At 49.6% G+C, this 62781-nt stretch overlaps 2 protein-coding genes across 2 annotated transcripts in view; both read left to right on the forward strand.

The window, feature by feature from the left end:
* Positions 1–2456, forward strand: part of Fam43b (family with sequence similarity 43 member B) — a 4520-nt gene extending 2064 nt beyond the window's left edge. The window contains exon 1 of the mRNA XM_052716136.1: positions 1–2456. This exon is cut by the window's left edge and continues 2064 nt beyond it. Coding sequence (XP_052572096.1) covers positions 482–1474 — 993 coding nt within the window. The 5' untranslated portion in view covers positions 1–481 and the 3' untranslated portion in view covers positions 1475–2456.
* A 30825-nt stretch (positions 2457–33281) lies between these two features.
* On the forward strand, positions 33282–60429 carry Cda (cytidine deaminase). The gene is made up of 4 exons (XM_052718576.1): positions 33282–33730; positions 47110–47221; positions 55861–55918; positions 59942–60429. The coding sequence occupies exons 1-4, from the start codon at positions 33577–33579 to the stop codon at positions 60056–60058; spliced, it is 441 nt and encodes a 146-aa protein (XP_052574536.1). The 5' UTR covers positions 33282–33576; the 3' UTR covers positions 60059–60429.
* Positions 60430–62781: the final 2352 nt, after the last annotated feature.

Consider the following 62781-nt stretch of genomic DNA (forward strand, 5'->3'; position numbering starts at 1 on the left):
AGCGGTCCCGCCCGGTGATGTAGGCAGCTCAGGGAGGTGGAGCCGCGACGCCTGAAGGAGTTCCCACCGCAGCCGTGCTCTAGGTCTACCTCATCCACCACCAGTCCCTGCTCCAGAGACGTCCCTGCCGCCGCCCGATGGGCGGTAGGGACCGTGGCAACCCCCCCACCCCCATATTCGGACCTGGGGGACATCCTTTGCTCCAGACCCCTGTCCCTTCTTGCTTCCCAGACGGCTGGAGTCATTCCTTGGGGAAGCTGTTTCGGGCCAATCAGCCGCCGCACGGGCATCTCGGCGGCCAGCCGGGCTGGGCACCGGGCATCTATGAAGCCAGCCCTGCCGGACACTGGACATCACGCAACGACTGTCTCTGGCCTCCACCCAGCTTGTCGCGAGTCCTGGGCGGTGGGCTTCTGAGCTCCTTTGGCCTCCCCAGGACGCGGGTGAGCTCCCCGCGCTCCCAGCCCTTGGGACCGCCGCGATGCTGCCCTGGAGACGGAACAAATTTGTGCTGGTGGAGGACGAGGCTAAGCGCAAGGCGAAGAGCCTGAGCCCCGGGCTCACCTACACGTCGCTGCTCTCCAGCTTCCTGCGCTCCTGCCCGGATCTGCTACCGGACTGGCCCCTGGAGCGTCTGGGCCGCGTGTTCCGCAGCCGGCGCCAGAAAGTGGAGCTTAACAAGGAGGACCCCACCTACACCGTGTGGTACCTGGGCAACGCCGTCACCCTGCACGCCAAGGGCGACGGCTGCACCGACGACGCCGTGGGCAGGATCTGGGCGCGCTGCGGGCCGGGAGGGGGCACGAAGATGAAACTGACGCTGGGCCCGCACGGCATCCGCATGCAGCCGAGCGAGCGCAGTACCGGGGGTTCGGGGGGTCGCAGGCCGACGCACGCCTACCTGCTGCCGCGCATCACCTACTGCGCGGCGGACGGGCGCCACCCGCGGGTCTTCGCCTGGGTCTACCGCCACCAGGCGCGCCACAAGGCCGTGGTGCTGCGCTGCCACGCCGTGCTGCTGGCGCGGGCTCACAAGGCGCGCTCCCTGGCTCGGCTGCTCCGCCAGACCGCGCTGGCGGCCTTCAGCGACTTCAAGCGGCTGCAGCGGCAGAGCGACGCGCGCCACGTGCGCCAGCAGCACCTCCGCGCGGGGGGCGCTGCCGCCTCGGTACCCCGCGCCCCACTGCGCCGCCTGCTCAACGCCAAGTGCGCCTACCGGCCTCCACCCGGCGAGCGCAGCCGCGGGGCTCCGCGGCTCAGCAGCATCCAGGAGGAGGACGAGGAGGAGGATGCGGAGGAGGAGGACTCCCGGGACAGCGAGGGAGGAGCCCTGCAGCGCGAGCGGCCGGAGGTGCTCAGCCTGGCCCGGGAGCTGAGGACGTGCAGCCTGCGGGGCGCCCCGGCGCCTCCGCCGCCCGCGCAGCCCCGCCGCTGGAAGGCAGGCTCCAGGGAGCGGGCGGCCCAGGCTCGCTGAGAGCGCAGGGCTAGGACTCGGGCCCTAGACCCGGCCCAGCAGACTGACCAGGACTCTTAACCCGGCCCTGCCCGCTTCCGCCCCCCTGGTCCCATGGCCTGCCGCCCTTGCGGTCTCCGTAGTGGTCACCTTGCTCCTCATCCTAGCTCAGGGTGAAGCCGGATATGCCCTTGATTATTAGGGGTGGAGAGGAGTCCACTTCTCTCCACACTGGGAGTTTCCCTGGTCCTCCACTGTGGAATTGTCCCCACGCTTTATGCCAGGTCTCCCCACAGACCAACTTGTTCTCTTCCAAAACAGCCTCTCAGGAGAAGGGGAAACGTTTGCGGGAACCCTGGAGGGTGGGTTTTGAACCCAGGACCCCGTCTAGGGTAGGAGTAATGGTCCTGCCCTTGGTCTCTTATTCCCTGTGATAAGAACACCCTGGGGAGATTTCAGATAAGGAAGAGAATGGAGTGAGTGGGGAGAATTGAGGAGAGCCCCACCGAGGACTCCCACCTGGGACCATACACACAGGGAGGGATTCTTGGTCATACTCTTTATTTACCCTTTGGAAGGCTCCTGACACTTCACTGCTCTGCCTGTGAAAGGGACTGGGATGGTCCTGTCTACGTGCAAAGGACAGAGTGGGACAGTCGACCGGCCCTACACTAGGCAGCTATCCAAGCCTCTGCCTTGGCATTCCTACAGGGCTTCACTCATCCCCTCTCTTGCAGACAGATAACTGGTCTACCTAGGTACCCTGCATCCTGGACCAAGATGGAACCTCCGAAGGAGGTAAGGACACATGCCCCAAACAAGCCAAGGCTTTCAGGCCAAGCAGGTCCTGATCACAGCTGTACTTCCATGCAGGATGAGGGCGGGAGAGGTGTGAACACAGAGGGGAAGGGAGTCCCTGCCCGGGTATCTCCACAAGGCCATCAAAACCCAAAGATCTATGTCATCTACTGATCGATGTAAATAAAGTGGATATGCTTTTGCAGCTCTGTCACCCCTCCCATGTTGTGTTTGCCAAGCCTGCGGCGGGGAGACTGTCATCACGAACCCCAAGGACAGAAGGGCCCAAAAAATAGCCCTCTTTAGCGTCTGCAGCCACCTCCCATGATCCCCCGGGTTGGGGATCGCTGCCTGGAAGCTGTTCCCGGAATGTCAGGAGAGGAGGCAGTAACATATGCTTTGTCTGAAAACTGCACTAGCCAAGTCCCAGAGGAGCAGCCCCTGTCTATCCGTCTGTCTGTCTCTGCCTCCCACGATGTCTGTACACCAAGGCATTCAGATGCAAGTCTCTCTCGGGTATTTGACAGTTAGGTTGTGTGTGTGTGTGTGTGTGTGTGTGTGTGTGTGTGTGTGTGTGTGTGTGTGTGTGTGCTGAGTTAAGGGGCTTCTCTTTAGCCGTGTTAAGTGTCGTAGCCTGTGGTATAGACCATGGCCCCACCAGGTGGTTCAGAGACGAGAGGAGAGCAGAGGGTAGGAGAGGAGGATGAGCCGCCCAATTTCCTTTGAAAGACTGGAGAAATGTGCCCAGCCCCTGCGACAGTGAGGCTTGAGCCATGATAGCTTCAGCCCTGGGCTGAGCTGGGCACTGATCCCAGAGCTGCTGAGAGCCTACACAAGTAGCCTGGACTGTGGCTGGTGTTCAAAATGACTCTTTCCCAGAGCTCCTGGAACAGAGGGTACAGCGGCCACCGCACTATGGCTGAACCCTTATAGGGTCAAAGGTCTGCTAGAGAAAGCCAGAGCTGGCTCTTCCCATCAGGCTGACAATGACCAACGAGGCAAAGATGTCCCATCTATTGCTTCTCTTGTATAACTAGTCAAGGCTTCTGCTGGTGTTTTTCCCATGTAGACAGAAGAGGTGACATGTTACCCCTGGAGAGGACTGTGGGCTTCAGGGGAAGCTCTGGAGTTGGTTAAGACAGCCTCATCAAATAACAAGGTCACAAACATGCCCTTTTGAACCCAAATGGTACAGCAGATATTCCTAAATGTGTCCCACCCATGGGTACTAGGGCTAGGTGCTGTGGCCCTGAAATTGGGATATTCTCACTCAAAGCACTTAGAATTAAAGGAGCAGACACTGGATGATAATTTACAGGCTTGCTCCCAGCCTCTGGCTCCCTTTCCCACTCTTCTCCTCTGGCAACCTCCCAACACCAAAGGCATACACACACACACACTTGTACAGCATCCCTCTTCCCTCACTCAAGCAGTGCTTTCCAGACCTGGAATGAAAAGGCCTGGGAGTGGTTTTCCTCGCTACACCTCCATTTCCAATATGTGTAGTGGAAGGAGGATTTGACCAACGTCTCTCCTCCACTAGTAAAGGATGAGGTAGGACACCACAGGCGAGTTAGCATGTCTCCAGCTGCCACCTGGCCAGGATCAGGCATTTGGGGCTGCCCCAGAACCCTGGCAGCCCTGCTATCCAGAGAGGGGTTGTGTCCTGAAAAGCACACCCACGTCTCTGATCTTAGGCACCAGCAGTCCAGCAGCCTGATGCCCTCGTATCTTTTGTAAATCAGGAGTAGGTTAAACCAGCCTAGAACTCACTAGGTACCCTAAACTCACTTAGAACTGACAGCAGATCTTCATGCCTCAGCCTCCTAAATGCCTGGATTATATGGTGGTGCACACCTTTTAATTCCAGCATTCAAGGAGGAAGAGCCAGCAGAACTTGGTGAGTTCAAGGGCAGCCTGGTCTACATAGCAAGCTCCAAGCTAGCCAAGGCAACATGAGACCCTGTCTCAAAAACAAACAGTGGCCAGGTGGTGGTGGCACACGCCTTTAATCCCAGCACTCGGGAGGCAGAGGCAGGCAGATCTCTGTGAGTTTGAGGCCAGCCTGGGCTACAGAGTGAGTTCCAGGAAAGGTGCCAAAGCTACACAGAGAAACCCTGTCTCGAAAAACAAAGAACAGTGTAAGCCACCACACCTGCTGGACTGTTTATTTATTTTTTATTTTATGTGCATTAGTGTTTTGCCATGGGAAGTTTCTCCTGAAACTAGAGTTACAGACAGTTACACACATGAGCTGCCATGTGTGTGTTGGGAATTGAATCTGGGTCCTGTGGAAGATCAGTCAGTGCTCTTAACAGATGAGCCATCTCTCCAGCCCTGGACTGTCTGTTTTTAAAACACATTTTTCCAGTCTTAGATCTGTTCCAGGTGCACGGGAACAAAGGGGCTGATAGAATGTGGAGTCTTCCCCATCGTGCTCTAACTAGAACAGTGTGCACTTGTGTAAGCACCCCCCCTTTTTTTTGGCTGGGGTAGGCTCACACATATTAAGGCATCACTCTACCACTGACCCTATATTTAGTGTGGTCTCAGTGATGTGAATCTAGGATTTTTAAAAATTGATTTATTTTGAGACAAGATCTCACAATGTTAGCGCTGGCTGGCTTGAAACTCACTACATAGACCAGGCTACCCTCAAACTCACCAAGATCTACCTGATGCTCTGAGTACTGGGATTAAAGGCGTGTACTACCACACCAGGCTGAGTGTGTGTGTGTGTGTGTGTGTGTGTGTGAGAGAGAGAGAGAGAGAGAGAGAGAGAGAGAGAGAGAGAGATCGATCGTGAGTTTTGTGTTTTGTTTTGTTTTTTGAGACAGGACCTCTCTATGTAGTCCTGGCTGATCTAACTCTCACTATGTAGACCAGGCTGGCCTTGAACTCACAGATCCTCGTGTCTCTGCCTCCCAAGTGTTGAGATTATAGCTGGTTGTGAACCACCATGTGATGGCTGGGAATTGAACTCAGGATTTCTGGAAGAACAGCCAGTGCTCTTAACCTCTGAGACATTTCTCCAGCCTCGGATTTTTCTCTTTTTAAGTAATTGGATGTCCTCTGAACTTTCTAGCCTGAGATTTGGGCTTGTTGGCTGACTTGGCCTGAGATATACTACCAGAGCATTTTAGAGGTTCTCAGACACAGCAATGGTGGGTGGGAAGTGTGGCCTTAGTGAGGCCTGAAATTTGAGGATGGGTCCCAAAACTCTCCTGAGAAATCTGGAGCCGAAATCCATCTCTCCTGATGCCTCCAGAGGGACTGGTGAGTGTGACATACCACATATAGGTCAATGTATATACCAGCCGACCGTCTTGGCTCCCCAGTGTGTGTCTCCATAATGCTCCCCGCTTTCCCAGATGGCATGGTCCATTGCTACCTCTAGGCCTTTACACATGCTGTTCATGCCATTGGGAATAGTTTTCACTTTGGCTGATGTTTTCAATCCTACCCATCCTTCAAGGTTCAGCCATACCTACTCGAAAATTTCCTTAATGTATGCTCTCTACTCCTGCCTCTCTAGGGAGGATCTCTGCCCTCACACTTAACCCAGGGCTTGGTCTCTGCTTTCCCCATGGTCCTTGAACTACTGCGACCAAACGTCTCATCCCTCCTGCTCATCCGCCTTCAATTCTGCACTTTCTTGTATATGCGTATCTTGTCCACCGTAGGACAGAGAGTTGGTAGTGCTCAGTAATTACCTGTTGAATGAACACATGAATGAATGAGCCAGATGGAGGAGCCATCATAGGCCAGGAAACCAAGTGGGTGGAGGCACAGTCCCTTTGCCAAGCTTCTGCTGGGAGATATCGAAGGAGAACTATCCTCAGATGCCCTGTTCAGACGGACGGTGCCTAGGGAGATCCACAGTCTAAGGGAAGCCTCTGCTCACATGTCTGCTCAGCTCGCTAAAGCCCCAGGTTGGGGTCCTCTCCCTCTCTGAGCTGGGCTTTCCCCCATGCCAGAGCTAACCTTCCCTTCCCAGAGCAGGCCGTGGTGATGGCAACTGGCCTTCCAGACACACTGGCTGAGATTGGTACTTGGGTGGGTGGAGGAATGACCACCTAGCCAGATGCAGTCTCTTGGTTAATACACAGGCAGCAGATCTCAGCTCAGGCTGGGTGAGACAAGGTGAGCACCAGCCTGGTGGACTTGATAGCTGTGTGACTTCAGACAGGTTCCTCCAGGCTTTTGGAGCCTTGGTTTCCCATCTCTAGGTAAGCTGACATCTTAGATGGCTGGAGCTGATTCTTGGATGGCTGGAGGATGATGTAACTTGTGTAACGGAATACCTCTCAGTGTGAGGCAGCTATTGGCATTACCATTTTACCTGGAACTCTCCTAAGGCAGAACTCAAATGAGATCAGGTGCCTTGTGCTACAGGATGTCCTTCTGTATGCTGTGAATGTGTGTTGCTCTCATTGGTTGATAATAAAGCGGTTTTGGCCAATGGCGAGGCAAGATAAGGTTAGGCAGTACATTCAAACTGATGACAGAGATGAAGAAGGGCGGAGTTGGGGCAGATGCCAGCCAGGTGCTGAGGAAGCAAGACATGTGAAAAATGAGGTAACAAGCCACGAACCACGTGGCAAAGCATAGGTAAGAAATATGGGTTAATTTAAATGTAAGAGGTAGCTAGTGGGCTGGAGAGATGGCTCAGTGGTTAAGAGCACTGACTGTTCTTCCAGAGGTCCTGAGTTCAACTCCCAGCACCCACATGGTGGCTCTCAACCATCTCTGGCACTTATAATAAATAGCTAAATCTTTAAAAAAAAAAAAAAAAGAGGTAGCTAGTAATAAGTCTAAGCCATTGGCCAAGCACTTATAATATAAGCCTCTGAGTGGTAATTTGGGAAGTGACTGCCGGGTATAATCAGGTGTACAGGACAGAAAGCTCCGCCTCCAATTACAGCCTTGTCTCTGGAACACCACAATGTCAGATCCAATACCTTAGACCTTTTTCATGTGTCTGTGTGTGTGATGTTAGTGTGCCTGTGTGTGTGTCTCTGTGTGTGTGTGTGTGTGTGTGTGTGTGTGTGTGTGTGTGTGTATGGATGCGTGTGTGTGGATGTGTGTGTATGGATGCGTGTTTATGGATGTGTGTGTGTGTGTGTGGATGTGTGTGTGTGTGGATGTGTGTGTATATGTGTGTAGGCCTGATGCTGATGACAGGAATCCTCTTTCACCCCTCTCTCACCTTATTCTTTAAGTCAGGGTCTCTCAGTTGAACCCAGAGTTTTCCATGCCTTGGGGATCCCCTGTCTCTGCCCCCTAAGACTGGAGTTACAGGTAGGCTATCACACCCAGCTGACATTTATATGGGATCTAGGGATCTGAACTCTGGTCCTCACACTTTCACAGCAAGTGCATTAACAACAGAGCCACTTCTGGAGCCCTGGCCTGTCTGTTTCATTTCAGTTCCCAGGACAAAGCCAGATACAGAGTGAACACTCAGAGGTAAGTGAATGAAGGAATGAAGGAGTGTGTGCTCCGGGCAGCAATGCTGACACACAAACTTCCCAGTCAAGCTATGATGGTGCACTGGCCTGGCAGAAATGAAAATATTCTAGAGACACTTGGGTCTCTCAATCTGACTGTCAGGCATTTGAAACAATGGATTCCAAAGAAATGGGAATCGTTTGCAGGACTCTCGGGCTGGCAGAAGGGACAGGAACGAGCCAAAGGCAGTTCTCGCCTCAGGAAAGAGACATACAACTTGTCAAGCCACCTGCCAGGATGAGACTAAAGCCAGAACAGTGACAGGTCATGCCTTAGCCAGGCCACTTTTGCCTTGTATTTACACTGTAGCATCATTTCAGGGTCATGAACATGGGCTTGTTGGGGAGGGTCATTGCATCTTGTCCCGGTTAGTTTTATGTCAACGTGACCCAAGTTAGAGTCATTTGAGAAGATGGACTCCCTTTTGTTTGAGGCGGGTGGGGTGGGGGATGGCGAGGTTCAAGACAGGGTTTTTTTTGTGTAGCCCTGGCTGTCCTAGAACTTGCTCTCTAGACCAGGCTGTCCCTGAACTCAGAGATCCGCCTGCCTCTGCCTCCCAAGTGCTGGGATTAAAGGCGTGTGCCACCTCTACCACCACCGCCCAGCAAGAAGATGGACTCCTAATTGAGGAAATGCCTCCAAGAGATTGGTGTATAGGCAAGTCTGTATGGATTTTTTTTTTTTTTTGATTAATGATTGATGTGGGAGGGCCCAGCTCACTGTGGGTGATACCACTGCCTCTGGGCAGTTTGTCCTGAGGTATATAAGAAAGCAAGCTGAGCCAGCCATGAGAAAGCCAGATAGCTCTAGCTTCTGCCTCCAGGTTCCTGCTTTGAGTACCTGCCCTGACTGCCCTCAGTGATGGAGTGTGACCCGAGAGTTGTAACCTGAAATAAACCCTTTCCTCCCTAAACTGCGTTTCAGTCATTTTTTTTTTTATCACAGCTATAGAAACCTTCACTGACCTCTTTGTCCCTGTTCCTCATGTGGTCATAGCAGATACATCTCTTTTTCCTGCTTCTGCTTTTCACTATCAACTTGTCTCTTTTAATTGGCTTATTGAGAACTGGACTTGTTGGGCCCAGGCTGTGTGGTGGATTGAATGAGAATGTCCCGTATAGGCGCCGATGTTTGAATACTCAAACCCCAGGTGGTGGTGCCATTATGGTAGGTTTAGGAGGTGAGGCTTTGTTGGGGGAAATCTTTGAGGTTTCAAAACCCTGTGTCATTAGCAGTGTGTTCTCTCTGCTTTGTGCCTGAGGTTAAAGATGTGAGCTCTCAGGACCCAGATTCTGTCACCATGCCTGCTGCTTGCTACCATGCTCCTCTGACATGACAGACTCTTATCCCTCTGGAACCATAAGCCAAATAAACCCTTTTGGTGGCTTGAAGGAGAATGGCCCCCACAGGCTTAATGTTTGAATACTTGGCCACCAGGTGTCAGAACTCTTTGGGAAGGGTTAGGAGGTATGGCATTGCTGGAAGAGGTGTGTCACTGAGGGCAGGGCTTTGAGGTTTCAAAAGATTCATGCCATTCTGTAGAGAGAGTTTTTTGTTAGACCCAAGGCTCCCAAACACACAGAGACTTATTATTAATTATAAATGCTCAGGCGATAGCTTAGGCTTGTTATTAACTAGGTCTTACAACTTAAATTAACCCATATTTCTTTTCTACACCTTACCACATGGCAGTTCCTTTTCAGCACAGCATGTTCATCTCCTGCTTCCTCTGTGTCTGCTGGTGACATCCCGTGACTCTGCCCTTCTTCTTCCCAGCGTTCTCAGTTTGGCTCTCCTACCTAACCTCTTCCTGCCTAGCTATTGGCCAGTCAGCTCCTTTATTAAACCAATCAGAAGGCACCTTGGCAAAGACACATCTTCACAGTGTACAAAAAGATTATTCCATAACACCATTCTGGTGTCTTTCTCTGCCTTGTGCTTGTGGGTCAAGATGTGAGCTCTCAGCTACTGCTCCAGCACCATGCCTGCCTACTGCCATGCTCCTCACCATAACAGCCATGGACTCTAACCCTCTGAAACCTTGAGTCCCAAATTAAACACACTTATTTATTTATTTTTATGTTTTTGTTTTTTCGAGACAGGGTTTCTCTGTGTTACAGCTCTGGCTGTCCTGGAACTAGCTTTGTTGACCAGGCTGGCCTCAAACTCACTGAGATTTGTCTGCCTATGCCTGCCAAGGGCTGGTATTAAAGGTGTGTGCCACCGCCACCCAGCAAACACTTTCTTTTGTAAGTTGCCTTGGTCATGGTGTTTTATCACGGCAATAAAAGGATAACTTTATGGGCTATAACTGCCATATTTAGTAACAGTTAATTTTGATTGCCAACTTAACTAGATTAAGAAATGCACAGGGTGTTGGAGAAGCACACCTCTGGGTATGTCTGTGGTTTGATGGATATGATGTTTACAGGGACAATTAGATCCTTTGGGGTCTGATCTAATCAGTGAATGCACTGGTGCCATTAGGAGGTGACGAAAGTCTGGAGAGGGGACCTGACTGGAGGAGAGGTCACGAGAGGTGTCCTTAGAGCTGTGCCTCACTCTGACTCCTTCCTGTATTATCCCCCTGCTGTCTGTTGCCTAAACCGCCATGATGTGAACTGCCGCACTCTGCCACACCCTCCCCACCACGACGACGACGGACGGACACAATCCTTCAAAACCGTGAGCTAAAATAAATCCTCCCTCCCTCAGTCGGCTTCTGTTAGGTCCGCTGTTCACACAGATGAGAGAAATCCCCCAGTGCACAAATGCTTCAGAGGTAGAAGGAAGTGTCGGGGAGAGGTGAGGATCATAGCCATCATCAAGATGCCCCTAGCTAGGAAGATGAGGCCGACACTGTTGCATGCTGGGAATCCTTGAGAAAGAAGACCAAGTGTCCTGGCTTTAACAGGAAGTATGGATAGACTCCCGTTTGACCCGCCCAGCTTTATCCCTTCCCTGTCTGTAGTAGAAGGTGTTGCTGCTTCTTCTGAAACCCACAGATAAAACCTGTCTCCAGCTTCCCCTCTACTTGGGTGTGATCATGTGACTGCATTAAGCCACTAGACCAGTGTGTGCAATTCTTGGACCTGGACCCTAGGTGTGTGTAAATGGTAGTTATCTTATTCCCACGCCTGCCTGCTAGGCACCTTCACCCAGGGTGTCCTTGGACACCACGCGCCAAGCATGGCAGAGACTCAGCCAGCCAGGCCCCTCCCAACCTCCCCCGTGCCCACCACCACCAAGAACAGAATGAGTTTTTATCATGTAACATCACAGACATGTGGGGCTTGCTTTGTTTTGTTTGAGACAGTGTCTCACTGTGTCACTAGACAGCCCTAGCTGGCCTGCAGCTTGCTAAATAGACCAGGCTAGCCTCAAACTCAGAGAACAACGTGCCTCTGCCTCCCAAGAGCTAAGATTAAAGGCATGTGCCACCAGACCCAGTGAGCCTTGTTTAATGAAGTCTGTAGCTGACTGGCTAAGGAGAGCCAGCTCTTACCCTCCAACCATCTGCCAGGGGGTCTTTGATGAGGCCAATCTTCCCACAGCCTCAGACCCTGTGGCTCCAGGGAGCTGACTCTCCATGGATTTCAGAGGATGATGTGCCGTCTCGTCTGGGCGGTTAACGTGTTTAACTCTCGATGTTGGTTCAGGAAAGGGCCAGTGTACTAGTCACTTTTGGCATTGCTGTGACCAAATCCCTGACAAGAAGCAGTTTTGGGGAGGAAGGGTTTATTTGTCTAACAGTTCGAGAGGACACAGTCCATAATGGGGGAGGCATGGTGGTGGAGGCTCTGTGGGCATGGGAGCATGGACTGTAACTTCTCATTTTTTTACATCTCAGTGGTACAGAAAGCAGAGACTGGACAGGAAACAGAGTCAGGGTGTAAACCTAAGGCCCGTCCTTCCCACCCACCCCCCACCCCCGACCCAATGACCCACTTCCTCCAGTGAGGCTCTGTCTCCTAAAAGTTCCACAACCTCATGAGACAGAGCTGCCCAGCTGGGGACCGAATGTTCAAACAGATGAACCTATGGTGAACACTTCACATTCAAACCATAATGGCATGTGGTCACATTCAGCACCCAGGGGACTTAGTCCTGGGACTTTTGTTAAGTACCCAGGGGACTTAGTCCTGGGACTTTTGTTGAAACTGTTGGGAAAAGAGATGTTCATTTTCTGCTAGAGTTGCTGTGAGGGTGGAAGATAAGTCTAGTGCCTTTGGCAGCCACCTTGCTACCATGAGGAAAGAGAACTTAGACACAAAGGGCCCACAGGGAAAAGCAGATGGGACACAGAATGCAATACCAGGTCCTGTGGCATCCCTGGGTCTCACCAATCCTGTTCAAGTCCAAAGTTTGCTGTTCCTTAAGATAATAAGTTCCATTACCCCTGCCCCCCGATCAGTATGAGTTAAGCTTTCTGTCTCCTATGTCTAGGAGAGTCCAGGGCCCGTCCACCATTGCTGTTACCATCCAACGGCACTTTCGGAAAAGGAAGATCATCAAAGCACCTGACTATAGAATATCCAGCCAGTCATAGGCTCTAGGAGCCCCAGACCCCTTCTCTACCTGGGGCTACCTGGCCTTCCATCCCAGCTGCCCCTCATCTACCTTCGAAGTCTCCTTTTTTTTGTTTGTTTGTTAGGTTTTGGGTTTGTTTGTTTGTTTGTTTGTTTTGTTGAGACAGGGTTTCTCTGTATAGTTTTGGTGCCTGTCCTGGATCTCGCTCTGTAGACCAGGCTGGCCTTGAACTCACAGAGATCCACCTAGCTGTGCCTCCAGAGTGCTGGGGTTAAAGGCGTGTGCCACCACTGCCCGGCCGAAGTGTCCTCTCTATAGCCCAGCTTCCCTTGCTGTATCAGTTACTTTCTTATCACTATGACAACTCTAGGAAGAGAGGGCTCATCCCGGTTCTCAGTCTAAGAGTGCAGTCCATCATGGCGTGGAAGATCTGGTAGCGGGCAAGATGGTAGCTGGTCACCTTACATCAGAAGTCGGGAAGAGAGAGAAATGCCAACACTGTCCAGCCACCTCTGTTGTGTTCAGTCCCAGCCCCAGCGCATGACATGGTATCACCCACGGTCTACCCACCTCAACTGACCCAATCTGGGGACTCCCTCACGGACATGCTCAGAGGTTTGTCTTCATGGGGATTTTAGATCCTGCCAAGTTGACAATCAATAGTGGCTGTCACTGGTGTTCACAGCACCTGTCACTCCTATTTTGACAGCACCTCCCCCACATCTCCTACACACAGTCTGTCACCCCACCGCAGCCTCTAGCCTCCATCTGGATACATCCTGTGGTCACAGCTCTGGACAGTCACCCTCATCCATCTGCGATGGCTGGGGGTGAGCACTGGGTGTTAACCTGGCTGGGGAAGTCATTCTCAGTCTACATGAATTCCTGGTGCTGGGGTGGCTCAGAACAGTAGCGGAGCAAGCCAATCTTCCTACCCAAGCCCTGGAACCGTGTACCCTTCCCGGCCATGGGCTATTCAGTGGCTCCCTACTGGGAGGCAATGGCCTCAGCAGCCCGACTTTAGAAAGTATCTGGACAGGCCACGCAATGGGCTGGCCTACTAAAGGACTTTAAAACAGCTCTAAGACGAGACAGCTGAGCTAGGCATGATGGCTCAGGCCTATAGTCCCAGTACTTCTGAGCTAAAGGCCAGAAGATGAGGCCTTCAAGGCTATCCACAGCTACACAGTGACTTTGAAGCCACGTTTGGCTACAGGAGACCCTGTCTCAAAAACTAAAAACATAAACAAATCAAAGAAAGCTGGAGTGAGGTCAGCCAGTACCACCCTGGACTGAAGGGTTTTCTATCTGCTGGACAGAACTCGCCACATAGGAAATGAGTCAGACTTGCAGAGGGGGTGGAATAGACACAGCAGGGATTTCCTGGAGAAGAGAAATGGAAAACCAGGAAAGGGAGATCTCACTGTAAACCACCCCTACCCCCACCAGCGCCCCATCCCTTCTGGCCACAACAGGCTTGTGAGGTTAGGGTCCATCTGCATCTTTCCACAATATGAGAAATGGCCCAGGACACCCCTGGGAAGGACCCCAGCTGCCTCTGAAGCGGAGAGTGGGAAAGGTTTCAGCAGATGGGATAGTCTGCCTCCCAACATAGTCTGCCTGTGATCTCCTGTCCTTTAGGGACCAAATGGGATCCCCCAGCAGCCTTCAGAATCAGACAGATGCTGGGGGATCAAAGAACACTCTCCTCCATCTCTCAGCCTTGCTCAGTCCCCAGACCACAGAAGACCTAGAGACTTCACTACCATATCAGCCGAGGCCACACCCCGATGTCTAGAGACCCTTCTCCCCACTCTGCAGGCTCAGATAGTGGTGGGTCCTGGGAAATCTGTAAACAGGACCTCCATGGCATAAGCACCACTCAGGAGACAGCCTAGGCACTCGGTAGAGACTGAATGCCTGTCTGCAAGGATGCAGCCTCAGACGTTAGACTCCTTAGAGATCTATTAAATTTCATTAAATTCCTCTCCCAAGATCATAAAAGCAACATGTTTTTATTTGAAACCAGAAAATAGCAAATACATAAGAAAAAGTGAATACCCTGCCCCTCAGGCATGGCTGATGTCCCATCCCCATACCTCAGCGCGCGCGCGCGCGCGCGCGCGCGCACACACACACACACACACACACACACACACACACACACACACACCCCTACATAGTTGATATTACAGCCTGAACCACCCTCCTCCCTGCTCGTGAACATAATACAGGTTTTGCAGTTTATTTTCACGAAAACAGAGTCCTTCTTTGACATTATCCTGCAAGGAACTGTGCTTACACTTACCTCATGTTTGGCCCTGTAGCTTCCTGGATTTAAGTCTAGCTCATTCTTTAAATAGCTGCCAGTGTATTCGACCCTTCCTGTTTAGTATGCTGGGGCATCACTGTTTGAAAAGGTGTCTAGTAAGTGTCTGCTGCATGTAGATCATCAGAATACACTTGGGCTCCAGAGATGGCTCAGATGTTAAGAGCACTGGCTGCTCTTCCAGAGGGCCCAGGGTCAATTCCAAGTAGCAACACCGTGTCTTGCAACAGGGGCTCTGATGCCCTCTTCTGGCCTCTGAGGGTACCGCACACAACTGGTGCACAGACATATGCCCGCCAAACACTTATACACATAAAATAAAATAAAAAATAAGCCAGGTGTAGTGGTGCACCCCTTTAATCTCAGTCCGCAGGAAGCAGAAGTAACAAGATCTCTGTGTGTTTTAAGCCAACCTTGACTACATAGTGAGTTCTAGGCTGCTCAGGGTTACATAGTGAGACCCAAGCTATAAATAAATAAATAAATAAATAAATAAATAAATAAATAAATAAACAAACAAACAAATAATAAAGAGTTCAAGGCCAACTTCGGCTACACAGCAAGCTTGAGTCTATTCTATCCCACATAAGAGCAGAAAGAGGAACAATGCAAATGGCTAGAGAAATTATCATAAATGTGAATGGTAATTATTAGGGGTAACTGCTAAAAGAAGACCAAGAAATAATTTTCATTTTTTTGTCTATGTGTTTTGTTTATGTGCCCCACAGCGGGCAGCGGTGTGGCCCGTGTGAAGTTACTCACACCATGCAGACATGGTGTCCACACGGGAAGGTTTATTATTAAAGGGGGAAGGGGAGAGAGAGAAAGAGAGGGAGAGATAGCCGGGCGGTGGTGGCGCACGCCTTTAATCCCAGCACTCGGGAGGCAGAGGCAGGCGGATCTCTGTGAGTTCGAGGCCAGCCTGGTCTACAGAGTGAGATCCAGGACAGGCACCAAAGCTACACAGAGAAACCTTGTCTCTAAAAACCAAAAAGAGAGAGGGAGGAAAGAGGGGGAGAGGGGAGAGAGACAGGGGGAGAGAGTGGGGAAGGGGGAGAGAGGGAAGAGAGGGAAAGCGGAGGTGTGCACTACCTCATGGCGAGAAAGGAAGGAAGGAGAAAAGGGGGAGGGGTTTTCTCTTAAAGGAGACGTTAAGTAAGATGACATCAGGACGCTGGGCGGTTCCCCAAGGGGTGGGTCAGAATGCTAACAGATCTATGGGGATGGTTCCACATCCACACAAGTTTTAGGGATTGAGCCTCAGGTTACCACGGTTTTGAAATAAGTGCATTTACCTGCCAAGCCATCTCATTGACCCAGAAAATAATAATTTTCAAACAAGCTATTGAAAATATGTCCATTTCATAAAAAGAAAAAGACAAAGTGGGGGCGAGGCAAAATCAGAGAACAGGGCTCCCCTGCAGATCCCAGTCTACCCAGCAGGCGCAGCGGGGCCGATGCATCGCTGCAATGAGGTTAGCTACAGATACATCAGAAAGGCTAAGAAGCACACTGATGCTGAGCTACTGAGAACAGTTCTAGACCCCAGTGCAGAACCGCCAGACAGGAGCGCTGCCACCACCGCCACTGACTCCAAACCTCGCTGCCAGGACAGCTGCCAGGACATGAATCCACCAATGCCCTTCACCGCAGTAAGAAGCCAGGACCAAGCTGGCACCAGGGCCCGCCTCTCTGCAGCTGCCACAAAAGAACCAGAACATGTCTGCCACGGTGCACCCGGAAGAACCCAGGGCCGCCTCTGCCTGGTGCTCAAGTCCCTTTCTGATTTTTCTGCTCTTCTGAACAGAAGCCACATTGAGCCACATTGTGCAGAAGTCCTAGCTGCCTGGGTGCTGGGGAAGTGCCTTCTCCCGGCCTCAAGGCTCTAGAACACAAGAAGCCATGACAGCAGGCAGCTGGAGGGGCACTGAGCAGAGGCATCTTAGATATCTGCTCACAGCCCACTCATCACTTAACCCCATTTCCCCTTCTTAGACCTCCAGGAAAATACCATAAAGTGGTGTCACCCTACCTAAGGTAAACCATGCTAATCAAATAAGAACTGTTTGAAACTGGGTGCTGCCAAGCATGCCTTTAATCCCAGCACTCGGGAGGCAGAGGCAGGCTGATCTCTGTGAGTTCAAGGCCAGCCTGTTCTACAAAGTGAGTTAGTTCCAGGAAAGGCGCAAAACTACACAGAGAAACCCTGTCTCAAAAAACCAAAAAAAAAAAAAAAAAAAGAAAGAAAGAAAGAAAAAGAAACCAGCCAGGACAGCCAGGCCTATGTACAAAGACCCTATCTTTAAAATATACATATAACAGAAGCTTTATTCTTTGCTCCTAAATGATCATTCACCATTCCAGTGATTGCTGCATCCCACTCCAGCATGGGGGATCCAGGGTGAGATCCCTGTCTCCATGTCAGCCACAGCTCCATCTTGGTAACCTATATTTATGCACTAAATTGTAAAGTTTACTACCCAAGAATCTCCCCACCCCACCCCCCAAAAAATGGCAGAGAATGAAATCAAGACTTAACACCAGCAAAAAAATTTGAGCATGACCGGCCAAGAAGAGAGAACACAGATAAATTCCGGGGTGCTGGCTTCTGTAATGTATGCCTTGAAGCATGCAAACATCCTCCCCCGCCCCTACTCCTCACTCTGTGGCCTTGGCCTTCAGCATGCCACTTGAACAAGCCAAGGTTTGCCATCACGGATCACCCACACTTCACTCAGGAGGGAGCCGAGGCAGGCATGAGCCATCCATGCTGAGCTGATGTCATCCTCTATTAACTTTTACAAGTGGCCAAGGAGGTTGAAGGCACTCAGGGAGTTTCAGAGGGTCCAGAGACAGATTTCTCTGTGTCTTCATGTGGAAGAATTGGTTACTATGCCAACCTAAAACTTATCTCAGAGCTATTCTCTCTCTCTCTCTCTCTCTCTCTCTCTCTCTCTCTCTCTCTCTCTCTCTCTCTCTCTCTCTCTCTCTCTCCAACCAAGCATAAGGAATAAGGAATATGCAATTGCCAGACGTGAGTCTCAAATTCCAAACCAGTGGTTTTTTGGGGGGTACCCTGATGGAAACATAATTCCTTGGCCACTAGAACCTCTAAAGAAGCAGAGACCACGGTCTTGAGAAGCAGGACGCCCCAGTTCCACTTCTGTTGCTGTGATAAAATACCACCATAAAAAAGCAACTTAGCGGAGAAGGGCTTGTTTGGCTTACTCTTCCAGGTTACAGCCCATCATTGCGGGAACTAAAGCAGCTGGTCACATCCCAGTCCCAGTCGAGAGCAGAGAGAAATGAACGCATGCGTGCTCACTGCCCAGCTCTTTCTCTGCACTTCTCCAGTCCAAACCCCAAACACAGACACTAGTGGTGCCCACCGCAGGATGGGTCTTCCCACCTCAACAAACCCAATCAAAAAGAAATCCCTCACACACAGGCCAACCTGAGCTAGACAACAACGGGCATCTGTCACTGAGACTCTCTTCTCCAGTGATTCTGGACTGTGGCAAGTTGACAATTAAAGCTGCCCATCACAGAGAACCAAGCTTTATGTTCCCTGAGCCATGGATTATGGAAGAGAAGTGTCTCCTCGTACTGGATTCTGGCTAGAACATACGCCAAATCCTTCATTCCAGATACATTTAAGGTTGTCTTCTAGCTGATACTAACCAAGCCTCAGTAGGTCATGTCACTGACCTGTAAAGCCAGGGGACTCTGGTGGCGAGCGTGGGGAAAAAAATGGGGCTTCTGTAAAGAAGCAATGCTGTTTGGATACCACGACACTAGACATTTGTTGATCTCCCCTGAGATCACTGGCTGAAGTATAGCAGGCGGAGGTAGAATAAATGTCTGCTCCCCTGGGGACCCATCTGGGTAACTTCCATAATGCACCGGTTCCAGTGTGACCAGCCGCCACCAGAGGGCAGCCTGGCCCTCTCAGGACCTGGTACCATGTTAAAGATTGAGTCACTGTTCTTGGCAGTTGGACACTTAGCTGTGGTGGGGAGACTAAGGTTAGACCCTGACTGTTAGACACCTCTGTAAGAGAACCCTCATTTTATTCAGGTCACCCACACTCTCTGCCCAAAGACAGTCTTCTCTGGCTTCTTTGCTGTTAGATGAAAGTTTATTATTAAGTTTGGACAATGAGATGTAAATGATGGCTCATCCTTCTTACCATTCCCCCCACATTTCCTTCCTGCTCCTCAGGATGAGTCTGTGAAGACCAACACTTCAGTGGCCATCTTGGAGCTTGAGATGAATTTGGGGAAGGCGTGCCAGGGTACACAAGGGGAAGTCTCTTCTCTTCTTCTGCCATATGCGTTCCTGGGCTCAAACTCAGGGCATCGAACTTGGCAGCAAATGCCTTTACCCACTGAGCCATCTTACCAACTATGAGATGAGTTTGGAGATGGAAGGCAGAAGCTTAGAATGTGGAAACTGAGTCCCTGAAGACAGTGCGGGCACTAGGCTGGAAGAGAAACAAAGTTATATTTGATATAAACCAAGCTGGGCGTGGTGGTACACACCTTCAATCCTTGCATACCAGAGGCAGATGCAGGGTTGCTTCATGTTAATAATAATAATAATAATAATAATACCACCATTATTTGGAATTTTCTGTAATATAAGTTGTTTCAGGGTTTCTATTGCTGTGAAGAGACACCATGACCACGGCAATTCTTACAAAGGAAAATATTTAGTTGGGGTGGCTTGCTTATAGTTCAGAGGTTCAGTCTATTATCATCATGGTGGGCCATGGCGGCATGCAGACAGATATGATGCTAGAGAAGGAGCTGAGAGTTCTACATCTTGATCAGCAGGCAGCAAACGAAGTCTATGTCCACACTAGGCATAGCTTGATCATAGGAGACCTCAAAACCCACCCCCCACAGTGACATACTTCCTCCAACAAGGCTACTTCTACTCCAACAAGGCCACACCTCCTAAGAGTGCCACTCCCTATGAAATTACGAGGGCCAGTTACATTCAAACTGCCATATAAGTCACCCCAATACTAACACGTAGAATAAATCATATGTCAGAGGGCCATCTAGCTGCAACTTCTGTCACCCCATTGGTCACCAGGGTAGATTCAACTCATCTGGCTTGCTAGGCAGGTGTCTCTTTCCTCCCCTGTGGCTCCACGTTTGTCCCTTCAACTCTGTGTGCTTGGTTGAGGAAAATGACTTTGAAGGAGGAGGGCTATTCTTCACTCCAGGATTTACAGCATCCACTCCAGGGTTTACAGCATCCACTCCAGGGTTTACAGCATCCACTCCTGGGTTTACAGGAGCTCTCTACTCCAGGGTTTACTGCAGCTCCACTCTTGGTTGTGAGAATCTCAAAATAAGCTCTCAAAATACAGCAGCAATGGCAATAAATGTAAAAGGAATGAGGCTGCAAGGCATAGGCTTGGAATCATACTCAGGAGGCTGAGGCAGGAGGATTGTGAGTTTGAGGTCCTCCTAGCTTCAGAGTGAGTTCAAGGTCAGCCTGGTCAACTTAGTGAGACCTCAGCTCACATGATGACAACGAATAGCTCAATGGCAGAAATTTGTCTAGCACATACAAGGCCCTTAGTTCAATGTCCGGTGCTGAGAACAAAAGAATTAAGGAATTGCATGTCTAATCAAAAGACAAATTTCAGGGTTTCTTTTCAATTTTTTAATTTTTTTTTATTTTATGTGTATGAGCATTTGCCTGCATATGTTTGTGCACTGTGAATGCCTGCTACCCATACAAGCCAGAGGAGGGTGTTCAATAGTCTGGAACTGGAGTTAGAGACAGTTGTGAGGTACCATGTGAGTGCTGGGAATTGAACCCTGGTCCTTTGTGAAAGCAGCTGGTGCTCTTCACCACAGAGATATTCTCCTGCTCTGCTTTGTGTGTTTGGAGACAGGCTCTCAGTACTTAACCCAGTTTGGCCTGGAACTGGCTATGTAGACCAGGCTGGCCTAGAACTGGCTATGTAGACCAGGCTGGCCTGGAACTGGCTTTGCAGACCAGACTAGCCTGGAACTGGCTTTGTAGACCAGGCTGGCATGTCCCTGCCTCTACCTCTCCAGAGCTGGGCTTAAAGGGTACTCTACCACCTCTGGGTCAGTTATTTTTATTTTTAGGACCAAAAGACTAAAAATAAGAACAAAGCTTCTCATCTTTGGACCCATCGGATCTATGACTTTGGAAAGAAAAATTTACTAACTACTAACAAACATTTACCTTATCTTTTTATGAATGCGGGCAACAACTGGCATCAATTATCAGTTCCAACGACTTTGACCCCAATACAAATTCTGTTTCCATGTCACTTTATTACACTGATTAAATTATTGACTGATAAGTATTTTTTATTCTGACTGTTCCTTCAAAGTAATTAATAAGCCTATTTCAAGATCATGCTATTTGGTGCATTCATTAAAATGTACGTATATTATCTGGGGTATGATGGTACAAACCTTTCATCCCAGCACTTTGGTAGCAGAGGCAAGTGAATCTCAGTCATTTTGAGGCCAGCCTAGTCTACAGAGTGAGTTCCAGGCTACCCCAGGATATATAACAAGACCATGTCTAAAAAAATCATATACCACAAATATTTTAACTATTCTAACAACTATTTCAATATATTTCAGTATTTTCAAAATGGTTCCCTAGGCCTCACAAGACTCCTAAAGGGGTACAGCACTATCAAGGTTGATGACTCCTAAAATAAAGACATTTTTACACTATTAATATCAACATCAGGGAAGGACTAACAATTTTAATTTATTTTTCATCTTTTTACATTTATTATTTACTTGGAGAGGATGAGCACATACCATGGTGTGAAGGTCAGTGGACAAATTGTGAAAATCAGTTCTGTCCTTTTATCACTGGGACTTGAACTCAGATCAGCAAGCTCCTTTACTCACTGAACCATCTCCCTGGCCCTGACTCTTTTTTAAGAATAAGAAATAGAGAAGTAGGTGGATCTCTGTGAGTTCAAGGCCAGCCTGGTCGAGACCCAGGACAGGCACCAAAACCACACAGAGAAACCCTGTCTCGAAAACACCAAAAAAAAAGAAAAGAAAAGAAATAGAGATGTATTTAAATTAATGAGGTATAATAATCACAAATACACACCCCTTACAACAGAAAGATATAAAGCAACATTAAAATATACATAAGTTAATAGCTGTAGTCAAAAGTCAAAAGACCTCTTCCAGAACCTGATAGACCAATTAGACACAAATATGACTCTCTCTTTCTCTCCTGTGTGTGTGTGTGTGTGTGTGTGTGTGTGTGTGTGTGTGTGTGTGTTAGATAAAGTCTCACTATGTAGCCCTCGAAAGCCTTAAAGTCACTGTTAGACAAGGCCAGTCTTAAACTCACAGGGCTATGCCTGCCTCTGCTTCCCAAGTGCCAGTGTTCAAGGCCTGTGCCACCCTGCCACGCTGAACATGAATATTTTTTTGAAGAACATGATTAAACAATTCCAAACATCATACAGAAATTCATGCTTAGCATATCTAAAATACACCTATTTTTTCTGTATTTTACACAAAATAGTCACAAAAATAAGCTTTGTATTAAGTCACCAGCAAAATGATATGTTACCAGGTCTGAGAAAACAAAAACAAAACATGCCAACAGTTATGAACTTTTAGATGGAAAAAGTCCCTTCAACTGGTTTGCCGAACTGACTCAAGAGAAAAGAGAAAACCCTAACAGTCCTACAAACTTTTTTTTTTTTTTTAACAAATTCTCACTGTGTCCACTTGCCTCAGCCTCTCAGTTGATAGGGTTACAAGCATACACTACCAAGTTTGGCTCTATTCCTAAAGAAATCGATACTTTAAGCTTTTTTTTTTTTTTTTTTTTGGTTTTTTGAGACAGGGTTGTAGCTTTGGTGCCTGACTCGGAACTCACAGAGATCCGCCTGCCTCTGCCTCCTGAGTGCTGGGATTAAAGGCATGCACCACCACTGCCCAGCTTTGGTTTGGTTTTGGAGACAGAGTTTCTCTGTGTAACCCTGGCTGTCCTGAATTTGCATGGTAGACCAGGCTGGCCTCAAACTCAGAGCTCTGTTTGCCTCTGCCCCTGAGTGCTGGGACTAAAGCCATGAGTCGTCACCTGTGGCTCCATGCTTTAAAAAAAAAAAAAAAAAAACTTAATCAAGACGGGTTTTGTTCTGCTCTGTTTTCCTGGGGTCAAAACCTAGAACTTTCCACAGCCTAAGCAAGCTCCATACCACTAACTCCACCAGCCTCCTCAGGAGAGTTTTACAAGGAAAGCTTACCCAGACGGTAAGAAGTAAACTATTCCAACCTTACACAAAATTCCTTTAGAAAGTAGATAAAGGAATTTTCAGAGGAAATTGGAAAACCAATTCTAAAATAAAGGCAGAAGAGCACATTCCAGGGGGAAAATGGTGAGGATGTGTCTTTGGAAAGCAAACTTACTCCAAGAGGACGGGCAAACGGGTGCAGTTCACGGCTAGCACTTGACTGGGACAAATAAAACCTTCACTTTCATCTTAGCACAAGGAAGAAGAAGAAAGGGGAAAGAAGAGGAGGAGGAGGAAGAGGAAGAGGAAGAAGGCAGGAGGAGGAGGAAGAGGAAAGGAAAAGAAGTGTTGGGCCCTGGTCTCCCCGACACACACACCCGTTCCTTGGTGCCTGTTGCCCTGCTTGCTGCCCTTGACCAGATGTCCTCCCTATGCTGATTCCCTGCCGGGTTCCTTCCTCCTGAACACGCTCACCGGAGGTTCCTTGTTTGTGTATCTGCATTTGGTGTAAGCAGCTAGGACGCAAGTATGTAAAACATCTCTAGTGAACTTCTGCCCTTGGGGTTCTCCCACCGTGCTGTAAGCCTGTATTTAAGGTCTCTTCCCTCCTTCAATAAACCGCATTCGGCACTGTGCTGAGACGAATGACAAGCTGTTCTTGTCTCTGTTTTTGATCCTCAGCCCTTTGCTCGGACATGGTGAACGGGTAGTAACGCGGGCGTTACTGCTACAAAGAAGGGCTGGATAGATGACACAGGGGTCAAGAGAGCTTATTGCTCTTGCAGTGACCCAGGTTTAGTTCCCAGCAGCCACATAGAGGCTCACAGCCATTTGTAACTCCAGTCCCAGGGGATCCTATACCCTCTTCTGGTCTCACAGGGCTCCTGCATGTACATGGAGCATATAAAATCATGTAGGCACACATATACATAAAAATGAAACGATAAAAATAAATGTATAAGTGAAAATGTTTAAGTAAACATTTTTAAGGGAGATGGGAGATGGAAGACAACAGTCATGGTGTGTGTGAGAATGAACACACTAGAGGGACAAAGAGAGAGTCCAGAGTTATTCACATATGACTGCGTATTAGTTACTTTTCTGCTGCTATAAGAAAATACCACAATTAGCCGGGCGGTGGTGGCACATGCCTTTAATCCCAGCACTCGGGAGGCAGAGGCAGGCGGATCTCTGTGAGTTCGAGGCCAGCCTGGTCTACAGCGCGAGATCCAGGAAAGGTGCAAAGCTACACAGAGAAACCCTGTCTCGAAAAACCAAAAAAAAAAAAAAAAAAATACCACAATCAAGGTAAATTACAGAATGAAAGGGGTATTTTAGCTTATGGTTTCAGAAGGATTATAATCCATCATGGCAGGGAACTGTTGTAGCTAGAGTTTTCCTGCCTGGCCCACAGTCAGGACAACTCTCTGTCACCTGCCAGTCCCACAGCCTCTCAGACCCGACCAAGTAAACACAAAGACTTATATTGCTTACAAACTGTATGGCCATGGCAGGCTTCTTGCTAACTGTTCTTACAGCTTAAATTAATCCATTTCTGGCCGGGCGGTGGTGGCGCACGCCTTTAATCCCAGCACTCGGGAGGCAGAGCCAGGTGGATCTCTGTGAGTTCGAGGCCAGCCTGGTCTACCAAGTGAGTTCCAGGAAAGGCGCAAAGCTACACAGAGAAACCCTGTCTTGAAAAACCAAAAAAAAAAAAAAAAAAAAAATTAATCCATTTCTATAAATCTATACCTTGCCACATGGCTCGTGGCTTACTGGCATCTTCACATGCTGTTTGTCATCGTGGCGACTGGCAGTGTCTCTCTGACTCAGGCTTCCACTTCCCAGAATTCTCCTCTCTCCTTGTCCTGCCTATACTTCCTGCCTGGCCACTGGCCAATCAGCATTTTATTTATTGACCAATCAGAGCAATTTGACATATAAACAATCCCACAGCAGCTTACAAACTGTATGGCCGTGGCAGGCTTCTTGCTAACTGTTCTTATATCTTAAATTAATCCATTTCTATAAATCTATACCTTGCCACATGGCTCGTGGCTTACCGGCATCTTCACATGCTGCTTGTCATGGCGGCGGCTGGCAGTGTCTCCCTCCGCCTTCCTCTTCTCTCAATTCTCCTCTCTGTTAGTCCCACCTATACTTCCTGCCTGGCCACTGGCCATTCAGTGTTTTATTTATTGACCAATCAGAACATATACAGACCATCCCACAGCAAGGTGTAGTAGCAAGTGGTAGGCATGGTGGCAGGAGAACAGGAAGCTGAGAGAAAAAGAGAGAACCGGAAGTGGGACACAGCTATAAAATTCTCAAAGCCTGCCTCTAGTTACATACCTCCTCCAGCAAGGCCACACCTCCTAAGCCTTCCCAAACAGTGCCACCAACTGGGAACCAAGCACTCAAATACCTAAGCCTATGAAGCTATTCTTAGTCAAACCATCACGTTCCAATCCCTGGACCATACACAGCTGTACTGTAGATCTCTAGAGAAAGGAGAATATATTCTATTACTGGTGCCAGGATAAATGGATACACACATGGGAAGGAGGTAACTTAGACTTTTGTTGCACATCAGAATTAGTAGAAATCAATTCTCGACAGCAGTGAGGGCTGGGGCGGGGGCGGGGCGGGGGTGCGTGGGGAGGGGGGTGCATGGCTTTAATCCCAGCACTCCAGAGGCGGAGGCAGGTGGATCTCTGTGAGTTCAAGGCCAGTCTAGTCTACTGATTGAGTTCCAGGACAGCCAGAACACAGAGAAACCCTGTCTCATGGGGAAAAAAGAAAAGAAAGAAATTAGTTCTCAGTGAATGAAAACTTCGAGGTGAAGATTTAAACCTTCCCAAAGCGTACCCTCCCGCATATGGTCTTACAGATCCGTGCACGAAGGACGGGGATCTCCAGGTCTCCAGGTCAGCATGTCCCTCATGTCACTAGTTCCCAACAGATGGCCCCCAGGAAGGGGGGTACCAACTTCTAACTCAGCAGTTTGAGGCTTCTGGCTTGCCCTCATTTTATTTTTATTTTTTAGACAGAGTCTCACTGTGTGCCCCCCCACCACCACCACCACCAGACTGTCCTGGACTGGCTATGTAGACTAGGCTGGCCTCGAACTCACAGAGATCCACCTGGCGCCTCTGCCTTCTTAGTGCGGGGATTAAAGGTGTGTGCCACCATGCCCGGTTCCCAGTGGTGGAACACTTATCCAGCTTCTTTCTCTGTGTCACTCCGATGGGTGCAAAGTCACGTCACGTAGTCTTCTTTCATTTCTGTGACAACTGACTAAGGAAGTTGACCGAGCGCATCCTGTGCACGCGCATTATTCTGTTTCCTAGCGTGTCTTGCTGATTTCCCATGAGTGACTGTATTCAACTGTTATAAACTGCCGTTCATGTTTTTTTCTGTTTCAGTTTTACAACCTTCAGCTGCATTTGTTTACAAGTTCTTTACTGAATACAACTTGAGTTTCATGTGGCCAAGTTTGAAGGCTTAAAGGTTTTGAAAAGCTCTTGTTGTTGTTGTTGTTGTTGTTGTTGTTGGAAACAGTGCTTTATCTACAGCCCAGGCCAGTCTCAAACTCCCAGCCATCCTCCTGCCTTAGCTTCCCAAGCACTGGGACTACAGACATAAGCTGTCACTCTGGCTTCCTCTGTGGAATGCCTGTTGAAGGCTTTCCCCTGCTTTTCTATTGGAATGTCTGCCTTCTTATTGAGTTTAGGGGTTTGTATATTTAGTTTAAATATATATTAGAGATCCTTATCCTCCAGGAAGTGTTAGCTCCCTGATATTCTGGTCTACATAGGAGCTACACTCCTGTGCCTGGAGAATGCTGAAGGCAGGAGTCACAGCTATATCCAGGACTGAGTCCTAAAGCTGGGTGGGGGTGATCGCAGTATGGCTGAAGGGGTGCCAGGAGCCTCTGATAGCATCTTCTACCACACCCTCTGTCTGCCATAAACAGCCTGCCCCATCATTTAAGACTCCTCCTGGGCTCCTGTCATCAAGACTGCTCTCCCAGGCTACCCAGCCCACCCCTCCCTCTAGACTACTAGTTCTTCAGTACTGCCACAGGCCCCAGGTCCTATGTGTGTGTCACAGTGTCTTCCACCTGCTGATGTTCCGTCCCCTTCACTAGAGTGACAATCTCAAGGCAGGCACCAAGTCTCCAGCACCTCTCATTGCCAGGGGGCACCCAGGGCAAGGCCTGTCACACAGCCTTCATTATAACAGGAATTAACACACTTGTTAAACCCTTGCTGGCACCAGGCACCGCCTGAGAGGGGCAGGTAGCTCAGCTTGGTTCTGGCAACCATCCTGTGACTGGGGATGGCTCAGTGGCTAGAACGCTTCCTGTGCTTTCAGAGTTTGGTTCCTAGAACCCGTATCCAGCGTCTCACAACCACCGGTAACTCTAATTCCAGAGGATCTGACGTCCTCTTCTGGCCCCCACATGTACCCACACATGTGTAGCACATACTCACACAAAGACACATAAATAAAAAACAGGGGGAAATCGTGCAAAAGAACAACAGTCCGAGGAACTTAGTCCATCATTCGGCGCCGCGAGGTTGACAGAGACAAAGCTCAGGCAGGTCTAGGCTAGCAGGGAGTGTACTGGTTCCACTAAGAGGCAATCTATAAGTATGCCTTCAGGCCTGGCTAGACTCAGAGACAGTTTCTTCCCTCTCACTCTCTCAGCCCTGTATCTCTGCAGGTGGCTTCACTTTGCAAGCAAACTCTCTGGACCAGTGGAAGCTGGCTATGAGCAGTAGCTGCATCTCAGTTTGCCAACCACAGTGGCCAATACATCCCCGCCAACTCAGCAGAAAGAGGAGGCTTCTGATTGGCTCGTACTGACGTACCCGCTGACAATGATTGGCAGCCCACCAGGCGCTCTCCCCTGAAAGAACCAAAACAAAAGATGTAGTAAAGTCTCTCTGAGCAGAATTGCGGCCTGGTGAATTCCATCTCATCGAGGGGGCACCACTGTTATCCTAACTTCCTGCGAAGCTAGAACGGCCCAGAGCTCACTTGCCTCCATCATGGCAGCTGTATACCAGAAACAGAAGAATTACGTGATGGTTCTCATCCACAGGCCTGCTGCCTGGCCAGCGCACTACATCAGCTTCTCTGAAGTTCTGGGGAAGTTGAGAGCCCAGGACTCCAGTGGCAAACAAACTAGTGTTCTGGTTTCCTTTCTGTTGCTGTGATAAAAGACTGACCAGGCAGGCAGTAGCAGCACACGCCTTTAGTCCCAGCAGAGGAGGCAGACACAGGTCTGTGAGTTCAAGGTCAGCCTGGTCTACAAAGCTAGTTCCAGGACAGCCAGGGATGTTACACACAGAAACCCTGTCTTGAAATCCAAAAAAGAGAGAAAGAAAGAAAGAAAGAAAGAAAGAAAGAAAGAAAGAAAGAAAGAAAGAAAGAAAGAAAGAAAGAAAGAAAGAAAGAAAGAAAGAAAAGCAACTTGGGGGGGAAAGGGTTGATTTGACCCACACTTCTGTCACAGTTCATCATTGAGGGAAGTCAGGACAAGATCTCAAACAGAAGCTTAAAGCAGAAACCAGGAAAGAACAGTGCTAGCTGGCTTTTCTACAGGCTTCCAGTTAGCTAGCTTTCTCATACAGCTCAGGGCCACAGGCCCAGGGAATGGTGCCGCCCACAGTGGGCTGGATCATCCTCTATCAATTAGCAAGGCACTCCTCCACAGACATGCCCACCGGCCAATCTGATGTGGGTAATCCCTCAGTTGAGATTCCCTTCTCAGGTGACTCTAGGTTGTATCAAGTTGACAGCTAAAGCTAACAGAGACAGTCAGGTTCAGTGACAGTCAGCAACCATCACAAGGACACAGGACAGATAAACTCCCAGGCCTCCCTCCATGTCCCATAACCCACAGAAAGTATGGTAATGTCTTTCCCTGCCCTCCCACTCCCCTAATGACATCTGCTGTGTGACACAGACAACACAGACACACACAGACACACACAGACACACACACACACACACACACACACACACACACACACACACACACACAGAAAGAGGGAGAGAGAGGGAGGGAAAGAAGAAAAGACTCTTATTGGATATTCTTGGATATTCTTCCAGCCAGGCAGTTGGCTTTTTTAAATTTTGTATAAAGTAGAAATAAGAGCATGTTTAGAAAATTCTGTTAGTACTATTGATCTATAATTTATCTCTAAGTTGCCAAGTCCACTCAACAACCATTCAAACAGCCACCTAATCCCTTCTACATGGAATCGCTGAGTTGTGGCTGCTTCCCGGTCTCCGACAGCTGACTTTGCTATGGATATAGTCCCCATCCCTGACCAAGTGCAGGTTCCAAGCTTTGACGGAGTCAAAGGCTGTAACTAGCCTAGAAGTCATGGGGTCCTAGTGCTGTGGAACCCAGGAGGCTGACCCTGGTGGGGGACAAGGCTTGTCAGCAGTAGCAAGGGACACAGTTCAGCATGACCAGCTATGGATTCTGAGGTATTCTGCTCAGAAGCAACCAGATCTTGATTTTTGCAACAAGTTTGACTTTGTTTTTAAAAGGTGTTTTGGTTTTTCAGTACAGGATTTCTCTGCAGCCCTGGCTGTCCTGGAACTCTGCCTCCCGAGTACTGGGACTAAAGGCATGTGCCACCATCACTGGGCTGTTTGTGAAAGTTTTTAATGCAGGTTTAAGCATGAAAGGAGGGAGGGAGGGAGACAGAAATGGGGGAGGGGGGTTAGAGATTTAAGAAAGGATGACAGGAGCTCGAGAGATGGTTAAGTGGCTGGAGAAAGGGCTCAGTGGCTAAGAGTCCTTGCTGCTCTTGCTGAGGACCTGAGTTCACTTCCCAGTCCCCACATCGGACATCTCACAGCTTCCTGTAATAACAGCTCCACAAGATGCAGCGCTCTCCTCTGGCCTCTACTGACGCTTGCACTCATGTGCACATGCTCCCACAGACACACTGAACAGAAACACATACTGAAAAATAACAAATATTAAATTCTTTTTAAAGAAAAGTATTATACTTCAAACTCAAGAGAGAGTGCAAGCCAAGCATCTCAAGACAGACAGTAGCTGTGGTGTGCGTGTATGTGTGTGTGTGTGTGTGCATGTGTGTGTGTGGTGCATGCGTGTGTGCATGTGTGTGTGGTGTGTGTGTATGTGTGTATGGTGTATGTGTGTGTGCATGTGTGTGTGTGGTGTGTGTGTGATGTATGTGTGGTGTGTGTGTGGATGTGTGTGTGGTGTGTGGGTGTGTGTGTGTGCATCTATGTGTGTGGTGTGTGTGTGTGGTGTGTGTGCATGTGTGTGTGTGCATGTGTGTGGTGTGTGTGTGGTGTGTGTGTGTGGTGTGTGTGTGTGGTGTGTGTGTGTGCATGTGTGTGTGCATGTGTGTGTGCATGTGTGTGGGGGGTGTGTGTGGGGTGTGTGGGGTGTGTGTGTGTGTGTGTGTGTGTGTGTGTGTGTGTGTGTGTGTGTGTGATATTCTGCGGCCTTTGAGACTACACAGCTATACTGTTCAAAGGATTTAAGGTTTAAGTGAAAATGTTTTTGGTATACCTATTTTCATTGTAATAACTTTAGTATATGACATTATAAGGTTGTATTGCTCAGGCTTACAAACTTCTAAGATAAAAAATATGGGTTAAAAAAGGCCAAAGGAATTCTTTCTTTATTTATTTATTTGAGACAGAGTTTTCCTATGTAGCCCTTCTAGCCTAGAACTCTCTGTGTAGACCAGGCTGGTCTCCAACTCACCTCTGCCTGCCTCTACCTCCCAAATACTGATTAGCAAAGGCATGTCCACCACACCCAGCCCTTGGAGGAAGTAAAGGCTTACATTCTGACTGTAAACAAGGTTCAAAATTTTGCTTGTGAAGTTATTGGAAGGAAAAGCACAGATTCAGAGACAAGAAAGAAGTACAATTAATCCAAAGTTGACTGTTCTGACTTAGGAATGGTCCATTTCTCAACACTTTGGTTTGAGATATCTCTTTGAGAGAGAGGAAAAAGAGAGAGAGAAAAATGAGAGTGAGTTTGGTCTTTATGTCAGCAACCTTCACAGAGATTTTATTGTTATTTGTGTCAAAATTCTTGACTGTTGCCTGGTGGCAGTGGCTCACGCCTTTGATCCCAGCACTCAGGAGGCAGAGCCAGGTGGATCTCTGTGAGTTTGAGACCAGCCTGGTCTACAGAGCAAGATCCAGAACAGGCACCAAAACTCCACAAAGAAACCCTGTCTCAGAAAAATAAAATAAAATAAATAAATAAGTAAGTAAGTAAATAAATGAATAAATTGACTCTTGCTGGGCAAGCGTGGAGGCAATTGCCTTTGATGCTAGCACTTGGGAGGCAGGCAGATCTTGTCGGAGGCTAGCCTGGTTTATACTGCTCTGGCTGATCTTGCAGAGGATCGGGGTTCAATCCCCAACGTCCATACAATGGTTCACAGCCATCTGTAACTCCTGTTCCAGGGGATCTGATGCCCTCTTCTGACCTCCACAGGGGCCAGGTACACACACGGCAAACAGACATACATGCAGGCAAAACGTTCATACAGTAAAAACAGAGATAGAAAATTTTAAAAGAGAAGCCAGGTGGTGGTGGTGCACGCCTTTAATCCCAGCTCTTGGGAGGCAGAGGCAGGTGGATCTTTGAGAGTTCGAGGCCAGCCTGGTCTACAGATCCAGGAAAGGCACAAAACTACACAGAGAAACCCTGTCTCCAAAAACCAAAAAAAAAAAAAAAAAAAAATTTAAAAGAGAGAGAATATGGCTGCTACTTAAAAAAACACCCTCAGGAGTGACGAGTTCCTTTCCTTCCACACGTCCCCTTAACTCCCACTCTCCTGTGTGTGTGTGTGTGTACATGAGCAAACACATGTGTCTGTAATATGTGACTGTGGATGCATGCTTACTACGGCAAGCACGTGGGGGTCAGTGGGTAACTTTGTTGTGACAGCTCTCCTCCACCTTTGCATGCTGGGGCTCTAACTCGGGTTGTCAAGCTTTGGGGCAAGCATTTGACCAGCTGAGCCCTCTGGCCAGGTCCCTTCCTCTTTTTACCTTCTCAGGGTGGGGTGCATAGACAAGACCACCCACTGAATTCTCTGAGAGGCCTGCTATGCCGAGGACACTGTCACCCTTTTCCCAGTAGGGATTACACTTGGCCCTTAAACATGTATCAGTCAGATTCACTGACCTGTCTTCACACCGGAAGTCCCCATCCAAGGAGGAAGTCCCCATCCAAGGAGAATGTGCAACTGAATCGTTGGATGCTCAGTGTCAAGCTGGAGGGGTAAGAGCCTCTTGAGATCTGGATGTGGTGCATGGGGGGTACCTAATAGAGGGAGATGTGGGGAGAAACTGAGGCAAACCTTGCCCACCGGGCATGAGCACTGCCTGGTGTGGCCTCATCTGTCTATGGTTGAGAGCTAATGGTCCTGGATGCAGAGGTGTCTGCGTGCAGGGGCAGATGCTGCCCCCTCCCCCACCTTCTTTCTCCCCGTCACCAGCAGCACACAAGCCCTCACTCAGAGAAGTTGCTGATTCACTCCTGCATGCTGGCCATCTGGGGACACGCGGACGTGCCTGGCTGCACTGCCTGGAATTCAGCCCATTCTATATGATCTTGGCCAGGTCACTCGTGGACAACAACCAGGTTGGTTTACAGTGTTCGCACGGGGCATTTCTAGATCCTCCCATCAGGCTCCCTGTACAGCATTATCATCTCATACTCACAACCACTGACAGGAGATGCCAACGGCACATCCATTTTGTAGCTAGGAAACCGAGGCTCAAAGTAGTAGTCCAGCTCTCCCCGGGTCATAGAGAGAGCTAATAAACAGAGACCTGGAGTCCAAGCCAGAGCCCACTTTAATCCAAAGTTCCCGGGCTTCTGTTGCTATCTCTGCTGTAGACAGAGAAGACTGCCGACCTTCATCAAGGAACCAGCTAACATTTGTGTGAGAGAAAAAAAGAAACAAGGGTATAAATCCATTTCCAGTAGCACCAACCCAACGTCCATGAAGAGAAAGAAAGGAAGGAAGGAAGGCCGGGCTTCCCTTCGGCTGAGATGTTTTAAATACTGAGTTAGGACAGGGCGGAAATGAAGGCAAACCACTGAAAATGAGCCGGTGCCCAGGCTTTGTACACCTTCTGACTTGGCACACTGACGTGGTTGCCTTTCAGCCTCATCTTTTATCTCAGTTTAAAAAAAAAAAAAAAGTCATTGCTATTCCACAGGCTCTGGACCCTTTGAGCTTTGACCTTAGGTCACACAGACCCACCCAGAATCCTCCTCCCTTGGACGGGGTGTCTACAGCCATCCACTGAATTGGCACCCGCCCTGTGACCCACTCATGATCTGTGTTGGCAGTGAGTGAAGTTCTTAAAGGAGACTGACTCACTCGTGGGCACCACACATCGGTCCACCCTGGGACTCCCCAGCTCAGTCCTAAGCGCCATATCTTCGGAGCTCCAGCCCTGGGAGCCTCGGCTGCCAAGTCCTGGCCAGCACCCCACCAGCCTGGAAGCCTCTAGGTCTCTGGACTCGTGCAAGGACACACCCCGGGGGAGGAGCCACCTCTCCTGGCCAGTGCAGGCCGCCAGCCAGCACAGGCTTCCTCTCCTCTGCCGCAACCAGCTCACCCACGCCGGACCGACATGGCCCAGGAACGCCCCTCCTGTGCTGTGGAGCCCGAGCACATCCAGCGGCTGCTGCTGTCCTCTCATGAGGCCAAGAAGTCAGCCTACTGCCCCTACAGCCGCTTCCCTGTTGGGGCTGCCCTGCTCACCGGAGACGGGAGGATCTTCTCTGGTAAGGGCTGGCGCCGTGGTCCCCTCCCTGACAAAGTGCATGGGACCCAGAGTGGAGAGTAGAGCAACGCGCTCCCCTCCTCACGGGGCTTCTCAGGCCTCCCGCCCAGGCTGTGGGGCAACTCAACTGTTGTTCGACACAGTGGTTCTCTGTTCATAGAAGTCTGGGGTGGGGAAGGGAGTTTGCAGGTGAGGCTGGAGGGAGCGGCCAAAATCAAGCGCACCCAGGACCCGCAGGGCAGGAGTTTCAGAACGTCCTGCATGCCTGGTATTCACCTGATTTTCAGTAAATTCTTCCTCTGACCTCCTGATCTAGGTTAGATCCGTATTTAGATGAAGAAGCTGAGGCCAAGAGACAGGTCCTAAGTCACAGGAGGCCCTGGTGATGGGAGCTAGGGCTGGAGCCCTCTAGGGTCTCACCTTCTTCCTGCACACTGGGCGCTGAGACTGACTGATGAGGAGCGGGCATGTGGCAGACAGCATCTCAGAGGAGAGGATCCAGGCACGGTGTGGGTGTCCGGCAGTCTGCACTGAGTTAATACGGATCTGCCCTGAGCTCATTCTGTAGTTTCTGGTTTTATAGACACCCACCTAGGCCAGAGTGGGCTGCAGCTGGCCGTGGGGTGCTTGCTCACATGCACAAGGGTCTGGGTTTGGGGCGAGGGCAAGAGGAGAGGAAAGAGAAGGAAGGGAAGGAAAGAGGGAGGGAGGGAAGGATCTTGGCAAACTTAAGAACACTCTAGTTGGGATATGTCACGGACAGGAAGCAAGGACAGTGCCCCTTTGTATGTCTTGGTGACTAAGGTTCTGTGGTTTCCCTGAATCACCTGGGCATTGTGTGACACTCTTCATAGCGAGCCTATGACAGACCAAGACACAGATCCCGCCAAAGGCCAACTTGGTGAACCAGTGAGTTTTACTGGGTTTGCTTACAGGAATATGGGTGAGGGGTCACTTACAGTAGCAGAATTGACTCACAGACAGCTGTGTCACCAAGGCCCACCCAGCGTGGTTGACAGCTCACAAAGCTGGGAACCTGGAGCACACGGCACAGTCTGCAGGCAGCTCCACAGGTTGGAAAATGTCCTTTTCATGTGCCTGTTCTAAACCTCTTTCAGGCAGCTGGTCTGGTCTTAGAGTCTTCTTTGAAAGTTAGCTTCCTTCATCTGAGAGGGACTCTCATTTTTTATTGTTTACTCTGGCAGGGAGGGGGCCCAGTTAATCTGGTCAGTTTCAGGGACTTCCTGAAGCTGTTCTGAGTTCGTCTCTAGATGGGGTTTATGGAGTACATGAGTTTGTGGAATCAGGAAGAAGAGATCTGGGATGATCTGTCAGTCAGTAAAGTGCTGATCTCCAGAACCCACATAAAAAGCCAGGTACGGTGGCTCTCACTTATAATCCCAGTTCTGGGTAGATGGAGACAGATGGATTTAGGGGCTCTCTGGCCAGATAGCCTAGCCTAATTGGCAAGCGCCAGAATAGTGAGAGACTGTCTCAAAGAACAAGGTGGATGGTGTCCGAGGAATGATCCCTGAAGTTGACCCAGTCTGGTCTCTATACACACACACCTGTACACACACACACACACACACACACACACACACACACACACACACCGGGAGGAGGGGGAGGAGGAAGAGGTGGTATTGTGAGAGATACAGGATGGAATGAAAGGGAAGGCTTTGGCCCACGATTTTTCAGCCAGATGGGGCAGGGGAATGATAAGGTAAATGGCCAAAGGCAGAGCTGGGTTGTGCTGGGAATGAGGTAGGGACCAAGAGCAAAGGTAGAAGTTACAATAGAATAAGGAGCACTCTGTAAACCAGGTATGGGAGATCTCTTGAAATCCCACAGCCAGTGCAGGGGGAGGCAGATGAGTGTCCTGGGCGACAGTCGGGAAGCTTTTCCTTGTCAGTGACAAGCCTGCAGGGTCGCTCCAATTTCAGGACAGACTGGCTCGGGAACTCAGGTGCCATTCTTTGTTTTTTGAGACAAGGTTTCTCTGGATAACCCTGGCTGTCCCAGAACTCACTCCATAGATCAGGCTGGCCTCAAACTCACAGAGATCCCCTGCCTCTGCTACCCTAGTGCTGGGATTAAAGGCATGTGCCACTACACCCAGCCTGCCGCATGTCATTCTGATGGGTGTTTGCTTTCTGTTACCTGGCAGGTGGGTCTCTACCCACTAGGGACAAGGCTGCAGCAGCCTCTGCTCTTTGTTCTGACAGCCATGGCACCCCACTCTAGACCTCATTCCAAACTCACGCTCTTCGGGCAGACCCTTGCTGCAGGGTGGACGTGCAGAAATGTCACCGCTGAACTGAGGGTCCTTTTGTCCACCGGGATGGAGAAATCACAAGTAGACAAGGAGGGATACTCTTTTAGCTTGTTAGTGCTGGGCCCTCTAGTGCCCAAAGTTTGTGGTGTGGACAGACTGACAAAAGGGCTCAGCACTCCACAAGTCCAGCAAAGGAAGTGTGTGTGGCTCCCCACCCTAAAACTCAGAGACTTAGTTTCAGCCGCTCACACGGGAGGCTCACGGCTCTGGGCTTTGGCTGCCGTAGCCTGGCCAGTGCTCAGCAGCTAGTGAGTTCTAGTATGGCACCCTTGGCTTGTTTAAAGCTTGTCCACTACCTAGAGCTCTGAAGCCTGAGGTAGGCAGTACTTCATCCTGGCTTTTCCCCAAGCTTCTTTCTGCCTTCTCCACACTCTTCCTCATTGTCCCGGGTCCCCTGAAACGCTTCAGCCACCTTTTCTGTCCCTTAGCGTCACTGCCGCCACTGTTTTTCTTGTCTTTTCTTTGCATGACCAACTCATCTTGCTCTACCAGTGATAGCAAGCGTCTCTGTCACAAATACTGCGAGAAGGCATACACACACAAAAAAAACCTCAATATAAGCCTTTCATCGGCAGACTCAGGAAGAGGTGGGTTTTCACAGGTGTGACGTGCAAACTGAAACACACCAACCACAGCCACTCCAGGTTTTATCAAGACCAATGTCAGCCCTCCCATCTGTCAATCACAAGCCTTCCTGAGTCATCAAGGGAGTGTCCCTTTTTTTGGTTTTTCGAGACAGGATTTCTCTGTGTAGCTTTTGGAGCCTGTCCTGGAACTCGCTCTATAGACCAGGCTGGCCTCGAACTCACGGAGATTCACCTGCGTCTGCCTCCCGAGTGCTGGGATTAAAGGCGTGTGCCACCACCGCCCGGCTGGGAGTGTCCCTCTTTTGGACTTCATGGGTGAGATCCTCCGCAGGGTCCAGAGCAGGCAGAGGTGGTCACTGGAATAGTTGTAGGTCGGGGGGGGGGGGGGGGGGGGGGGGGGGGCAGGTGTGCCCAACCTTTTGACATTACAAATGAATGTTGTAATTTACATAACAACACACACACAAATCTCTCTCTTTCTCTCTTTGGTTTTTCAAGACTGGGTTTCACTGTGTAGCCCTGTCTGTCCTGGAACTCACTCTGTAGCCCAGGCTGGCCTCGAGCTCACAGAGATCCGCGTGCCTCTGCCCCCCAAGTGCTGGCATCAAAGGCGTGAGCCACCACCACCTGGCAAAAAAAAATGTTTTTTAAAGTTTTTTTTTTTATTGTGTATGTCTGTTGGTCTGTGTTTTGTGTGTCTATGAGTCTGTGTGTGGGTACGAACAGTGAGTGCAAGGGCCCAAAGAGGCCAGAAGGCATCTCCTAGACCTGGAGCTACAGGAGGCTGTGAGCTGGCTGATGTATGCACTGGGTACCAAATTCTGGTTTTCTGCAAGGGTGGTACATACTTTTAGCCACTGGGCTGTCGCTTCAGCCCAAAAAGATCTCACAATGCTTTCAAAGGCTACAGTTTTGTGTTGGGCCACCAATCCTAGCTATCCTTGACTGCAGACAACCACACGCTGTCCATGGCTATAGGTTAGATGTGTTTGAAAGTTCACTGAGGCGTGTCTTACCTGGAGTAAAGGTTTCTAGCTGAAGAATGTGACCTGAAGCAGAAGTCATGCCATCAATGGGCGTGGTTAAGCTAGGCTTTGCAGCTAGGGGGCACATTCCTCTGAAGAGTTCCTGCTCTAGAATACCGGAAAGAAGGGAGGGTCTGCTGAATGGTGAGCATTCCTGACAGCTTCCCTTATTCACAGAGAAACATCAAACTAGGCTCCCAGAAAGAACTTGAAATCTCAGTACAAAACTAACAATCTCAACAGCGTTTAAAAGAAAAAAAAAATGTGTGTGTAGCTGGGCATAGTTGCGTACATCTTTGATCCCAGCACTCAGGCAGAGGTCGGCAGACCTCTGTGGGCTCAAGGTCAGTCTGATCTACAGGGTGAGTTCCAGTACAGCCAGGGCGACATAGTGAGAATCCTGTCTCAAAAAACAGATTCTTTAGTGGAGTACAGTGGCACATGCCTTTAATCCCAGCATGAGGGAGGCAGAGGCAGGTGGAGCTCTGAGTTTGAGGTCAGCCTGGGCTACAGAGTGAGTTCCAGGGTAGCCAGAGCTGCACAGAAAATGCTGTCTCAAGAAACAAAAACAAAAATAACACAACAAGACAGTATTTGTGTGGTATGCACGAATGTTTATATGTGTGTTCAGGTGCATGTGGAGGCCTGAGGCAGACACCAGGGGTCTTCATCCCTGTCTCCCTTACTCACTGGGGGCAGGGTCTTGCAATTGAACCCAGAGCTCACAGAACCCAGAGCTCACCACATTTTAGTCTAGCTAGCTAGCCTGCTCTGGAAACCCCAAATCTACCTTCTGAGTGAGTGCTGGAATTACAGAGAGGCTGCCCACCTGCCATTTACACAGTGCTGGGATTCAAACCCTGGTCCTCATGCTTGCACTGATGCCTTGTTTAGACTCCAAACCATCTCCCCACATGTTAAAAGTGTTTAGCCTCTTTCCCAGGGACCTAGGCTCCTCTCACTGTCTCTGAAGAGACAGAATTTTTGTCAGAGGTGAACGAATGGAAGACATTAGCGGAAGTCCTGGATCTCTTTCCTCATGACTGAAAGGGGCCAGGTGACTAAACGGAGGGCCCATGAAATCAAGTAGGGCTTTCGGGGAAGGGGGTCTCCAAGCAACCAGAGGAAAATGTGGAGCATCGTGGGGTGAGTGGTGAGATTAGGGAGCAGAAAGGGCACGGCCCACTCGAGACACTGAGTTTATAACTTACAGCAGGAGCTGTGTGCTCAGCTCCAATTAACAACAGCCCAGGCTCTCAGCAGCACAAGAAGGTGGCATCCCACGCAATTCAAAAGCACATCTGCCTGCTGACAGCCTTGCTGTCACTCCCTCAGAATAAGTTACTCCCGACCCCGGCTAGGGCCTTGTGCCCCTCACAGTTCGGCCACCAGACCTGGCCGTTGATAACCGCGATTGTGCCGCCATGATGTACCAAGTGCTGTCGCTGGCGAGGAGACCGAGGCGGACAAGGGAGGAAGAGCTGGGACGAGGCTCGACACAGGTGTCAGGGCAGGAGGAGCGAGACACTGGCGGGCTGGGCAGATGGAGCCCATCCTCGTCCCACACAGGGAAGATGCTCCACCTGTGTTCATGGAAGACCAGGTGAAGTTGGGTAAAGGAGAAGCAGAGAGGCCCACTCAGAGCCCTAGGCACATTTCAGGAAGTGTCTCTGCCCTCCTATGCTCCAGGTGATGAGGCCACCCCAGCACCAGAAAAGTCTTGGGGTATGCCCCAATAAAGACCTGCTTGTGGTTCCTGCCGGCTTTTTGCAGGCACCCTCTAAGGCAGGGGTTCTCAGCCTTCCTAAGGCTGCGACCCTTTAATGCAGTTCCTCATGCTGTGGTGACCCCAGCCATAAAGTTATCCCATTGCTACTTCATAACTGTAATTTTGCCACTGTTATGAATCATAATGTAAGTGTCTGTGTTTTCCAATGGTCTTAGGCAACCCCTGTGAAGGGGTCACGAACCACAAGTTGAGAACCGCTGACTTAAAGACGAGCATTTTTCTTTAGTGTGTGACCTTGGGACATTACTGTCCCCTCTCCTCTACTCATCCACCATTTAGGAAAGAAGCAGCTTTGCAGGATGGAGATGAATGCTAGGACCTTAAATTCAATCCCCAGCACCCATATTAAAAAGGCAGGCCCAGTGGTGCATGCCTTTAATCCCAGCACTGGGAAGGCAGAGGCAGGCAGATCTCTGTGCGTTTGAGGCCAGCCTAGTCTACAGAGTGAGTTCCAGGGCACCCAGGGCTATATAGAGAAACTCTGTCAAGAGAGAAGTGAGGGGTGGGGGGTGGGGTGGGGGGTGAGTGTTAACCCCCCAGCTCTGCTCTCTCCTCTGGGCAAGTCATCCCCTTGGGAGTCTCTGCTTGCTGGTGTAGTAGGAGCGCCCTACCCTGGCACCAAATCAGCTTAAAACAAATGCCATGGCAAATGAGCACAGTCCTTTGGATAGAACAGACCAGCATATGCATCCTGACTCCTGGCTTTTCCCTTCTGTAAGTGGGATTCATAATGGTACCAACCTGGCTCAGGAAAAGGACTCACTGACATAGAGAAGCTGAAGTGCTCCAGAGGCCTGTTGGGTGGGTGCTGAGGTCATGGGGAACACCAACAATCTCATCTTAGAGCCAGAGACGGTAACTTGGCTTCTCTCCAGCCTGTCTCTCAAGTGGAGATGATGGTGGCCTGTTTTGTGTCTGTAGGGAAGCAAAACAAGATTGGTATACACACACACACACACACACACACACACACACATATATATATATATATATATATATATATAATGATTTGGATTTTAAGATTATGGAGTTTTCTGGAAGCACTGAACGCAGTTGTTTTCATTTCAGAAATCTGGCTCTGGAGCTGTACGTTCCACTTGCTCAATATTAGTAAATCATTTTAACTCAGGTCACTAGCGCCAAAAGGCCACAGGCTGGGGAACATCGACAAGGTACATCGATAGTCTCACAGTGGACAAGTCTGGGGGCTCACAAGTCCAAGGTGAACATGCCAGCAGATTTAGCTCTCAGTGAGGCCAGCTTCCAGTCTTGGCTACCTTCTCTTGATGTCCTTCCACAGTGGGAGAGAGCAATCTGGTGTCTTCTAGGGCACCTTGTGGGGCTAGTCTCCATTATCCCATTATGGGAGCACCACCCTCAAAGCTTCATACAAGTCTAGTCACTCGCCAAGGCCCCTCTCCTGTTGGCGCACACCTTAAATCCCAGCACTCCAGAGGCAGAGGCAGGCAGATCTCTGTGAGTTCGAGGCCAGCCTGTTCTATAGAAGGAGTTCCAGGACAGCCTGGGCTACACAGAGAAACTCTGCCTCAAAAAACCAAAGCAAACAAACAAAAACAAAAAATGAAAAAACATCAATGCTGGTTAGAGCTTCAACAAGGGAATCAGGGAGGCATGTCGACATTCAGGCTGTGACAGTGGCTGAGAACCTTGTTGATCCTCAACCGTGGACATCTACGACAGCAACACAGACCAAGACTGTCCTCACAAATTCACTTTAGAGTTAAATAACAGGAAGATTGGTTTCAGTCAAGAAGCTCCATGATGAAAGTTCAAGCTGGGTGATTGGACAGCAAGGGTGGGAGCTGGAAGATGGAGGAAGCAAAGTAACAGGTTTGGGAGTGGCGTCAGGGAAGACTCTGACGAAGCTGAGTGGGGGACCCATGAATCTGGTATCCAGAAAGACAGCACATTAGGAGAAAGGTGTTAACTGGCTTTATCTGGGGTTCTAACAGTTATGATATTAGTGTTAATATTATATTACTATTAGTATTAGTGTGTTCATGGGCTGGAGAGATGACTCATCAGTTAAGAGCACATATTGCTCTTGCAAAGACGTTCAGTTCCCAGCACCCATATCAGGTGACTCACAACTCCCTGTAACCCTAGCTCCAGGGGATCTAATGCCTCTGACTTTCTGGTACACGTGTGTGCACATACCCCTGAGGACACTTGCACATGCATACACATATCCACACACATACACATTTTTTTTAAAAATCAAGATAAAATCTAAACAAATAATAATTAGAGTGCTCTGGAAGCTGGAGATGGAGCTTGGTTAGGAGAGCGCTTGTTTGCCTAGCATGCACCAAGCCCTGGGTTTGGTCCCTAGCACCATGCATGCGCACACCCCAAAAACAAAACTCAGGAGGAGCGTTATTGTGACACATTTCCTGGGAAAATATAACACACATTTACTGACCCCAGATAGGGAACCCATGACAGACCAAAGTACAGATACCACCAAAGTCTAACTTGATGAGCCAGTGAGTTTAATAAGGGTTACTTACAGGAACATGGGTGAGGGGTTACTCATAGGAGCAGAAATGACTGGAAAACAGCTGCATCATCAAAGCCCATCCAGCATGGCAACAGCTCCCAAAGCTGGGCACCTGGAACACACGGCACATCTTGCACAGGGCTCAACACGTTGGAGTGTCCTTTCCAGGTGGTTCAGTTGGTCTAAACCTCTTCCAGGCAGCTCCATTTGTCCGAGAGTGATTCTCGGCATGCTTTGCTCTTTATTCTTGCGGAGGGAGGGGCCTAGTGAATCACATCAGTTTCAGGGACTTCCTGAAGCTATTCTGAGTTGTTGACTTGCTGTCTTAATGAACTTTTCAGGAGAATGGAATGTTTCAGTCAGGGAGGAAATTACTACACAACTTTCTGGGTCATCCTTAACTACTTACCTAGTTGACTTAACTAGGTCGAGAGAGAGAGAGAGAGAGAGAGAGAGAGAGAGAGAGAGAGAGAGAGAGAGAAAAAGCGTATGTAGGTGAGCAGAGCCGAGGTGGCTGGTTTGTAGGCAGAGAAAGGCTGAAGCAGAAACAAGGCAAAGCCTGGATGGCCCTTTTCAGTTACTTTCCCAGTGGGGTGCATTGTCCCACAGTCTTGCAGCATGTAATGAAATACAGTTGACTTTACAGTAAAGGTTTCTTTGTTGTGTAATTTCACATTTTATTCTCAGACTAGTTGGAAAAAGGAAGGCACTGCTAGTCATGAAACTTCACTATTCTGCTGTTTTTCGGTGAAAACTGATTCAGTGAAGGTTTGCTTTGGCTCCTAGCTCTGCAGGTCCCTGTCCAAGGTCCAGCAGCCCTGTGCCCTGGGCCTCTGGCCAGGACCACACACATAACACAGAAGCTCCCCCACAGGCCAATAGCAGCAAGACAAACAGTTGGTTCCCCATAATCCCCAGTGAGGACGCTCCTCTGCTGACCTAAGAAGTCCCCACAAGGTCCCACCTCTTACCAGGACACAGAACCTCCCGATAGTGCTACCCTGGGGAGTACTAAGACTTTGGGGGACACTCAGCACCTAAACCATAGCGGAAAGACCAAGACAATAGACAACAGAAAAATAAAACAGAAGAGATGAAGTTACTCGAAGTTTGATTATTATTTTTCTTTTTTTTTTTTTTTTTTTTTTTTTTTCAAGACAGGGTTTCTCTGTATAGCTTTGCGCCTCTCCTGGATCTCGCTCTTAGACCAGGCTGGCCTCGAACTCACAGAGATCCACCTGCCTCTGCCTCCCGAGTGCTGGGATTAAAGGCGTGCGCCACCACCGCCCGGCTATTTTTCTTTTTTTGAGATAGGGTCTCATGAAGCCCAGGCTAGCTTCCAATTCTATGTAGCTAAGGCTGGCCTTGCGATCCTCTTGCCTCCGTCTGTCAATTTCTGGAATTGCAAGTGTGCACTGCTCTATCTGTCTCTCCTGACTTCTAAGAAGGTCAGATGAGAACTTCATTTGATTTGGCGACATGGAACTTCTCAGCATGGGTAACGACATTTGAAGTTCGATACCTGAAGGGGACTCCCACGTAGCAGGGGCCCCCTCGCAGACCCCAGATTACGCACAAACCGCATCTAGACACCTGTTTTCACAGAGAGGTCCTTTATGAAGCAGGGAAGAAAAGTTAAAGTGGCTGCTTTCTGACTCAGGCAGGAAACAGCAGCAAATGACCTTGTAGGTATCATTTTAAGAAGAGAAAGAGGGGAGGTCTGTGTTAGAATGGGCTAGGGTGTGGTGGTGAAGGAGACAGGGGATGAGGGAGAAGGGGAAGGGAACAAGGGAGAGGGGCGGGGATGTTTGTCCTGGAGAGACAAAGGACTGCCTTTGGACAGAGGAAGGACAGATGCAGCACATAGGCAAATGATGGTTTATAAAGGTAAAATGAGAAACCCCACGTTAGGATGAGGTGTTTAATTTTGATTGGACAGGTTAATTAGGTGAACCAAAGGGGGCTTCTGATAGCTGGACTTTGGTAGTCAGCCTCAGGAGAAGGAAGTGGCCAGATAAGGGAAGAGACCTTGATGACTAGCTATAGGAATGTCCTCAGGGTGCTTGAGATCCTGAATCGTGGCTGCATTCCTTGGCTTCTTCATGACTGCAGTGACAGAGATACACATGAACTGATGTAGACTAAAGAAGTGTATGAGCTCGCATAAGCACACCGTGGAAGGAACTGGAGAATAGCCGGGCCTCGGGGACAGCCGCACAGGTACAGAGCTTTCCTCGTCCCTCGTTCATCCGTGCAAAGGCTCTCTAATGGTCCCTTCCAGAACAAACGGGAATGTGGCCATCCTCAGGGCTGTTTCAGGGCAGAACAGAAGGTCTACACGGGGAAGAACCCTGAATGGCCAATTTGGTCAGATGTTCATCTGTAGGCCAGCCGGTAGGAAGACCATGTGAGAAAGGATGTGCTTCTGTTTGAATACCTGCTGGAAATGAGGTGACCCTTTATAAAATGGAGGAAGAAGAGTCTGGAGAGATGAGTCCATCCATAAAATGCTTGCTCATGTGAAAAGCTGTCACGGCAGTGTGTACCTGTTGTCCCCGATCAGGGCAGGCGAACACAGGCAGTGGCTTGATGGCCACCCAGACTAGATGCATTGAGAAGCTCCAGGTGTAGTAAGAGATTCCTGTCTTTAAAAAAAATAACAATAGTGCCGGGCGATGGTGGCACACGCCTTTAATCCCAGCACTCGGGAGGCAGAGCTAGGCAGATCTCTGTGCGTTCGAGGCCAGCCTGGTCTAGAGAGCGAGATCCAAGACGGGCACCAAAACAACACAGAGAAACCCTGTCTCGGGAAAAAAAAATAACAATAGTCAATAAATTAAAAAAAGGTTAGGGCTGGAGAGGTGGCTCGGCAGCTAAGAGCGCCAACCGCTCTTGCAGAGGACCGGAGTTTGGTACCCAGCTCCCGTGCCAGACGGTTCACAACCATCTGTAACTCCAGCTCCAGGGGATCAGACACCCTGTTCTGAACTCCACAGGCAACTGCACTCACATGTGCATAGACGCCCCCATACTTGTATACACATAATCATAAATAAGGTGGGAAGTGATTGAGGTAGACTCCCAACATCAGCCTCTGAACATGTGTGCACACGTATGTACACACATGCATACATATATACAGACATGTACACGCACACACTAACAAAATAAAAAAGGAGGAGGAAGTGATACCAAGATGTCAAAAGCAGTCACTGTTCACTGAAGTCCACCTGTAGTACCACAGTGTACACCTGCCCTTCTTCCCCGATATAGGGACCTGTCACTCACTACCTGGCAACTCTGAGGCAGCCCCAGCCTGGCCATGAAACAGGCTGGCCTTTCTCCCAGGAGACTTACCGCAGTGGCATCCTGCCAAAGGTCTAGTGACAGGGATCAGTTCTGGACCATGGATTCTTATGGTCCCAAGAGCTATGAGCTACATAATAAATGTATTCGCTCCCGATACGATAACATAGATCATGAAGGAACAGGAAAATCCAGGAGAAGACACTGACTCTGGTAACAGCTCTATGTTCAGTGACTTCTCTTACAGCTTCCACATCTGATACACACTTAGGGACAAAATTCCACAGCATCATAAAGAACACTCGGACTTGCACACGGGTAGCATGACAGGCAGGAACAAATACAGACCCGGTACCTGCAGGAAGATGGTGCCTATCTCTCTCCCCTCCGGCAGACCAGGAGGGGGCTGCAGTCCAGGCTCGTGGGCTGCATTGCTCTGTTCTGCAAGGCTGTTCTGGAAATGAGAACCCTGTCCAAGTGTCCCGCCCTACACACTAGAGTGTGCCCTCTGGCGGGTGAGAGAGATTTGTCCTGACTGTGGGCCAGGCAGGAAAACTCAAGCAACAGCCCTCAGCACAGGTTCAAACTGGGGTCTCTAGCTTAGCTATCTAGGAACCTCTTCCTTGGTCACATCGTCACTGGTGACACATTTGCTAAGAGTGTTGGGGAGCTGGAAGGATGGCTCAGAAGTTAAGAACACTGGCTGCTCTCAAAGAGGCCCCTGGTTCAGTCCCCAGCACCCACAAGGTGACTCACAACCATCTGTAACTCCAGTTCCAGTGGATCCAGCGCCCTCTGTGGGCACCAGGCACACATGTAGTGTTCATACATACATGTAGGCAAAACATACACATAAAATAAAAATGAGTAAGATAAAAAACAAAAGCATTCAGACCCATGCCAGCCCTCCCTGTCACTTCCATCTCTTAGATCCAGACCTGAGGCTTCTATGCTTTCTCCTCTGCACACTGGAATGCAATCCATCTCTTCACACTCTCTGCTGACTTTGTCAAGCCTCAGCATCTCTTCGCCTTGACCTTGACCTTAGGGGTGATGAGGCTACTCACCCGCCCAGTTGCGGTGTCTTCTGCTTGGGAACCAGGATGAGACCTTAGGGAAACAAAGACGTGGGCATTCTCGGAAAATCCACTCCACAGTGTGCCCCGGTGTCCCTCAGTGCTTCTGGACACATCGCCCCTCCCTGGCCTGGGTTAGGGGAGTGTCCTTCTTAGGGTTTGGTTTCTATTGTTGTGATAAAGACCATGAACAAAGGAACTTGGGGAGGACAGGGTCCACTTCACCCCCATTTTCACATCCTAGTCCATCACTAAGGGGAGCCAGAGCAGGAACTCAAGGCAGGAACTGGAGAAGAAGCCACGGATAGGGTGCTGGGGGGCGGGGTAGTGCTTACAGGCTTGCTCCTCATACCTTGCTCAACCTGCTTTCTTTCTTTTTTTTTTTTTTTTCTGGAGCTGAGGACCGAACCCAGGGCCTTGCGCTTGCTAGGCAAGCGCTCTACCACTGAGCTCAATCCCCAACCCTACAGCCTGCTTTCTTAAAGTACTCAAGACCACCAGCCCACAGCGGTACCACCCACAAAGAGCTCGGGCCTTCGGGCCTTCCCACATCAATCATCAATGAAGAAAATGCCCCACAGGCTTGCTGGTGTGGGCGTTTTCTCAACTAGAGTTCCCTTTTCCCAAATGACTCTATCTGGTGTCAAGCTGATACAAAAGCACAAGGAACCTCCTTACAACATCCACATCAGGAAACAGTTCTGTCGCCTGTACCACTGGTCTCTTCTCTCCACTCAGGTTGCAACATAGAAAACGCCTGCTACCCACTGGGTGTGTGCGCCGAGCGGACTGCCATCCAGAAGGCCATCTCAGAAGGATACAAGGAGTTCAGGGCTATTGCTATCTCCAGGTGAGTGCGGTAGGCCAGATAGGCAGAACATCATTCCTCCAGCTAACATTTCCCTGTACACAACTCATTCATTCATTCATTCATTCATTCATTCACCAGACCCCTGTCTAATGTACATGTTCTTCTTGGCAGACATGGGTCGGCCCTGTGGCTGAGTGCTAGGGATAAGGAGGTAAGTAAGAAATAGAGTCTGAGGCTGAGGACGTGGCTTAGTTGGTAGAGTGCTTGCCTAGTATGCAAAGACCCTGGGTTCGACCCCAGCATCAAATAAAACTAGATAGAGTTGCACACCCCTATAATCCCAGCACCCAGAAGATAGAGGCAGGAGGATCAGAAATTCAAGGTCGGCCTTGGCTAAATAGTGGGTTCAAGGTCAGCCTTGGCTACTTGAGACCTTGTCTCAAAAAAGTCATTGAGGTGGGGGTGGGGGGAGCTGGGTCAGTAGCACACTTGATGCATACGCGTGAGGACTTGAGTTCAGATCCTGAAGACGGTAAAAAGAGTCATGGTGGTTTGCACCTTGACCCCAGCGCCGGGCAGGCGGAGACAGGCCAATCCCTGGAGCTGGCTGGCCAGGCAGTCTAAAGAGTGAGCTCCGGGTTCAGTGAAAGAACACCTTTCAAAAAATAAGATGGGGGCTGGAGAGATGGCTCAGGGGTTAAGAGCGCTGGCTGCTCTTCCCGAGAACCCGAGGTTTGGTTCCCAGCACTGACATGGTAGCTTACAACCATCTGTAGCTCCAGTTCCACAGAATCCAACACCCTCTTTTGGTCTCTGCAGGTGTCAGAACATGCACATGGCGCATAGACATCCATGCAAGCAAAATACTCACACACATAAAATAAAACATTTATATATATATATATATATATATATATATATATATATATATACACACACACATATATATGTGTATGTATATGTATGATATATGTACATGTATATATGGTGGATAGTAACAGAGGAAGACATCTGGAATTGACATCTGGCCTCCATACATGCATGCACACAAGCCTGCATGCACACATACAGGGACACATAGACACCACAAACACAAGGAATAATAATAAAACAAATGGACTCAATCACTGGTAGTACAACAGGAGACAGCCCAGAACTCCACCAGTAGCTTAAGGCCTTCCCTTAAACTTTTAGTAGCTTCCATATTGGTAAAGCCTAATTCTTGGCTTTGATGAGGAAAAGCATTTTAAGACAAATCACTGCAAGGTGGAATTGGAGTTCATTAAAAAACATTTAGGAAAGGCGCAAAGCTACACAGAGAAACCCTGTCTCGAAAAACCAAAAAAAAAAAAAAAAAACATTTAAAATGTTTCTTAGATTTATTTTATGCGGATAGGTGTTTTGTGTGATTGTTATGTATGTCTGTACACCACACGCATGCCTGGTGCCTGAGGTCAGAAGAGGACATCGGATCTCCTGGGACTGGAGTTACACATGGTTGTGACGCACCATGTGGGTGCTGGGAATCAAACCTAGGTCCTCTTCAACAGCCACAACAAGGGCTTTTAACCACTGAGCCATCTCTCTGGTCCTTTAAAAGATGTTTCAAATGTGGACTTTAAGCACAACAGTTAATAGAAAGAGAGGTGCCCAGGGGGAGAGTGAGACATACCCGAGAGCCGGTGTGGGCTTCTCAAAGGAAATTCACACCGTGTTGTCCAGTGGTGACAATATGAAGGATTTGGAAGCTTTGGGATCTCATCATTCAGGCTGGTTTCTAGGGGCTCCTCCCTTCCTCTAATTTTCTCTCTCTCTTTTCTTTTCTTTCTTTTTTGTTGTTGGTTTGTTTGTTTGTTTTGAGACAAGGTTTCCCTGTACAACCCTGGCTGGCTACACAGCTATGAAACTCACTGTAGACCAGGCTGGCCTCGAACTCAGAGGTCCACCTGCCTCTGCCTCCCTTGGAACTAGAGGTGTGTGCCACACCTGGTACATTCTTGATTCTCAGCTACTGAGAAGCTTCAGACTCCTGAGTGAGCGCCCCTATTCCCTTTCATGTCCCTATCGTTTTCCCTGTCTTTCTGGTCTGCCTCAGACTCCACCCTTGGGGTTAGCGTACAGAGCAGGTAGACCCAGGGGTGACTCTGCCACAGCAGGTATGTTTCTGTCCCAACAACAGCAAGTACGACACAATCCCCCCAGGTACAGTAGAAAGACACTGCCTGTTCACACAGAAACAGCCAGAGGACCTGAAAGTCACTTGGTTGGTATAGACTCCCTTCCACCACCCCACTTTTTTTAAAATTATTTATTTTATTACATGTGTATTGGTGTTTTGCCTGCACTGGAGTTACAGGCACGTGTGAGCTGCCACGTGGGTGCTGGGAATTGAACCCGGGTCCTCTGGAAGAACAGCCAGTGCTCTTAACCACTGAGCCATCTCTCCAGTCCCCAGCCACCCCACTTTTATAGACAAAAAATAAACAAAGCCCTGAGGCCTCAGAAGTTAGGGACTTTCTGAGGAGTTAGCGGTAAAGCTGGGACAAAATCCAGGTCCTGCGGTCAGAGTCCAGGGCACAGCCCACTGGGTTGTATTATGCCAGAAGGCCAGACACTGTTCCCTGCTCTCCTTAAGTGGGTCCAGAACCAACTGTTCAGTTCTGCTAACTTCAGAAGGCAGCACCCAGGTGAAGGTGTTAAAAGCAGGGTCTAAAACCAGGCTGGGGCTGTGACCTGGTTATGGTCACATGAGCACTGACTCTGACTACGTTTCAGGCTAACCCAACTCCAGTTAGGATCTGGCTGGATAAGAATTCTAGTCACGGGCTGGAGAGATGGCTCAGAGGTTAAGAGCGCTGGCTCCTCTTCCAGAGGTCCTGAGTTCAATTCCCAGCAACTATATGCTGGCTCACAACCATCTATAATGAGTCTGGTGCCCTCTTATGATATGCAGGCAGAACACTATATACATGATAGATAATTAAATACCTCCAGCCAATGCTGTCTCCTCCAAGGGGGGTGTGGTGGGGTCTTGTTGGTGATGGACCTAGACTGTGTGGCTAAGACCAAAGCCTGTGTGAATGGGTTCCATTACTGATTTAGAGCCCAACAATTTAATGCTTTTGCGGTGAGTTGCATTGGGGTGCCCCTTTTATGTTGACTAGGCAGAAGTAACCTTGGCAAATTATTGGTTGAGGAAACTGACACAGGAAACAGTGAACCCAGCCAGCAGAGCCGCTGACCAAGCATCAGTCTTTAACAGTGTAGGACACAGAGTCTGGAAGAATCACTTCTTCCTGTGAAGGGAGTTGCAGCCTGGTAGAGAAACAGGGGCTGAGAGCATAGCTGACATGGGCCTGTAAACCAGGAAGGACTTCGTGGCTTTTCCAAAACCCTGTGCTCTGTCCTGGTCTGGCCCAGAGGGGTCCAGAGTACCTGGGTGCCATGTTAGAGTGACTGGAGCCAGATTTGCCCTGGAGAACTGAGGCGGCAATTCCCAGCTTTCTCTGGAGCCAAGGGCTGTCCAAGCTTCCCTTCAGCTTCCGGAGAATAAACGAGGCTGTGCTAGGAACATTCTGTGCAGCTGAGGACAGATCGGGATGTGCATTGCACTTTATGAAGAAATGGGGAGAAATAACTCAATTTCAAAGCTGGTCCAAGAAAGTAACGATGTTCTGGGGAAGAGAGCAGAACGGTGCGGCAGCCTGCTAGCTCAGTTAGCATTTGCCCGGTGAAAGGCTTTTTCTCTTGCCCATCACCTGCTTTTAAATACGACCAATGGGGTCATGCTATCATCGGCAGATGTCCTCATACGACACCTGCAGTTTCCAGCACCACCCAACTGGCCTACTCTGGATTTTTAACCGTAACCATATCCCCCAGCCAGCAATGCAGTCATTATCATACTAATGACTTATTAAATAGAGAACATGGATTTAGAGGAGGAATGGGAAATGCCAGCCAGCTCTTATTGGCACAGAATGGGGCTGAGCAGTCCAGTCCCCTCCCTGGGATCACAAAGGTTGGAGATGTGTGGGCGTTGGCAGAGCCAGGTGAGATTCTGGGGCCTCACTGGACTCCTAGCCTCTGTCCTCAGAGTCAATAGGCTTCTGGCTCACCAAGCTGAGCATGACCTTAGGGTGTAACCAAGGTCTGTACAAACCACAGGAAACCCTTGATCTCCAGGTGTGGTGGTTTGAAAGAAAATGGCCCCCAAAGGGAGTGGCGCTATTTGGAAGTGTGGCCTTGTTGGAGGAAGTGTTCACTGTGGAGGCAGGCTATGAGTTCTCCTATGCTCAAGCTATACCCAGTGTCACAGACCACTTCCTGTTGCCTGCAAGAGGTAGGACTCTCAGCTACTTCTCCAGCACCATGTCCGTCTGCATACCACCATGCTCCCCGCCATGATAATGGACAAAACCTCTGAACTACAAGCAAGCCACCCCAATTAAATGCTTTCCTTTGTAAGAGTTGCTGTGGTCATGGTGTCTCTTCACAGCAGTAGAAACCCTAACTAGGACACCAGGGGCAGAGAATCAGGAAAGCGTGGGGGAGGTGTCCAGATGCAGCCAGCATGTCTGAGAGTTAGTGTTCACTCTAGGCAGCAATGTTGAGTGACACTTAAAAGCCCCCACTCCAGGGTCCCTGAACCCAGGTTTCAGTCCTTCCCACTGTCCACCTGAGGGATTTAAAAGCCTCTGAACCTGGCTTTTTTATTTTACTCTATTTTTTTAGACTAAGTCTCATGTGAGCTAGGCTGGCCTCGAACTCACTTTGTAACTGAAGCTGTGATCCCGAAATTCTAATCTTCCTGCCTTCACCTCTTGAGTGCTGGGCTTGTGGGTATGTACCATCATTCCTGCTTTATGTGGCACAAACCCTGGTCTCTTGCCTTATACTCAACCCAGCTACAATCCCAGCCTCAACCTGGCTAATTTTTTATTTATTTATTTATTTTTTTTAAGACAGGGTTTCTCTGTGTAGCCCTGGCTGTCCTGGAACTCACTCTGTAGACCAGGCTGGCCTCGAACTCACAGAGATCCACCTGGCTCTGCCTCCTGAGTGCTGGGATTAAAGGCCTGTGCTACCATGGCCCAGCATGAGCCTTGCTTTTTATGCTGAAAAGTTCCTGAGAGGAACAGTACTCTGCTGGGCTGTTGGCAGCCACATGAAATGACTTCTGTGAACTCCCTAGCACATGGTTCATCATCAAGGAGAGCCACGGTTGTGGAGTTATCCTTATGACTTCTGCAAGCTGCAAGGAAAGCAAAGGCAGAGTGCATGGGTTCTGAGTTCAAATCCTGGTTCTGCCCTTGACCGGCTCTGTTACCCTGACTAAGTCGCTTCTTTCATGATCTCTAACATGTAATAAGAGCCTGCATAGCTGGGTGGTGGTGGCACACGCCTTTAATCCCAGCACTGGAGAGGCTGAGGCAGGTGGATCTCTGTGAGTTGGAAGCCAGCCTGGTCTACAGAACGAGTTCCAGGACAGCCAGGGCTACACAGAGAAACCCTGTCTTGAAAAACCAAAACCAAAAAAGAAAGAGCCTGTGCACAGGCTCACATCTTTCAGGGCATTGGGGGATTAAATGAGCCAGTTGGCTGGCTCCTCAAGAGCCTAAGCTTAGCATAAGGCAGTTCCAGGTAAAGTGAGCCATTGTTCTTCTCGGAGTCCCTGGGGTGCGAAGCTCCAAACTTTCTGTGGTTGAAATTAAAGCTTCCCAGTAGGATGTAGGACTCCTGACTCAGACCACCTTGTCCAGAGAAGAAACGACAGGGCTGTGTCACAAAGGGTCTCACCGACTGTGGAAGGGAGGCTGAGTTCCCTGGGAGACTTTTCCTTGTCTCACCCACAGTCTGTCTTTGTAACTGCATTTTTTTTTGATTTTTCAAGACAGGGTTTCTCTGTGTTGCCTGTCCTGGATCTCACTCTGTAGCCCAGGCTGGCCTCAAACTCACAGAGATCTGCCTGGCTCTGCCTCCCGAGTGCTGGGATCAAAGGTGTGCGCCACTGCCACCCGGCTTGTAACTGCATTTCCTGACTGCTTTGTTCCACTAGCCGGGTGGTGAGGGGCCTGAGGCAGGGGCACTCTGAGGGTCTCTTTGCCACGACTGCCTGGCTTAGAGCAGGCCCTAGATCAACACAGGAAGAAGGAAACAAAACATAAGATGATAAATTGGTAACGCCTGCCACCCAGAAACCGCATGGGTGAACTTGATTCACAGAGTGCCCTGGACAGGGGTCCCCATCCCCTCAGGTTCCCGTTTTGGAGCCTGTCCTTGATCTCGCTCTGTAGACCAGGCTGGCCTCGAACTCACGAAGATATACCTGGCTCTGCCTCCTGAGCGCTGGGATTAAAGGCGTGCACCACCACCGCCTGGCCAGAACCATTTTTTGGTTTGCCCGGCACAATAGAGAACTCCTTTAATCCCAGCACTTGAGAGGCAGAGGCAGGCGGATCTCTGTGAGTTCGAGGCCAGCCTGGTCGACAGAGTGAGTTCCAGGACAGCCAGGGCTACAGAATGAGACCATGTCTCAAAAAAATTAATTAATTAATTAAAATGTAAAACGAACATTCTCTGACTGGACCCTCAGCTCTAACTCAGTCATCGCAGAATCTAAAACCTGGCCCCTGACTGCTCTGTCCCGTCCTTGTCTGCCTCCACGTGGTCATTGCCGCCTGGTGAGCTGGCCTTGTCCTCTCGTTAGTCTAGAAAGTCCTGATCGCAGTGGATGTGTGTGTCTTGTTCATTACCGTACCCCTGGCACCAGTGGCAGTACATAGTGCCAGGCACATAGTAAGTGCTCAATAAGTATTTGTCATCTGACATAGAGAACCCTTTGCAGGGATCTCAGCATGCTAGGCGCACAGAACACAGCACAGCAGCTCCTGTTAACACACAGTCAGATTAACTACCAACAGCACAGAGCACTACCTGATGAAGTACTGAAATTATGACAGACATTGCCTATGGGAGGGAACAGATGTGCAGAAATTAACCCAGGCAATAACAATATAGCAGTTGGAGGCTTATAAAACCCTGAGGCTGGAGATTTAGCTGAGTTGGGAGAGCGTCTACCGAGCATGTTCAAAGCCCTGGAGCCCATCCCCAGTCTGGCATAAAACCAGGCATGGTGGTGCATGCCTGCAATGCACGAACTCAGGAGATGGAGGCAGGAGGCTCACAAGGTCAGGGTCATCCTCGGCTATGTGACAAGTCGGAGGCCAGCCTGGGCTACATGAGACCCTGTCTCAAAACTAAAGTTTACACATCCTTTAGACATGTTACCTCATTTTGTTGAAATCCTGCCAAGTAGAGGACATTGTTACCCACGTGTTACAGACAAAGGAACAATCCCTGAATGACTTAAGATGACTCAGAGCAACACCGTGAACAAAACAGGGAGTTGGCCGAGAGTCAGAATTTTAAATCCCATGTTCTTCTAGAGCAGTCACAAAGCTGTGGGCTCAGAAGGGCAGGGACGGACGGTGGCGGCAGGGGCGGTGGCGGCAGGGACAGGCCGGTGGCGGCAGGCACCAAGGCCCCTCCAGTCAAATCTGTGTTCTCTAAGCACCATCCTTTGCCCTCTGTCCAAGCCAGAGGACTGCTCAAAGGTGCCTGAGTTCTCACAGGCAACCCTGGCTGGAAGTACGTGTCTTTCTCTGTCTCTAGATGCCAGGAGCCCATTTTTCTTCTTTGATACACATACATGGTATTCTTCCATGCCCAGGGCCGTTGTGTGTAATCTTTCTTCCATTCCCTTTTCTTTCTTTCTTTTTTACAGACATTTTTATATATGTGGTGTGTGTGTGTGTGTGTGTGTGTGTGTGTGTGTGCGTGCGCGCGCGCGCACGTGTGCCCAAGGAGGACACAGGAAGGTTTCAACTTCTCTAGAGCCAGAGTTCCAGATGGTTGTGAGCCACCCTGTGAGTGCTGAGAATGGAACTCAGGTCCCCTGGAAAAGTAACACATGCTCTTAACCACTGAGCCGTCTCTCCAGTCCCCCGCGGCTTCTCTCTTACATTTATTTCTTTAAAACACAGAACGCCCCGCCCCCAGACTTTAGAATCACCATTCTGTTATCCATCTAACCAAATCTATGACCTCACCAGTGAAACCGCTACCCCGATGCACCACTTGTTCTGAAAATTAAGCCAAATGACATAGTTAAATGCCTGGGACGGTGATTTTTCACTAAATGGGAATGCGTGGCTCTCTTCCTCCGCTGAGGACAGGCTGATGCCACCTTCTGTGTGAGACATTGTCTCGCTCCAGTGGTGGGCTTATTACTGGGCATTCTTAATGCATTTTACTTAAAATAATAAGTCACCCTGTTTTGCATCACCCACTGGGCCGAGCCCTCCTATGAAGGATGGAGACAAGCTCTCCTTCGCCCCCGTCTCCTGGAGTGTGGGCGACAAGACAGCTAAGTGCCCCTTAAACATTCATGAGCACACTGGTGAGGACAGCGTTGCCACTGTGGCTTTGCTTTCGGAAGTGTGGCCGGCTGCCAAGTCGCCTTCCCAGCTCCCAGGACACAGTGCTTCTGGGAATCAGGAGTTGTCTGATGGGGTGTGACCTGATTTACAGCAGGACAGGGACTCAGCCTGTGAATCTCAGCCACCGGCCAAAAGCCTTGTGATAGACTGCTCTGAGTCCTCTGTTTGTTTCCCTAGTGACCTACAAGAGGAGTTCATCTCTCCGTGCGGAGCCTGCCGACAGGTCATGAGAGAGGTAAGAGCTTGGTTCCTCCCTGCAAAGCAAGCCTGAGGTCTCTAAGGGCCCACACCAGACTGCCAGTGTGGACAGTTACTGTCCGGGCTACTCAGCTGGTTGACTCCCGAGGCTTTCCTGGGTTCACGTGAGTCACTGGAAATGAACCCCTTTTCAACACACACATACTGACCATTTTCTGTTGTTGATGCCAGGCACTGAGCCTGCTCTGGGGATAAGCCAGGCCAGGCTTGCCCTCACTGAGCTTCCAGCAGCTGTGGGAAAATACAGGAAGAGAAGTCGGGGGACAGAGGGGCAGCAGAGGACAGAGAACAATAAACTCCAGCCTGCAGGCCAATCCCAGCGTGCTTTTTGATTGTAGATAAGTCTGGTAGGGGCACGGCTATGCCCAGTCGCTGCTGCATTGGCGGCGACCACTCTGGCCCTGTGGTAGCAGGGCTGAGCAGTTACAGGAAGGCCGCACAGCCTGGGAACCCCAAATACTTCCTATTTGTCCTTTGTCAGCAAAAAGCTTTGCCAGCTTCTGCTCCAGGTGGCTCTAGAGAAGGAGAATTCTAGACAGGTTTCACAACGGCGGGTTTCACAACGGCCCAGATGTTTGCTGTGTGATGAACAGCAGAGGGGCAAAGGGCAGTGGTGGGAAGAGCATGGGATGTAGGATCACAGGCATGGGCTAGGGCCTGCTCACACGCTGTGCCCGCCAGGGAACAGAGGGCATGTTTATTCCAGAATAAAAGGAACCGAGTTATATGCTTAAAAAGGACAAAAATGAGGCTGGAGAGATGGCTCAGAGGTTAAGAGCACTGGCTGTTCTTCCTGAGTTCAATTCCCAGCAACCACATGGTGACTCACAACCATCAATAGTGAGATCTGGTGCCCTCTTCTGGCCTGCAGGCATACATGCAGGCAGAACACTGTTTACATAATAAATAAATCTTTAAAAAAAAAAAAAAAGTGTACACTGACCAGAAATGCAAAGTCAGGGGAAAAAAAAATGACAAAAATGGCAAGTTCTACCTAATGTGTATTTTACTACTGGTTTTGGGAAATCAAAAAATGATTTGGACAGTGGGCTGGCTAGCTGGTTGGTTTTGCTGTTCTGGGGATAGATGGAACCCAGGGCCCGGTATGTTCTAGACAAATACTCTACACCAAGCTACGGCCCATCCCTGACCAGGGGTACTCATTCAGGCCCAGAGGAGCTTCTGATGTTAATGTATACATTGGGGGATTGAGTCAGGAGGACTTAACTATTCTCAGAGAAGCCTGTGCCCTCTATAGTCTCCCCCAAATGAAAGCCACGAGCCCAGAGAGTCCCAAGCATGGCCCTTGAGCTGTAGCTTGCTATGAGAATACTCAGAACCTGACAGCTCCATCAGCTCCACCCTAGCCCAGGATAGAAACAGCTGTCATCTTTTTTTTTTTTCAAGACGGTTTCTCTATGTAGCCCTGGCCATCCTAGAACACACTCTGTAGACCAGGCTGGCCTCGAACTTACAAAGATCCACCTGCCTCTGCCTCCCAAGTGCTGGGATTAAAGGCGTGTGCCACCACTGCCTGGCTCAGCTGTCATCATTTTTATCTCCAGTAACGTCAAAAGAGAGCGACCAGCCCATGAGGGGCTGGTATCAATGGCAGCCAAAGCTGACTCCAGACTCCCTGCCCCTCTCACTGCCTCTGCCTCCTACATCCACTCCTGGGCCACATGCACAGGAAAGTCTGGGGTCTTGCCACAGGGTGGGCGTGTGCTGCCCATTCTGGGAGCATTCCTGCTTTGGAACTCTCGCTGGGAGAAGGGCAGTTTGGTTGGTTTATCTGTCTTGTGTTTCCTAGCCCTGCACTTCACAGAGCTCATCTCCCAAGTCCAGATGGAAAAGCCACCCCAGACGCATTTCATTCCCACAGTGAATTTCACCTCACCACCGAGGGGTGGTGAGCACAGCTGCCTAGCGCAGTGACCCTGTCTGAGGAATCTCTCAGCATGCACCAGATCTCTGGCTCCCAAGGCCCCAGCTTGACCCATTTGCTTATGGCCATTTTCTCTAAACAGATTAGATGCTGGCAAAGGAGAGAGAGAGAGAGAGAGAGAGAGAGAGAGAGAGAGAGAGAGAGAGAGAGAGAGCAAAGAAAAATATCTGGAGGGGAGAGGGAAACACGAAACCAAATGTGAACAGTGAGCCATGGGCCTGGGAACCAGGAACCTGGCATCTAAACCCACCTACATCTAGCTTACACCCTTAACCTCAGGCACAACCTGCCAAGCAGGAAAACTTCCTCCCTTGAAACCTTAATTCTGAAAACCCTGAAAGACTGATAGTGTCTGGTAACAGCTCAGTGATTCAGACAGATGTGTGGAAGAACAGGAGGCCATGGACCAGCCTCGACTGGCAGCCCACACGTCAGTCACGATGCCACAGCCTCTGTGAACTGGGCACCTACTAAGTGCCAGGGTGTGTGAGTCTCACCATGCCTACCAGGAAGAAGCTGGGTCTGTCAACTTCATCTCTATTGCTGACTTAACTCTTAACCCCACCCCACTAAACTTTTCTATCACTAAGCACCTCATAGATGAAGACAGTGAGCCCCAGACGACCCACAGCAAGGTGGGGTGTGGGAGAAAGTTCTGAAGATGTGTTCATCTTTGCTGATGTATTAGTTACTTTCCTAATGCTGTGATAAATCACTGTGATCAAAGCAATTTAAGAAAAAATGGTTATTTGGGGCTTATGGCTCCAGAGGGTGAGGGTCCATAATGGGAGGGACAGTAGATGGCAGATATGGTGGCCGGAGCTGGAAGCTGAAGGCTCACTTCTAGAACAGTAAGCAGGAAACAGTGAGTGTGCTGGAAACCATGGATTCTGAAACCTCAAAGCCTGCTACCAGTGGCACTTCCGGCAAGGCCACACTCCCTAAACCTCCCCAAACAGGCCTACCAGCTGGGGACCAAGTGTCCAGATGAGACACCACTTCCAAACCACCACAGCCGACTTGATACCACTAAGCCTCAGTTTCTTCAACAGTAAAAGGAATACAATGATAGCAACCACCTCCGTGGGTAGATAATGCTATACTGCAAACATAGTATGTTGAGAGTCGTCAAACAGACACAAACTCCTCCTGGAATGAGGCATAAAGGTGAACCTGTAAGGGGCAGTAGATGCTGGCTGTCAGTGTCATTGAAGAAGGAAGCCTAGCTCTGGGGCAGAGTTTTTTAAATTTATTTTTAATTATGTCTGTGTGTCTGTGTGGGGGTATGTGCATTCCAACACAGTTGCTCACAATGGCCAGAAACATCAGATCTGGAGCTGGAGTTACAGGAAATTGTGAGCTTCCCAGTGCAGGAGATGGAAATCAAACTTGGCTCCTCTGCAAGAGTACTGTGTGCTTTTAACCACTGAGCCATCTCTCCAGCCCAAGGTGGAAGTATTTCAACAGCGGCTAGGAAGATGGCTCATTTGTGTGCAGCCTTGAGGACCGGAGTTGGCATCCCCAGAAACCCACGTAACTGCGAGGTGGTCTAGGCAGACACCTGCAATCCCAGTGTTTGAAGGCAGAGTTGGGATCTCCAGAGCAAGCTGGCTGGACCAGCCCTATGGGTGAGCTCTGGGTTTGATGGAGAGACCTCAGTGAATAAGATGGAAGAGCCATAGAGAATGATTCAAGACCCAACCCTTGAGTTTCCACATGCATGTGTTCCCATGTGTGCCCCCCCACGTGCATACACACACATGTATTCCACGCATATGTGAAAATGGAGAAAAGGTATTAGTTTTACAAAAGCTCTTGGGGTATCCCCTAGGGAATGCTCATGGCCAGCTGACTGTGCTATTAACCTGTGCTTTTCCCATAATTCCTCCTCAGGCTCTATGAACCAGGTGTAATTATTGTTACTCACATTTGACAGGAGAGGAAACTGAGGCACAGAGGACCACTAGACAGAAAACAGTAGAGTCAGATTCAAACCCATGCCTTCCGTTGCCCTCAGTCCCCTGGCCTCTCACACAATTTTGCTCTCTTTTCCAGTTTGGCACCGACTGGGCCGTGTACATGACCAAGCCAGATGGCACATACATAGTCAGGACAGTCCAGGAGCTGCTGCCGGCCTCATTTGGGCCTGAAGACCTGCAGAAGGTTCAGTGAAGCTAAAAGGACAGAACGCCTGCCTGTGTGGGCCTGGGCTCTCTACCTAAGGGCCAGGTCCTGGAAGATTTCATAATGACGCTGTCCCTGGCTGGGCCTGGAGATACCTGCCACCTGGGTGGTCCCAAATGGCTAGGCAAGGGCGACCTTGATTCACACACACCACAGTCCCCCCTAGAGTGATGGAAGCTATCACTCAGCCTGGGCCAAATCCTGCATCCTCCTGGAGACTTGGATCACTCCACCCCACCTCTCCCTCCTGCAGGCCCTGACATTCCGGGCCTGGTCTGCCTCCCTGCCAGCCTCTCAAGGTGCTGTCCTGTTCCGTGTGACTTTTCTGATTATAAACCACAGAACATCCTGACTGAGAACCTGTTTTTGCTTTTAGTCTCTGTATGCGGGACTTAGGGGGTAGCTCATCTCGTGGGGCAGGCTTAGCCGTTTTCTTCTGGCCGAGGATATAGCTGATTCCCAGTGCACCTCTCTAAGTGGCATCTGAAGTCAGAGGCTCCTTGCCCCTGTGTTCTTGGGTGGGAGGCCCCTAGGCAGGGTTTGATTCCAGGAGCCCACTTGCTATAGTATGGACACGGGATGGAAGCTGGGTCATTGGGGGTGTGTCCCCGAAGGATATGGAGGTATCCAGACTTCCTCTTCCTCCTCCTCCACTTCCTAGCTATGAGGTGAGCTGGTCTTTACCACACATTCACAATGATATGCACCTCCCCAACCAGAGGCTGAAAGTCAAGGGGCCCCCAGCCAGAGCCCCCCAAACTAAGCCCAAATAAACCTCCTCTTCACAAGTTGATTCTCCCAGATGTTCGTTACAGGGCAGAAAGCTGACTGACACGCCATTACTAGGGGCTGGTTTGGGCTCAGTGGAGACCTGAGTCCTGATGTCACCTGTAGTCGGACTTTTTCTTTGGGCTACCAACTCACAAATAACGGCATAGGGACTTTTTTTTTGGTTTTTCGAGACAGGGTTTCTCTGTGTAGCTTTGCGCCTTTCCTGGAACTCACTTGGTAGCCCAGGCTGGCCTTGAACTCACAGAGATCCGCCTGGCTCTGCCTCCCGAGTGCTGGGATTAAAGGCGTGCGCCACCACCGCCCGGCCTTAGCTTAGCTCTTATAACTTAAATTAACCCATTTCTATCCATCTGCATGCTGCCACCCACGTGGCTCGCGGCTTTTACCTCTCTCGTCCTGAATGTCCTCCGTGTCCGACCGACAACTCTCACACACCTAGACTCCTCCTACTCTCCCCAGAAACCCCACCTATATCTCCTGCCTAGTTTTTGGTCGTTCAGCTGTTTGTGACACCAATCACAGCGATCCGTCTTCACGCGGTGTACGCATGTCCAGCCAGCCACTGCCACAGCGGTAACGGGCGCAGCGTAAGGGGGAGCGTGGGCAAGGCAGAAAAGATAGCTCTCGGAACCCACTCGGTGCCACACTCGTTAGTACTGCTCCTCGTTTTCAGTGCTCAGGGGTTCTGGGAGTTGGCCGTCACCTCTCTTTTTAGGTCATGGGGCAGAGTAGCTGAGAGCTTGCTCCACAGCCATGGCAGAGCTCAGCAGAAAATCCAGATCCCTCGGGGTGTGGCGGCGCACACCTTTAATCCCAGCACTCCGGAGGCAGAGGCAGGTGGATCTCTGTGAGTGTGAGGCCAGCTGGGACTGCATAGGGAGTTTTCAGGCCAGCCAGGGTGACATACTGAGACCCTGTCTCAACCAGAAGGAAAAGAAAGGTCCGGATCCCTTGACCCCACGGTGACCTGGAAGCTATGCACTCTGCTGAGGGTTTTGACATATATGAACTCCCTGCACCCTGCTTTTAGTTTATCAATAAACGCATCAAACATCAGAGAGGTTAAATCATTTGCCCAAAGTCAAACAGCCGATAGGTGGCAGAGCCAGAATGTGAGTTGGCTCTGTCTGGTTCTTCGAGGTTTTTCCCATCCTCCCACAGCCAGAACTGTTACAGAGTGTCTTTCGGATGTCAAATATACTGAATTCTGCAGAGAGAACAATGTAGAAGAAACAGTCTGCTCTTGAGAAATGCTCAGTGTGAAGAGAGAGAGCAAGCAGAAAGATTTAGTGCACAGGCATGCACACCATGACCAGGGAGAAACAGGGATGAACACCATGACCAGGGAGAAAAAGGCTTGCACACTAACCAGGGAAGGACTGGCTGCTTTGTGCAGTGGTAAACGCATGCGCGCGCGCACACGCACACACACACACACACACACACACACACACACACACACACACACACACACATGCGTGCGTGCACTAAAAAATAAAATACAATGTTTAAAGATAAAGTTTGTGCTTTGGATTAAACAACCTTCAGGTTGCATGGTTTGGTGCAAGTTATTTCATTATTCTGAGACTCCATCTCCTCATTTGTAAATGGGACTGTTGTGAGGGCCTGAATGAAATCATGCAAAATTAAAAGCCTCATATTTAAGCCACATATGGTGGTACACGCCTGCAATCCCAGTGTCTTAGTTGGGGTTTCTGTTGCTATGATAGAGCAGCATGTCCAAAAGTAGCTTGGGGAGGAGGGGGTTTTGTAGCTAGAGTTTTCCTGCCTGGCCCACAGTCAGGACAAATCTCTCTAACCTGCCAGTCCCACAGCCGCTCAGACCCAACCAAGTAAACACAGAGACTTATATTGCTTACAAACTGTATGGCCGTGGCAGGCTTCTTGCTAACTGTTCT

The sequence above is a fragment of the Peromyscus californicus genome, unplaced genomic scaffold (genome assembly GCF_007827085.1).
Source record: "Peromyscus californicus insignis strain IS unplaced genomic scaffold, ASM782708v3 Scaffold_5__1_contigs__length_169319896, whole genome shotgun sequence".
Lineage (NCBI taxonomy): Eukaryota > Metazoa > Chordata > Mammalia > Rodentia > Cricetidae > Peromyscus > Peromyscus californicus.

Bases quoted from the DNA above. Each gene is read 5' to 3' on its own strand.
- Cda (XM_052718576.1), top strand. From the start codon at position 33,577: ATGGCCCAGGAACGCCCCTCCTGTGCTGTGGAGCCCGAGCACATCCAG. The intron at 33,731-47,109 runs GTAAGGGCTGGC...CTCTCCACTCAG, and splicing joins AGACGGGAGGATCTTCTCTG to GTTGCAACATAGAAAACGCC. The intron at 47,222-55,860 runs GTGAGTGCGGTA...TTGTTTCCCTAG, and splicing joins AGGGCTATTGCTATCTCCAG to TGACCTACAAGAGGAGTTCA.